Here is a 72,089-nt window from a genome sequence, read left to right on the forward strand (position 1 = left end):
ACGGCAGAAATATTATCGCCACATTTAGCGTAAAAATTATGTCCGAGTATTTTCGATTGTTGTATGTATGTACAAAAATTGATAGTAGAATTGAGACGAATTTTTATCGATAAAGATAAATTCTCTAATAGAATTGATATCAAAGAGTATTGCTATGACAATATTTATTAATACAAATGCGTGCAGAGATAGTGAGATCTGTTGAATCCAGATATAATTAAGTATATGGTACACGTACCTAACGAATATTAAAAGTCTTTTTTTCAAAAACGGAACCTTGTATGAAAAAAGTTTATTCTATATTTTCAACTTATATTTTTATGTAAAATTATCTTCTTCTTTTTTCGGTTATATCAATTGCGAAACATTCTGTATATACAGCGTGTCCCACCAAAAGTGGCCACCCTCTTTTATCTTTTAAATTAAAAAAGATAGACCGTAACAAATATATATCAAATTAAATAATTCAAACTAAACTTTATTGTGAGCATAGTGGTTGCTTCCAAAAGCTATCGATGTTAACGAACGGAGAAGTATGCATAATATTTGCTTCCTTACAGAGAAAGCTTTATTTTCGTGACAAAATTTTTTTTGAGTTTTTTATGCCAATGTGTTCAGAATGTTCTAAAACGTCGAAAAATCATATTCTTAAAAAATGTTTGTATGTATGTATGTATGTATGTATGTATGTATGTACGCGATTTGTTGTGCAATCGCTAACTTCCGCAATTTCTGAGATATCTAGTTAATTTTTTTTACGCGGATAGAATATTATTAAAGAATGGTTGGTATTGAATTTGGTGCGAATCGGTAAAAAGATTCATTTTTTATAAAATTTTGAATTTTTGAAAAATGCTTGTATACATTGTAACTTTCGCAAATTTTAAAATATAGGGTCAAATTTTTTTACATGGATAGATTATTATTAAAGGATGGTTGGTATTGAATTTGATGAGAATCGGTGAAAGGGTTCATTTTTATAAAATTTTGAATTTTTTAAGAAATATCTGTACACGTTGTAACTTTCGCAAATCTTGAAATATCGGGTTAAATTTTTTTACATAAATAGAGTATCATTAAAGGATGATTGGTATTAAATTTAGTGAGGATCGGTGATTGTTTCTTTATCTTCTTATTTCGCTCACAAAGCTTCCTCTATGAGGAAGCAAAAATTGAAAAATCCGCATATTTAAAGGAGCTTAAACTTTGTGAGATAAAATGATGAGGAAGCAATGTGCAAGTTTCTAATTTGCACAATTTAGTTTGTTTTATAATAAATGTGAATTTTTCGATACAAAGAAAGTTGTAGCGCTATTTGAAACGAATACAACGATGTATGATATAATGTAAGTATTTTACATATTATACACGTTTTATCAACTTAAAATATTGCGGCGACGTCTACTTTTTCATTTTGCGATATGGTCAACTTCGGATTAAGTATTATGATCAAATGACAACATGATATATGTCAATCCATAAACATAGTATATCTAGACCATAGACATAGTATATCTAGACCGAGTGTTGAGAAGTGAGGGCCAAGGTGCACGTAGAAAAGGAAATACTCTGTTCCGTGCCCCTTGCGCTCTCTCTCACTCGCATATAGCATAGCGAAAGAGAACGCTATGCTACGTGCGAGCGAGAGAGAACGCAAGAGATACGAAACAGAGTATGTCCTTTTCTACGTGCATCTTTATCCCCCACTTCTTAAATAAAGGCAAACGCTCAGTCTAGATATACTATGACCACGTTTACATTCAGCGGCCTGACCTATATCGTGACACAAAGTAGATCTAATCATCAACCGTTTACACAAAAAAAGACGTAAAAATTGACAGGATCGCACTTAGTCCAATTCGCCGGTTTAACCTTGACAGCTATCATTTGATTTGACAGCTCAACAAAACAAGCGAGCAAATAAGCTTTTAGATCGCATTGCGATTGATCGCGCGTTTACACCGGAAAAGCAGGCGGCCTATTTCAAGTTAGGTCATTAAAATACGAAGCCTGACCTGAAGCCAGGTCGAGTCGCCTGTCAAGTGTTTACAGCAGGCGGCCTAAATAATTTAGGTCGAATTTAAGGTATAGGCCACGGCCTAAATGCTAGGTGTAAACGTGGTCTATGTGTCAATCTCTAGTGCACGAGTCTGAAGTTGGCCATAACGCAGGGCAGAAAGTAAAAAGGTAGACGTTGCCCGCGATATTTCAAGTCGATAAAACTCATATAATATGTAAAATATTTATATTATATCATATCATCATTGTTGTATTCGTATCAAATAGCGCTACGATTTTTATCGTATCAAAATATACACATTATTATCAAAAAATTATATATACCTCTTCGTTCGTTAACACAGATAGCTTTTGGAACCAATCACTATGCTCACAATAGAGTTCAGTTTGAACCATTTAATTTGATATATATATTTGTTACGGAGAGAGGGAGGGGAAAGGGAGCGGCAAGGGGGAGGGAGGGGAAGAGTGGGAAGAAAGAGGTTAAAAAAAAAGAGAAAAAGAGAGGAGGGAGGGAGAGAGGACTTAGGGTGCGAACCCATGCAGTGGAATAGCGTAACGCGGAACGAGAAGGGAACCAATCGCGAGCATTCTGCAGTTTTCATTACGCTCGCTAATCCGCTGCATGGATTCATACTCTTACGATACTTACTATAAAAAGCATAAAGAAGGCAATCATTGATGCATATGTTAGTATACCAAACCAAATTTACTCTTGTGATCATTTATCTCAAATTTTCTTTTTTATCTTTTCGTTTAATAGTTATTTTAAACGGCACTTATATATTAATATATACACTCACATATACCTTGTATATGTATATGCAACATACATCTATACATACATATGTACATATATATATATATATATATATATATATATATATACATCATAAATACATATATAGATGCATACATACATACATATATACATGCATACATACATACATATGGATATATATACACACGCATACATATTGACATATATGTATACATACCTACATACATACATATGACATATATACACAACATGCATACATATCAACATACATACATGCCTACATACATACGTATATGTATGCGTGTGTATACATGTGTTTCTTTCTTTTTATACGAATTATATTAATCAATGTGTTTTTAATTATTTTATGATAGGTTTCAAATATCTTCATCGAATTAATATTCTTTTTTTTTGCGAGGAACTATATATACACAATATATGTAGATATATATGTCCAATAATAACTATATCACTTCTCGTATGCGGGTAAAGAAAGTTAAGTTGAATAGAATCTTCTACCGTTTTGCGACCTTTACAATAATTAATGAGAAATAAATTTAAAAAAATCAACCAATGCGCGCTAGTATTAGCGCGTGGCGAGAAAGGACAGCTCATTGTGATGTGATTACTAGGCACGCGATGCAGCGGAGAGGAGGGAGGGGAGTGCTCCATAGATAGCAACGATTATAAGACATTTAGGATAGATCTACTCTTGTTATGAAGGTAGCGTAAAGGACAGGATATATGAAGGACAAAAATAGCATTCTGTCTCTTTTCTTAATGCATAGTGGGGACTGATAGAAGAATTTGAAGACAAAGCGAGCAAATGCTTCATTTTATGCACATATTTCTCTCATTCGGTTTTATCCCTACTACTTTTACTCAAGCAAAGATAGAAATAGTAGTGGGGATTGCTGTCCTTTATATGTTCCATACTGCCTCTCACGACAGTGGAGCCGGTCTATTCTATATATCTGTGATTATGATCATAGAGTGCTCCTCTCCCTCCCCGTTTCGTTGCGCGCCTAGAAACTACATCACAGTAGGTCTTTTCGCGACGCGCGCTACTTGTATCGAATACTCGCACTGGTCAATCTTTTTTAATTAATTTCTCATTAATTATTGCGAAGATGTCTAAACGGTAGAGGACTTTTCTATTCAGTTTAACCTTCTTTAACTATATATAAGGGGTGACACTCTACATATACATTGTATATACAAGACTTTCCATCGCATCATTTGTTAATAACAGATTCTTGGGATTTGAAAACAATTTTTCCTCGGCGAAAATGTCAAGGCATCAATAATTTCCGAGTTATAAGCGATTAAAAAAAAAAAAGATTTTTTGCAAACTAAACTTTATGGTGCTAAAAGATTAATAAAACTACACTTTTTACTCAATTTTTTAGGAGTTTACCTGGAATTTACTTTAATAGAATTTTAATTTAATGCTTATTTATAAGACTGTATAATGGTAAAAATTGGAAATTTACAAAAAATGATGACCTCCTCGACATTTTTACCAAAAAAAATGATTTCGAGAATTTGTCATTAGCAGGTGATGTGCCGACTTTGAGATACTCTGTATATATGATACATATCTATTTTTTCTCGCGCATAATAATATGAGATTGATGTTTGTATTTATTATTAATATTTTTTAGTGTTTATGTGAAAATTTGCTCTTTTTTTTCATCGTGCGTGGAAAAAATCTCTCGGCGCGCAGTCTTTGCGCTCGATCGTACCGGGTTCATATTTTTCAATGGATGTGAGAATGCATTTGATATGAATTTAGCTAAATTGCTTTGAGGAGAGATTGATATAACAAAATTATAAAATCACTCAAAAAGATTATATAATAACTTATATAATAATAAAATATAAATGAGCAGAAATTATAATCTGCATAATATAATTTATAATTTATCAAAATAACAATAACGTATTCCGAACAACGGCATTTGTAATTTTTCTAGCTAACGAATAAAACATGCCTGATGCAAAAACATCATTTATAACTTTAACAAACGAAAATCAGCGATTATTGTACAGAAAAATGCTATTTTGCAAAAATATCTAATGTAAAAAAAAACAATACTAATGTCATATCATTGCAATTAAGAGTCTCGCTCTCTACTTATAACAAATACATCTCTTTAATATACTTTACACTTCATTTCCTGAATCCCTTTCTTCGTGTGATTCTTCATGTGTGTCATACCATGTAGGCTTGTTTATTAACATATACACCACTGATTTTATTCATACTAATTTTACCTGGAGGCAATTTGGAAATAATATCTCTTTCGCGGAAAGTTATTTATTTTATGAACAGAACAGTATGAGATCTACATTTAATATATTGTATTTTAACTTCTATATATGATTTAGATTCGAGTTGCTCAAAAAAAATTTCATGCATATATTTCTCGAAACATAATCAAACATGTCTCAATTCCGAAAATGGAAAGTAAATATAGAATTCGCACTAAAGATTTCGATGTTTCGAATTTCGTTCACATAACAAATGACTGCACTATTCCCATTGTTGCCTCTTGATCTTCTCATTTATGCTGCTGATGGAAATATTCATATATAATGTTAGACCTCAATCTTCTATGTTGCAATGACGTATAAATGAAATTTATACGCGTCTTTCCTGTTAAGACGTTCTAAGCGTTCGTCAGAGGAAATCTCACCAAAATCTCTGAGCACTGTCCCACAAGTTCTTCAGGCTTGATCGGAATTCGAAGCGAAGATTCTGATAGTATCACGCTATGTTGTTACCGCTCATTGTGGTGACACATTTCTTCTCAGGCGTGTTTTGGCTTTCCGAATTACTTCGCACTGCTTTCGGGGAGCTGCCTGATGTCGATGTTGTATCGCCCGGTAAGGCATTGTTGTTATTTGTCGACGTCGAGCTTCTTCTACCGTTTTCGCGAGTCGGCGACTTCACATCAAATACAGAAGTATCCGACTCAATATCCGAATCGATCTGAAATCGACAGACACCCACAATATGTTAATTAACATTTTGCCGACCGATTGGTCTATATGTTTCATGAGTCTTCATTGAACGACCGAATGGATAGATCTATCTTTTTGCGTTAAATTGCTATAAGTGCTTAATGTAAGCATGTCAAATGTCAATAACGCTATAATTGGATTTCTAAAACAAAAAATAACAGGTATTTGTTTTAAGACTTCATTTATCGAAGATACATATATGTATAGGGTATAGAGTCAGAGTTTATTCGACAAACTGCGGAAGGATATTTTAAAGATGATAATAAAAAAAAAATATTATATGAAGTTTGGCTAGAGAAAAATGCTTTATTACAAAGTTATAAGCAAATATTGAAACGGAACAATTCTGCACTAAACATATACGATCTTTTATATTCTATATCTACACAATGGAAAATCCGTGGTTATCTACAATATTTCATGCTCCGTTTCAATATTTACTTATAACTTTGTAATAAAGAATTTCTCTAGCCAAATTTCATATATTTTTTTCTTATTTCCATTTGTAGAATATGCTTCCGCAGTTTGTCGGGTAAACCTTGGAACGTTCTATATACATAAATTCACATATATTGCTAATATGCGAACTTTTTGGTCTTTTTCAAGCTTTGATAACTTGAATATGAACTTGATTGCTTTGAGCGTTATTGCATCATTAAAAAGTACCTTTTATAATTATATCATTAAATATCGATAATCTTATATATTTTGCATTTTTATATAATATTTTCATAAAAGAGCTAAATATAAAATAAATTTTTAATGAACTTTATCTTTTAATAACAAAAAAATAGGATAAATTTTATTTTCAAATTTCATATACTTAATGCTCAAATTATAAAAGTTATGGAAGTTTAAAATAAAACATATTATTGAGCGCACACAATTCAGAAAAACTGCGGTGCCCAGCGCTTAATTACGTCTAACTCGAGCGATTGGCAAAGGACAATGGTTAAAGTAACTTGATTTTGGCCGTGGCGATGGAATTTTTTTTATACATATTTTCTTATATTTTTTGATGTGCTGGATCATTATCAAACTTTTGTTTCAATATGATATGATGAGAAAATAGCGAAAATCGCATTCAAAGTAGCAGATATGTAAAAATCTGAATTCAAGAATATGGGTATATAACATTTTGAATATATTTTATATATCTGAATTCAAGAATATGAGTATATAACACTATCGCGCCGACTTTTAGCCGGACGCACATCGGTGAGCCACTCGCCAACCTAACCTGGTAGTGTGCGCCACTGTAGCGACGGAGTGCTCACACACTAGCAGGCGTGCGGCTAAAGATCGGCGCTGATTGGTCAGATTTTATTTAATAATAACTCCTTTATTAAGTGTTATAGAAAAAAATGGTACGGGACTTTTCTGTTCAGTTTACTGTGCTCTACCTGCTCATGAGCATTGTCAAGTGCTGTGTTTCGATTCCCCACCCGGGTACACCCGATATTATAGTATAGTTGTATAGTATGTCACGTATACTATAATATCGGGTGAACCCGAGTGCGGAATCAAAACACAGCCAACGGTGCTTTGGAACGCTCTGTATATATACATATATATACAAGGTGGGGCATTTATATTGAGACACCTAAATATCTAAAAAATAAAGCAAAATAGAAAGAAATATTTCAGACAAAAATTGTTCAATTCTAAGGGGGTCATAAGACGGTGCCATTAGTTTGATCTTGGGTGGAGGCGCTTCGGAGATTTCAATATCAATCTTGTTTTTTTGAATGGAAACATCCCAATTTTTTTACATAGATCGATTCTTTGCAATATTCTGCATAAAAAGTTATAGGGATATAATGGCCAAAAGTTTAATAGTTTACGAGATACTTTATACTTTATTTTATTACTTTACTTCGACATAATTTTACATAAACTATGAAATATCTCATAAAATTATTTACTTTGCAATAATGTTACCTTAATATTTTAAGGTCAAAAAATGAGAAATCAATTGGTGTAAAGAAAATAAAACAAGATTGATATTGAAATCTCCGAAACGCCTCCACCCAAGATCAAACTAATGGCACCATCTTATAACTCACTTAGAACCTAACAACTTTTGTCTGAAATTCTTTCTATCTTGCTTTAATTTTTAGATATTTAGGTGTTTCAATATAAATGCCCCACCCTGCATATACAGGGTGTCCTATAAAGATTGTGACAACGCTCGTGAGAGGATAGAGCACAGTAAACTGAACAGAAAAGTCCTGTAACATTTTTTCTATAACGCTTAGTAAAGGAGATATTATTGAGTAAAGTCTGGTCAATCAGCGCCGACTTTTAGCACGTCGGTGAGCCGCCCGCCTGGTAGTGTGCGTCGCCGTAGCGACGGAGCGCTCACGCACACTACCAGGCGCGCGGCTAAAGATCGGAGCTGATTGGCAGACTTTATTCAATAATAACTTCTTTATTAAACGTTATAGAAAAGAATGTTACAGGACTTTTCTGTTCAGTTTACTGTGCTCTATCTGCTCACGAGCGTTGGCACAATCTTTATCAGACACCCTGTATATATATATATATATACAGGGTGACCCATTTTAACTTAGGCAGCCAAATAACTCGAAAAATAAGCACACTACGAAAAAATGTTTAGAATCAAAATTTTGTCATTTCGAGGGGGACGTACAATGACGTTAAAATGAGCCCCCCCACCCCTTCCCCTGGGCGGTGAGGGGGGGCAAGTTTGAAATCTTAAATGGGAACCCCTATTTTTTATTGCATATTCGGAATCTTTGGCTAAAAACACATACAATTTGTCTGAAACATTTTTCTCGATTCATGATAGATGGCGCTGTAATCGACGAAATTCAATTTCTTCGATTTCTCTTACTGAGAACCCATGCTTACGATTCTGCAATAAATTAACAATAAAAATACCACGTTTTCATTGTTAATACTCGAAATTAGTCTTAAAACAAACTTCTCATTATTTTTTATTACTCATTAATTACTTGTGACTTTGACACTAAATGGACAAAATTTTGGAGGGATACTTAGAGGAACTCCATCAGATGGAAAGTCCAAAATGTCTCGGTACTTTGCACCATTCAAGTTGCCTAAAGGGCAGGTTACGCTAAAAGCAGTTTCTTGAGAAGTAATTAATGAGTAATAAAAAATAATGAGAAGTTTGTTTTAAGACTAATTTCGAGTATTAACAATGAAAACGTGGTATTTTTATTGTTAATTTATTGCAGAATCGTAAGCATGGGTTCTCAGTAAGAGAAATCGAAGAAATTGAATTTCGTCGATTACAGCGCCATCTATCATGAATCGAGAAAAATGTTTCAGACAAATTGTATGTGTTTTTAGCCAAAGATTCTGAATATGCAATAAAAAATAGGGGTTCCCATTTAAGATTTCAAACTTGCCCCCCTCACCATCCAGGGGAAGGGGTGGGGGGGCTTATTTTAACGTCATTGTACGTCCCCCTCGAAATGACAAAATTTTGATTCTAAACATTTTTTCGTAGTGTGCTTATTTTTCGAGTTATTTGGCTGCCTAAGTTAAAATGGGTCACCCTGTATATATATATATATACTGGGTGGCCCATTTTAATCCATCCAGTCCAATATCTCAAAAACCAAGCCCGGAAGAGAAAAATGTTTCAAACAAAAGTTGTGTGGTTTCAAGGGGGCCATATGATGGTGACAATGATTTGACCTTGGAAAATCATTTGAAGGTTATGTGAAGGTCAACTTTAAAATCTTAAATAGAAACCGCCATTTTTTATTTAGTTGAAGCCACACAACTTTTGTTTGAAACATTTTTCTCTTCCGGGCTTGGTTTTTGAGATATTCGACTGAATGGATTAAAATAGGCCACCCAATATGTACAATATATACAATATATACAGGGTGTTCTATTTTAAAAGTTCCATCCTCATAACTTTTCAGGATCAACGTTTGAAGGAAAACGACTCCTATAAAAGTTGTAGGGAACAAAGGGGGCTATCTAATAGTGACCTTGGATTTGACATTAAAGGTCATTTTCAAGGTCATTTGAAGGTCAACTTTCGTTTTTTAAATGGGACTCCTTATTTTTTTATTACATATTCTTGTCGCTTATCTCGAGAGCTTTCCAAAACACTATAATAAAGTATTTTTTCATTAAGTACTTTTTGAATTATTTTATATTTTTATCTGACATATTTTAATATAAAAAATAAAATATTTTGTAAAATATTCAGTTTTTGATAATCTTACTGTAATACTTTTATGTACAGAATAATGAGACAAATCAATTAGTGCCAAAAAAAACAAATAATTGTTTAAAAAAACACATTGTAAATAATTTTCTTAAGAACAATAATTTTTATACTAATTGATTTGTCTCATTATTCTGTACATAGAAGTATTACGGTAAGATTATCGAAAACTAAATATTTTACAAGATATTTAATTTTTTATATCAAAATATGTCAGATTAAAATATAAAATAACTTAAAAAGTACTTAATAAAAAAATACTTTATTATAGTGTTTTGGAAAGCTCTCAAGTTAAGCTATAAGAATATGGAGCTATGAAAAATAGGGAGTTCCATTTAAAAGACGGAAGTTGACCTTTAAATATCCTTGAAAATGACCTTTAATGTCAAATCCAAGGTCACTATTAGATAGCCCCCTTTTGTTCCCTACAATTTTTATCGGAGTCGTTTTCCTTCAAACGTTGATCCTGAAAAGTTATGAGGGTGGAACTTTTAAAATGGGACACTCTGTATATATATATATATATATATATATATATATATACAGGGTTTTTTAAACAAAATAAGATTTTATATTTTGTTTTACAAAACTTGGCGCAACAAAATAATTTCAACTTGTTTTGGTAATGATTTAGTAATTAAGAAAATCATATTATTATTTTGTTAATGATGACAAAGATAATGGAGATGATGCGCTACCTTGTTAAAACAGACTACCTGTCTGGTAGCTGGATGAGGACTAAGGAAGAGCCGTTCGCTGGTGTCGCTACCGCAGCTGGAGCTCTCACTCATTTCTGTAGTAAATTTCCTGGCGGCTCTCGGACTAGGGGGTGCAGCTCTACTTTGTCCTCCCAAGCTTATGCCTACATTTCTCGAACACACTTGGGACTGAATATGCTCACACACTCGCCTGAATCTTCGAATGTTTCCTGTTAATGTTGATCAATTGCATTATAACTTTTAATTTGACAGTCTCTATTTTTAATAATAGAAATTTAATAAACCGAGGCTAAAATGATACGAATCAATTATTAAAAAAAGAAAGAATGAAAATTAGGCTCCAATTGGCCTTTTCTTTCTTTTTTATGAATTGATTCGTCTCTATTTTTCTTTATAGAAAAACTTAAAAATATACATTATATATATGCATCATTTTTTCTTTATAGTTATATATTTTCTTCTATAAAAACCTGAGATGGTGTCGAATAAATTTAATATAAAACAAACTGATTAAAACATACATATATATTATACAAGGGTTATTCGGAAATCAATGTGCGCAGCAAAATAAAATCCGGTCTGTAGGGTAGTCGAAAAACTCCTATCGGAACTTTTGGAGTAATGCAATAAAAGTTCAGAAGAGTCTCGTTAGCACACATTCCCGATAGCATATAGCATACATATCGACCGCTGCCTAGAGTAACTAGCATCAATCAGAAAGTTCTAGTGTTCAATTGGCCAATTGGCAATATGGACTATCAGATTCCATCCTGGGAGTTCGATCATTCGTCCTACAGCTCGGATTTTGCACTGATTTTCATCTGTTCACACGCATGAAAGTATGGCTAGAAATGCAGCAATTCAAGAGTAACGAGGAGTTAATGAGCAATACTAGGAATTGGATTCTAGTTTGGTTACACTGTATCTTGATGAGGGCATACAAAAACTTGTGCCATGTTACGATAAATGCCTCAATTCGGATGGCAATTATGTCAAAAAAATAATGTATATATGTAAGTAGTTTTTGTAAATAATAAAATGTTTTTTTGTTTCTTGTCTCATTTTGCAAACCTACTGAAGATCGTTTTCCGAATAGCTTTTGTATATACAGGCTATCCCAAATCATTTGGTACAATACTCGTGTGCAGATAGAGCAGACCAAACTGAGTCGAAAAGTCATCTTTCATTTTTTTGTTATAATGCTTAATAAAGGAGTTATTATTGAGTAAAGTCTGGTCAATCTCAGCGCCAACCTTTAGCCAGGCGCACGTCAGTGAGCCACACGCAGTGAATGCGCTGCCACATACTATCAGGCGCGCGGCTCACCGACGTGCGGCCAGCTAAAGATCGGCGCTGATTGGCTAGAATTTACTCAATAATAACTCCTTTATTAAGCGTTATAAAAAAAAATGATAGGGCCGAACAGGACTTTTCGATTCAGTTTGATCCGCTCTATCTACACAGAAGTATTGTCCCAAATGATCTGGGACACCCTGTATATGTATATATGTATATTTTAATTATAATTCGTCTTATTATGCACGCATACACACACGCACATGCACACGCACAGAGAAAAAATAATGAATAATGAGACAAATCAATTAGTATAAAAAAAATAATTGTTTTTAAGAAAAAGTATGTAATTATTTACAATGTATTTTTTTAAACAATTATTTGTTTCTTTCACACTAATTGATTTGTCTCATTATTCTGTACATAAAAGTATTGCGATAAGATTATCGAAAACTAAATATTTTACGAGATGGTTTATTTTTTATATTAAAATATATCAGATTAAGATATAAAATAACTCAAAAAGTACTTAATGAATAAATACTTTATTATAGTGTTTTGAAAAGCTCTCGAGATAAGCTACAAGAATATAAAAAATGGATGGTTCGATTTAAGAAAAAATCGATCACATTGACTTCGCCTTGAAAAGATCACTCAAGGTCAAGTCCATATTTTTATCATATGGCCCCATCGAAATCATGCAACTTTTGTCTGAAACATTTTTCTAATTTCTTTTACTTTAAGTTTAAGAGATATTCAACTGCATCACTTAAAATGATGCACCCGGTATAAATACTATATATATATATACAAGAAATATATGTTTATTTACTTTTTTATTTCAAAACATTTTTTTGTTTCTAATAACTTTGACATTATTGGGAAATTAAAGTTAATTATATTTAAAATATGTCTCTCTCTCTCTCTCTCTTTCTCTCTCTCTCTCTCTTTCTCTCTCTCTCTACAGGATGTCTCATTAGAAATAGAAGACAATACTAATTATCTTTTTATTTCTGACGATATAAAAAAATATTTCAAACATAATCTGAATGATTCTCAAAAGATGAATATGCAAGAAAAATTCTTTGATAATTATTGCAAAAAGATTACAATTCACCGATCCATTTGATTTTTCACATATACATATATATTATAGTCATTAGAATCCTAAAATACGTATAGTTTGAATCATTTGGACTCTTCTAATTTCTGAAATACGACACTTTAAAGTAATGCATTTTTATTCCTGATAATATTCAATTTTTCGAACTGTGTTTTATTCATACCTCTTCGCTGACATTTTTTGTTTGTGCTACCTCTTTTGTCTTCAGTATGATTATTACACTATTGCATAGCATATACAGGGTGTCCTAGACCAACCGTACACCCCTTTTCTTTCAAAAACTAAGCATTTTAGAGAAAAATGTTCTAAATAAAAATTGTATGGTTTTGAGAGGAACATAAGATGGTGTCATTGGTTTGACCTTGGATGGCATCGTTAAGGTCAAGTCTAAAACACCTTTAATTTCTTAAATGGAACCCCCTATCTTCTATTGCATATTCTTATAGCTTACCTTGAGAGCTTTCCAAAACATTATAATAAAGTATTTTTTCATTAAGTACTTTTTGAGTTATTTTATATTTTATAATCTGACATATTTTAATATAAAAAATTAAAAATCTTGTAAAATATTTAGTTTTCGATAATCTTACCGTAATACTTTTATATACAGAATAATCAGAATAATGTGAAAAATCAATTAGTGCAAAAAAAAAAAATAATTGTTTAAAAAAATACATTGTATATATGTAATTTTTCTAAAAACAATTATTTTTTATACTAATTGATTTGTCTCATTATTCTGTATATAAAAGTATTACGGTAAGATTATCGACAAACTAAATATTTTACAAGGTATTTAATTTTTTATATCAAAATATGTCAGATTAAAATACAAAATAACTCAAAAAGTACTTAATGAAAAAATTTTTTATTATAGTGTTTTGGAAAGCTCTCGACATAAGCTATAAGAATATGCAATAAAAAATAGGAGATTCCATTTAAGAAATTAAAGGTGTCCTTGACTTGACCTTAACGATGCCATCCAAGGTCAAACCAATGACACCATTTTATGTTCCCCTCAAAACCAAACAATTTTGGTTCAGAACGTTTTTCTCTAAAATGCTTAGTTTTTGAAAGAAAGGGGGTGTACGGATGGTCTAGGACACTCTATTATACAGGCTGGTTCTAAAATATTTGGTCAAAGTCAGGAATTGGATTGGGCTCGTCATAAAAATGAAAAAAGTTCCTATAAATGTTAGTCCAAAAACACATCCTTCAGGAGTTACGTCTCATTTAATTATTAATATCTGATTCAGAAAAATGGAAGGTTATGAAAGGAAAGAAACTTTATTTTTATTTACAGAAGTTGTTGAAAATGTCCGCCGTTAACTAAAACACATGCTTCCATCCGTCTAATCTATTATGTCTCCGCACAGTAGTTGGGATCGTTTGCCGGAAGGAATTTGGGAATTCGGGCTCCGCCCGAGAGACTCACTGATTTTAATGTAGTTGACAATGACACTCTTGTAGTCGGAATAAAAATATATGTATAACTATTTTATTCACAAATTGGTTTAATTACAAGGTTCCCGCACGTTAGCTCGCGTCGCGTATCACGATAGTGGATATCTTGGCGTACGTCTGGCGCGTGGAGTTTCGGTCGCGAGACTCCTTGTTTTGTCGTATTTAATTCTGCCGACTGCGCTTTAATTTAATAGTTGTCTTCAGTGTCGTAATTAGCATTATTGACTGCCCGCGTAATGTTAATTAATGATAAAAACTGCTCGCCGCTTATTAGCGATGGGCCTTTTTATTATGTCCCCTTGGTTTCCCAGGAGAGGATCGTTTGGCGGCCGGGCCACGTGTCGTCGCTCAATTTTGGCGGCAAGACCCGGATGCAAGCTAAGGAGTTCTAAGTAGAACTTCTTTGCTTGCATTTTCGCAATTTCCTTATTTTTTTTTATTTTGCTTTTAAGTAGGACTTCTACGTTGCATTTTCGCAATTTCCTTATTCCGTTTGCCCTGTTTTCCCTGTTTTCGCAATGGAGTGATTGCGCGGTTGCTCGGGCTTCGCGCGTGGCTCGCGTTGTCAGCGCTTCGCTCGGTCAACGCTCGTAACGTGATCTGTATCGTGTTACACGTTGAACAATGCCTTATAAAATAATATATGTCTAAAATAATATATCCCAGACAGCACAAAACATCCTCAGGATCATCCTGAATATGTCCAGGACCGTTCAGGACATTTGTAGGATGTTTTAAGATATATTATTATAAATATATTTATAAAAATTTAATATGCATACATAATTATTTTTAGTTGTGTCGGCTATTTAATATAATTTAGAAATCTTAAGTATTATAATAAGTATTAATGTCCTATAAATGTCCACTGGATAACCCCTGGATGTCTGTAGGATATATCTGCCCTGTCTATTATATTGGATGTCTTTTGGATTTCCAGAGGACATATACATGTGCAATTAATTGTTAACATTAATTTCGTTTAATATTAATAATTGAATTTGATGCGCACATTTTCATATATCCAAAATTATTATTTATTTAATATTTCATGAGAAATGTTACTGTTCGCAACATTCCAAAAACTTTACAAACAATAGTATTCAACCGCTAGTTCGTTTGTTTACCGCTATGCGACACGCGAACTCGTATTTGAGATTTGGTCATGAGAATTATATAAAGCTTGCAAAGAGCAATTGACAGGAAATTACAAATGTAATTATTTTCTATCAGTTCAATTTCTGATGCAGTCCCAACATAAGGAATTCAGATATTGGATTGTTTAGAAAATATTACACAACTCAAACCAGGGAGCCAAACCTAAAATATTCATGTACAGCACGAAAGCCTCAAATATTAAAGAACGGTGAACTATTTTTAATATTAGATTTTTAATATTAGCAGTAAATAACAAAACATAATTTTAATTCATATTGAAATTTTAAAATTTGCTCCTTGAAACATACGAAAAATATCCCTAACATATCCTATAAAAATCCTTAGGATGTTCCACAGGATCTCCCTGGATTCTCCAGAGGTTAATATACGGCTATCATTTACTCTTCCTCAGGACATCCAGAGGAGATCTGAGGATTACAATGGGATATCCTGAGGATATCCTACATGTATGTCCTGGATGCCCTTTGGACGTCCTAAGGACATCCTTGTGCTGTCTGGGATATCTAGTAATTCGCGTGTAGCCTTTTCGAGCTATAACAAATCATTGACTGTCTAACACGCTCAAAAATTCCTGGCGTATATCTTATAATTTCGTAGCTATTGATAATGCGATAATCTCGTAATTCCTCTACATTATTGATTGGAGTTAAATAAGAGTTTTTAACTACCCCCATGTTGAGAGTGGCAAAAATTATGAATCAATTAATTTATTTTCTATGATGCCAGCCCATACATTTAAGGAAAATTTTGTTGATGTCGAGATTGGATAATAACATGTAGATTTTCGTCTTCTCATTACACATTAATTAAAAAAGCACAAATCATAATAAGTACAATCAAAACTTTGAAAGTATTCATTCTTTGAAATTGACAATTAAATGAGTCGTAACTCCTGAAAGATGCGTTTTTAGATTAATGCTTATGGGAGCTTTTTTCATCCTTATAACGAGCCCAATCCAATTCCTGATTTTGACCAACTATTCCAGGACCATCCTATACATCAACAGATTTCAACTATTTCTGTTCAGTTCTTAAACAGTTTTCGACATGCAACAACACGAGTTTTTGAATAGAAAAAGAAATATTTTATTGTAAATTAGATGCATAGACAGGGAAAGAGCTCCGCCTCGATCTGTATCTTCATATCAAAAAAATTCTAGCCTAATTTAAACTGATTCTTTTTTTAAATAAAAATTAGGTTTGGATTAGATTAGAATTTTATCGGAGGGGGAGGAGTAGGGGGAGAGGAGAAGCATCTTCCCCATCTACGCATGTATTCCGCAGTAAAATAAAGCAATAAATAATAACGGCAATAGGTTCAGAGTACTAACAATTAAACAGGAAAACTGACAAATAAGAATCACGGCGCGAATATCAGTGTATGAACTTGATATTGTTATATTTTAGTAATAAATGTATATTAAAAATGTACGTTTTAGATCGTTTCTTGGTTTATCTTTAGCATAGATATAAATATTAAAGATTACATTAATATTTTAAAACTTGACATACACAATATTTGTTGTTACAGTCAAATTTGAGTTAAAATCGGTAATCAGTAATCAGAAAGGAAGATTTACTAAAACCCGTGTGTTCTTTGTCATAGTTATTAAAACTAATAATCGAATTATTTACCTACATTACATTTATGTTGTTATTTTTAAATTCAAAAAGCAGAAAATTTTGAAATCGCGTATGGGAACAAGTTTGAAAAGTAGATACAAAGTTGGTACAAGACTAAGCCATCGCACACAAATTGACATAACTATATATGCATAGCATAAAACCGGCCAATGATCATCGAGCATTAAATTATCATAGTGATTTACATAAAATGCTCATTGATTCAGGTCTTACGCTATGCATATGCAGTTATGTCAATTTGTGTGCGATAGCCCTAAAGGTGTTCATTGGTGAATCCATTAAAGATGTCATAGTCTTCATAAAATAAAAATTAGAATTCATTGAATCATTGAAGTTCTGGAAAGAGCTAACTTTTACAGCGTAATGCTTGAGAACTATTTCAGACACAAAACTGAAATTAAAGACAATACTTTGCAGAAAGAAAGAAGGATTTTTACATCTTTATAAAGATGTATAAAAAGCTTATAGATAAAATATGGAAATTTATAGTAGTTTTATGATTATACAAAGCAGTTTGTTACTCAAAGTGGTATATGTGTTTGGCGGTCTGATAATCTAAAATAGATGCAAACAAAGAACTTATTGAAAAGTTTTCAAAGTAGCTACTTAAAAATTACGATAAGCTACGAGAATTATACCAACAGAAGCGCTAAAAATAACCCTCTGAAAGTAGCTGTTATTGTAAGATTTATGGCATAAATTATAAATTAATGCAAGTCAATACTCATTATTGATCCAAATGCGGATTTTTAACGGATATACCTGGATCAAATAATCGTTTTAGAGCGGGAAATTATACACTAAAAGCATACTATAGAGAAAATTTTTCATGGGTAGTTATTAGGTCACTATGTCTCAAGCCAAGGATATTGGCTATCTTGAAGTATATAAAATTCTTTTTGCCTAAAAATGTTAACAAGAGAAAAATTTACATTTATTTATACAGTAGAATTATAAGACTGTTTGTTAATTATATGATTATTCTTGATATATAAGAATGCATTTGAAAACTTAATAGATTAACAAGGTAGAAAGAGAGGAAGAGAAACTGTCCATAATAAAATCACGTTAGCATGAATATCAAAAGGTATAAAATAGAAACAAAATAGCAGATGATCTAGACAAGACGCGGATTAAGGCTAAAAAATTTTGGTTGACATACCTTTGGCAGTAAAAAAAAACACTCAAACATTTATTATTAAATCGAATTAAATGATTCCTATTAATGAACAGACTAAGACCAATCTTTAAAATAATAAAAAGTACTGAAGCTTTTATAATAGACCACGCACAGTTCTAAGAACTCATCTACACAATTTAGGTTTCAATTGCAGTCTTTACAGAAATCCAAAAGAAGACAGATATTTTGTGTCATTGCCTGGTAGTAATGTGCAAAAGTTGTAAAATCTGGAAGACATACAGTTTTTAGAACTCGAGAAGTAAGAATAAGGAATCTGATAAGCTAATATGAAACTATATTTGAATCCTTAACTTTTAAAAGCAACAAAATATAGAATAAAACAAGAAATGCGTGTTCAGAAGTGATACGTGACTTCATTATAGTGAGCGTCTGACATAATCGGTTGGCTCGATCCTGAGGATTCCGAGATCCCGGATTTGATTCCAGGCATTTATTTGTTTAAGTATTTATCGTTTAAATATGTTTTCTGGAAGGCATCCTCTCCAACAATGTCCATGATAATTTAGGAGCATGTTTGTGTCTACCATCTTCACAAGATGAACCCTTTATTTCTAATTTTGTATCATTTTTGAACATGAGATATAAGTGATAATCTACATACCTACTAAAGCATTTTGTAGACCACTCGTATGTCTATGTATATGTGTGTATGCGCGCGTGTGCGTGATTGTACATATATGTGTGAATTATATATGTATATGTTCTAAGATATATCTATATATTATCAAACAAAAAATAATATTATTTCTCTCTCTTTCTTTTCTCTCTCCCTCAAAAATCAGCATTTAAATCGCGTATGAAGTAAAGATTATTTTTGCTTTTTAAAATATAATTGGATTTCATATTATAAAGAATATAAATAATTATTGTAAATAAGATTATAAATAAGATCCTGACAAGTTGAGTTTATAAGCAAAGTAAATACGGTTTATTCTCGTCGGCCATATGAAGTTGAATAATTCGTCAGAAGAATCCCTAGACATATCGTAGCGAGACCTAAGCGTAGAATATATATGTGCAGATAAGATGTAAGATTATATGTATATGAACTGAGCCAAGGATAGCATCGATTTGGTTGCGCTTGGATGACTGCCAAACACCGAATAGTAAAATATTTCTAACAATCTGTCTAGTTTACTGCACATTTTCGTGAAGGCTTTGTATCTCTCTTTAAAGAAGCTAAAACTATAAACTAACTAAAGATTAGTCTAAATTTTTAGCTTATTTACATTTCTGTGTTATATTCAATTTAAAGAACAATATTTCTAATTGGAAAAGAAAATTGCAAAAACGTTATTGTAAAAAAGGCTGTGTACTTACCGCTCAATAATGTGAACGTGATAGCGAAGAGAGGCTCGTTTGGTTGCTTCGAGATCGCGCTAATATCAACTTGAAATCGCACTTGTCTTTGAAACATGACAGGTGCGGTGCTACCTCTCTTGTATTCCACTCTGAACGACATCGGTGAGCTCACACTGTGAGATAATTCTGCTATCTGCACAAGTATATAAGAATTTGTTCCAGAGTAAAATAATAAAAAATATTAAAAATATTAAAGAAGTTTAGCAGGTATATTAGCTCTCATAAATTAAACGAGATCGGTCAATTTATATCGCAAATTGCAAAATTTTTATTGCTAATGTCCACTTGGGGAGATGTTATTGAGAGTAACGGTGGACAATTATAGAAATGGATCTAGTGGACCAAAAAAAAATATTGTACACAATAAAATAAATAAAATATGTAATACATTTTTTAATATTAACTCAAACAATTTTATCTATCTCTAAAAGTTACTATGTAAATATTATAATTTTATTTAAATATTATAATTTTATCTATCTCTAATAGTTGCTATCTAAATATTATACATATAGTTATTAAATCAAAAATAATAAAATGTACAATAACATGGAATTTTCAAGAGATTGTACATTATAGAGAATTTTATTTTGATTCAGCAAAAATTTTAATAAAGATTAGTCTAAAATTTTAAAGATTTTAAATCAAAAAGTTTCTTTAAATTTTTTGTATATTATAATTTTTTATGGAAATATAAATTCGCATTTTTTAAAAGGTATACTAATTAATTTGTTCCATTTGCATTGCAGATGTTTTCATAAATGTAAAAATTATTTCTCTCTCTTAAATAGATAAAAATAGCTATCAGTCTTCTCTTTTTTTATTTCCAAGAATTATTCCCAAATGGTCAATAAGCTTTATTCAAGATTAAAGATTATTTAGACAATGAGCGTTGCTTTGACCAAACTCCAATTGATTTAATCGGCGATTAACGAGTGATTTATCAAGTAATTCATTTTATTAATTCATAATTACTCCAAAATTATTATTAATTGTTTATTATCTGACTTGTGGAGAAAAAGATTAGATTAAAATCGATGAATATATAATTTAAAATTTTGCTATAGGCTATTTTATATGTACTCTAGAATTAAATAAATTTCGATTACATTAATCAAACTTTGATCGAAGTGATAATCTCGATATACTTACCGATAAGAAAGCATGGATCAGATCGGCCTTGACACTGGCCAGCGGTTTTCCCTTAACCAGGACGGTAAAGGTCTCATCTTTTTCTGTAGTCATCAAACTACCAAACCATGATTTCTTTGTTAGTTCCGGAGAGGAATCAGGTGTGAGGTGTACCTATATGCAGTAGGAAGCTTACTTTGTGATTCCTCCTGAGATATATGAATAAAATTAATTTGATATTTCATATACACTTTATATATTTTTAGTGCTCGTTAAATTTTAAGTCCAAAAAATAATCTATTCTGATAAATATAACAGAATTTTATAATTCATCCATTACATTGCACTAAAGTTCTTAACTGATCTTCGACGGAATTTCGCTATATATAAAAATATTTATTGATTTTTAAATTGTATTAAGACAACTGGATTATATTAAGCTCATCTAAAATTCAATTGTTGCAAATAATCATATATTATGATTGAGACATAACGTTTCATAATGTATAAATTATAAAAAAAAGAAATTAGATGTTTATTATCTATTATTATATACCTCCTCGGTACTAGTGAGCAATTTACGACGATGAAATCTGGGACTGCCTAGAAAAGAATTCTTGATCGTGGTCAATCTCGATCTCCAGTGATGAGCTCCAGATCCTGCTCCTGTGTGAGGCGATCCCGGCGGTGTAATACCAACTGCAACTATTGCAAAACAAGCAACGTTTTGAAAATATATATTTGGCTTATCTTAAACACATTAAAATAATACGTAATAGTCGAACCTATTCCTTTTGTAATTCATTATTTATTTTTTCAAATTTTTATAGATACGATCGTTATTGTACGGTTATTAATTAAAAAAGGTAGAACTATCACGTAAAATACAATTATGTAATTTTGTTTAATTATAATGCAAATTTTATATATAAATCACAAAAACTACGTTTGTGTGGTATGATAAGACGTAATATCGGAGATGCTAAAATTTGTATGATTGCATCGAGATTTCTATTTGAACATTGATAGACAATCCTGAAATTTTATACGATAAACAGGAACATATTTAGCATAATATGATATGCCATAGACTTAGTAATAATATTGGTAAATATTGACATTAACTTACACCTTACGGGGAGATTACTTTTTTGAAATTATAGAGAGTGAAATCCTAAGTGTAATACACGCTTTAAATTATACAAGGTATATCTGAAATGATGCACTAAACTTTAGGAGCATATTCTAGAGATCAAAATAAGACTTTTTTTCCTATAAACATGGGTCCGTAAATGAACTCTCCTCCGAGCTAGAAGCCCCTAAAGTTTGGGGAAAAAATTAAAAATTAGCTATATTTCAGGAAAAAAAAAATAGCAGAAGGTTGAAATTTGGTATAGTCTAATAAATTATGAAGTAAAGTAAGCCACTAAAATGAAAAAATAAAAACATATATTATGAAAACATTAATTCATACATTTTCGAATTTTAGCTCGCAGGGGGGTTCATTTGCGGTCACATGTTCATAAGAAAAAAAAAATCTTATTTTGACCTCTAGAATACGCTCCTAAAGTTTAGAGCATCATCTCAGATACCTCCTGTATAGTGCTCTCTTTTTTGGTTCCTGAGATATGTGACTTTGAGAAGTACAATATTATAAGTTTTCGTACTTGTGTCACTTCTCATTACATCCTACTTGTATGTTTATATTTTTTTATTTACATTTGTTCGTTATTATGTCACTATCAATACCTTTCCAGATTATTGTTTAGTTTCGTTAAGAATTTTTTTTTAATTTACATTTGCTTGTCACTATGTCACTATTATTTAATAAAATATGAAAAATTACGTATTGTTTTATTTTTTAATATTTTTATTATTTTACCTCAATTAACCTGAACTTATTTAAGTATTCATTAAAATTAAACAATAAATATTTAAATAAACGCGAGAGCGGAGGAGGGGCCTAGCCTCTTTTCCTGCACTTTCATCCCGAAAAGAGCTAATATAACTCAAACCTAATTTCAATTTAAAATCAGAGATTGGATTAGGTTAGTTTTTTTTGGATGGGCGTGCAGAAGAAGGGTTCAGCCCCTTCTTCGCCCACGTGTTTATCTTTCGATAAAGTAAAACTATATAAAATGTATGGTTTGGAACTTTCCGCACAAAAGTTTGAAATAAATAATTTTGTTATATTTAGATATTTAATATTTCTCTAAATAAATGCTTAATAATATATGAGTAACTTTCAATGAATGAATGCTTAATAATGATGAAAACCTATTCAAAGTTATTGAAAATTATGATCTTGAAAACATATATACGTCAAGATTAAAATGATTGAGATTAAATTCCCTTTTTGAAAATTTTATTTTTAAAATATTTCAAAATCGCATATCTCAGAAACAAAAAGAAAGTGTCACGTAATTCATACACACATACACATAAAGGATATATTATTTACACTCTCTAAAATATATGTCAAAAAGAAAGTGATCCATGAAGTAAGTAAATTAATGTCAACATTTACCATGATCTCTAAAAACAGTGCAATTAACTTAAGTAATTATTATTTATATTGTACAACATAGCCATTACATACACACAAACACACAAATATTTACAATGTGCACAAAATACACATTTACAATGTATACAAAATATACATTAATAATGTGTATAAAGTGGCCACAACTTAAAAATGTTTAAGAAAGACATTTATACAAAATAAACAGGTTGATGGATGGCACAAAAATATATTATTACATAATATATTTATATTATATTATATATATTAATTATATATATTAAATTTAATTATATATATTATATTAATTATATATTATATAATTATATAATTATATAATTAGTATAATATATATAATTAAATATATAATAAATTTGCTATTAATTATATATTATTATATAATATATAATTAATAGCAAAAATTATACTATATAATTTAGAACTAAAATTTTTACATAAAATAAATTATTTATTACTGTAAAAAGCATTTGTGCATCAATTAAGAAAAAGCAGAATATATATACTCAATAAAATTCCGTATTCTTTATTTTTGTTAAAAATAAGAAAAGTTTCCCTATTTCTATAATATTTTTTAGTCCTATTCCTTCAATGTACATAGATAAAATAAAAATGCTGTTTTGATCATGTGATATTGACATTTTTCTTTTATACTGGCGTAATCCAGTAGCAAATATAAAATAATAAATATCATCAAAAAGTATTGAAACAAAGCAAATTAAAAATATAAGGATACGCAAGTATTACAGACAATGTTATTGACAAGATTATCAATATTATTGACAATGTTAGGACTTATAGAAATAAAAGTATTGTTGCAAAATAAGGATAAATATAAGACATAATCTATAATACTAATAAACTCACCAGGTTGCATCTCGTTAAGTTCAATGCCGACACTAGTGAGCGCCGATGCTGACGCTGGTGTCGGTACAGTCTGACTCGTGGGACTGCCATTTCCCGCGGTAGTAGTGGTATTGCTGCCGATGGACAATCTGTGTGGACTACTAGTAACCGTTTGGCTCACATGTGATATTGGTACCGATCTGTGGGGACTCAATAGACCTACAGGCGCGTGCAATGGTGAGCTACCCGGCGTTGACGTATGCGAATGAGAGCTATGAGTGTGGCATCCTGTGCTTGGTGATCGACGCGCGTGGTGTCTCGTACTGCAACAAGAAAATTAGAAATGTAATTAACGAAGTAACAAATTATTTGAATTAAACCATAATAAAGTTAAATATTTTAATTGATATTTCCATTGGTATTAATGAGACGAAATGAAAGAATCGAAATATAATTCGACAGTTGCATTTTATACAGAGTTTCTGGTAAAGATTATGCCAACACTCGTGAGCGGATAGAGTACAGTAAACTAAACAGAAAAGTCCTTTACCATTTTGTGATTTTCGTAATAATAAAGTTTGCGATCGCTAGGCACGCGAAAATTTTGAGAGGAGCGCTTTACAAATGACAACGATTACGAGCGGTACATAATGATGGATTTTCGCGTCCTAGCAACTACACATCAATGGGTTGTCCCTTTTTACTGCGCGCTTATACTCACACGAATAGGTCGATCTTTTTTAATTAATTTCTCAATAATTATTACAAAAATCATAAAATGGTAAAGAACTTTTCTGTTCAGTTTACTGTGTAAAGGAGCTCAAGCTTGCAAACATAATGGGAGTTAATTACCTGCGCAATGTTTAGATCTGACAAAAAAAGAAAAAAAGCGACACGAAGATAACATATATGATACAAAACACGCTACATACAACTGATGCTATCACGTGATGGTGATGCCAATTTGAAATAAATCGTAGCTGCTTGATGTTGCAAAATGTTTTTCGTTAAGCACATAAGTTTTATCCGCAAAATGCAAAGATTGATTACAAAGCTCATTTTCCACCATAAAATTTCAGGATAAAGACGGATAAAAATTATTTTGTCATAACGTTATTATCATTATCCTTCTTTCTATTCAAATTTATGCGAGTTTACCTAGACTGTCTTCTAGGCGTCAAAGGAGATCCATGACTGATTTGTCCAAGATTGAGCGCGGTACTTCCGTTCACTCTACATGTATCCACTCGTTTTCTCGGCGGATCAGCTTCTAATTGTCCTACGGATCTCATGCCTCCCCTCATTACTTCGAGCTCGTCCTCGCACGCCGGTCTTCTTCGCTTCCTCTCCAGCAACAGGAAATATATCACCTTTTCTGTGTTGTGGCTAAAGGGGAAATTTTTATTTATTTTGTAGACTCATTTTTCACGATATATTTCCAATAAAACTTAGATAGATTGAAATGGAATATAATGTCTTTCTACCAGAGTGGAATCATCTTACTTTGGACTGAGTAGTTCCTGAATGAGTTTATCGCGCTCTTTGAAGCAACCAAGACTCGCGATCGCTTGTAGCACGTCGGGATCGATTGCATCCACGGACGGAATAACATGCGTTTGCACTACATCCATCATCGACAACTCCAATTCCAATTCACCTTTACCCGCCGCCGTTACCCAGATATGTCTATTTATTTCCGCTAACTAAAAAGAAATAACATTAATTTTTATTTACAAAATGTTTCAATGTTAGTAAATATATTTCATAGCTTTAATATATGTTTTTAAAAAATATTTCACAATCTGAAACAAACTAAATTGTGCAAATTAGAAACTTGCACATTGCTTCCTCATCATTTTATCTCACAAAGTTTAAGCTCCTTTAAGCATGCGGATTTTTCAATTTTTGCTTCCTCATAGAGGAAGTTTTGTGAGCAAATTAGAAAGATAAAGAAGCAATATGCTATTTTCTAATTTACATACTTTTTTATTTTTATATAATTGTTATAGATTATACATTTACATTATAAATTATACATTTACGTTATAGATTATACATTTTTAGAAATATAAAAACTTATTTAAGAAACACTTAATTAATTTTATTATAAAAAAGATAACACGAGAAATATTGTTAAACATTGATAAATATTTATGTAAAAAAAATTAATCCGATATTTCAAAATTTGCGAAAGTTACAACGTGTACAGATATTTCTTAAAAAAATCAAAATTTTATAAAAAATAAATTCTTTCACCGATTCTCACCAAATTCAATACCAACCATTCTTTAATAATAATCTATCCATGTAAAAAAAATTAACCCGATATCTCAAAATTTGCGAAAGTTACAACGTATACAAACATTTTTCAAAAATTCAAAATTTTATAAAAAATGAATCTTTTTACCGATTTTCACCAAATTCAATACCAACCATCCTTTAATAATATTTTATCTATGTAAAAAAATTTAACTAGATATCTCAAAAATTGCGGAAGTTAGCGGTTGCACAACAAATTGCGTACATACACACATACATACATGCATACTTATATTTTTTAAGAATATGATTTTCGATGTTTTCAAACATTCTGAACACATTGGCATTAAAAACGCAAAAAAAAATTTGGTCACGAAAACAAAGCTTTCTCTATAAGGAAGCAAAAAGGGATATAAAGCGTCTTACCGTTAGTCTTTTTTCAGGATCAACTTCTATCATACCCCTGAGCAAATTCTGACACTCAGGCGGCACGAAATGCGGTATGTAAAACAGTCCGCGTTTAACTTTCTCTAATAGTTTTCTCAGATTGTCATCGTCGAAAGGTAAAGCGCCTACCAGAAGTGCGTAAAGTATTACCCCACAGGACCATACATCTGCTTTTCTACCATCATACTTCTCACCCTGCGAAAAAAGAGGAGCGACATATGATTTTACGTACATCAATCTCAAATATGTTTAACTGTTACTCGTTTAACTTATTATTCTTATAACTTAATATTGACTAATTATTATCGAGAAAATTAATTATAATAGAAGCTCTTACTCTAATGACTTCGGGACAGGCGTAATGAGGGGATCCACAACTAGTCTCCAGCATAGAGCCCGCGGGTTGTAAGGATGCCATTCCAAAATCCGCTATCTTAATATTATTTTTTTCATCCAATAATAAGTTTTCAGGTTTTAAATCTCTATGACTGTAAAAATGACGGAAAATAAAACTCGTACATCATACATATTGTCAAGATAATTAATCAATATAAATAGAAAAAGACTATTATATAATTAAATGCAAAAACTGGCAAATAAGAGCTATTATGTAATATGTGACGGTATACGCGGCTTACCATATACTATGGCTGTGGCAAAAGTCTAATGCGGAAATTATTTGTCGGAAAAATCTTCTTGCTTCTTTTGGAGTCAGTCTACCCTTCTTAACCAAGTAATCGAACAATTCCCCACCCGAGACGTGTTCCAAGACAAGATATCTTAAAAGAATTTTCAAAATATGACATTTTTGCATTATTTGTAAAAAATTTTTTTATTTGTTTCTTTTAAAAATAAAAAAAAAGTTTTTCAAAATTACTTTTATCGATAACTTACAGATATTTCTTGTTTTCGTATACATCCGAGAGGCCGAGCACATGCGGATGGTCGATCAGTTTCATGATTGCGATTTCGCGCTCCACTTTCATCAACACAGACTCCGAAAGCTTTTCACGATTGATAATCTTGATTGCCACCTTTTTGCCCAATACACAATGTACGCCGAGCTTTACTAATCCTAAAGTAAAAAGACAGAACCTTATTCTTTACCTTATAATAGCGCAGGAAAAATCGGGAGATAAAGAAAGAAAAAAGATTTTCGTACATTATCGGTTTTTAAAAATATTTCTAATTATCTTATTTTTATCTTATTATTACTTTAAAATAATACAGTTTTCTGCAATTTTTTGTGGTAATAATAAATTGAGAATATATTATTAAGGGAAATACAATTAAAATCTTAATTATATATGGCCGCGATTGGTTTCAAATTCCTTCCACTTATTGTTAATAAATAACGAAAAGCTTGGCGCGAGCTTTGTTGAAACGGATTTTTAGAATTTTAGAGAAAATTGCTATTTTCCAATAATCATAATAATTTCATTAATTCTTGTCATATGATGTTTTGGAATTATATGTTTAAAATATAATTCCAAAACATCATATGACAATTATTAATATAATTCGTTAATCAAATATATATTGAATTGAACGAAAAGTTTGTGTCGTTTTTTGCTAACAAATCATTTTGCTAGCAAAAAACGGCTTTCCGTTCAATCCAATATAAATATAGTGATTTGTTATTATTTGTCTCGTATATTACTATCGCAATCTATTATCCTAATTATATTATAATGACACAATCATATTTACGGTAACAATATAAATGCCCAATATCGCCTTTAATCAAGCGAATTAATTTGCGCATATGACACACAATATTTGTTCCAGTTACAAAAAATTTTCTGCTTATTATATTTTTATGGATTTTGCAACAATAAAAGATACTACATTATTTTGTAGCTATATCTACTATTACAGAAGTATTGTATATCACACACAATCAGCATATTATTAAATAGAAGATACCAGATCAGATTTATAATCTTTTATAGCAATAAAAAATATAATTCGAAAAGCAGAGTCAATGGAAAAATTAAGAGTTATGAAGCAAAATTGGCTTAAATCGTAATTTGAAATCTATAACAAGCCGCGTCATATAATGCCTTTATCTACTTAAATGACGACAACGACGGTTGTACACCACAAACAGATATGCTTAAGAGAAAAAGAGGAGAAAAACAGAACAGAAGGAAATTATTCCTTATAAAACGATAATGGAGAGCAGTTAAGCATTACCTCGTAATGAAATCGCATTTAATTGGAGATATAAAGAAATTAATCCTAAATAAAGAATTGCATAGCTTTACATAGTGATTATGTGAAAGCTGTTAGTAATCTTGCAGGTGCTCGATTATCACGAAGTGATCAACGTTTTTTGATTACTCGAGCGAAATATAATTTTTCACGTGCGCGCGTCAACTTCCCTATATCTATCGCATGCACTTATTTACATATTGTCTAAAAATATGTTACATTTCTGTGACGTTATATCGTAAAATTATAAATAACCCGAAACACTTTTTATGATCGATGATCATCTTTTAACCAATCTCAATAGAACCACATGACATAAAGTCCGATATTAATTTCGATGATTGACGATATGACAATCCCTGTTAAACGAACGCAGCGCTTCTCGTCAAATCTGATGGCTATTGCATTAAGCAATACCAAAAAGTTGAAATGCACTTCTCTCAACAATTTACTCATGATTTAACGTCAATAATATATGCATTCGTAGAAAGAAATTTCTAGAAACTTTTGTACACATTGTGCACACAGTTTAGAATACACGCTGCAAAAGTTAAATATTACATGCTTAATTAATATATTAGCCAATATATTAATGAATTACATTGGTATTTTTTTAGTTAGCAAATTGATTAATTTCTAAAAGGCTTAAAAAAATGTTTCCAGTATTTGAGTCTAATAATCTTGAATCTGTTTTGAATGCACAATAAAAAGTGAATTCTACAAGATGTGATTAAACATTTTGCAATACAAATTCTGTTTCCTTATATCATTTTGATATTGCTTCAGTTTCGGAGGTTAGTTTTACAAAAAAATATTTCAGGATTAAAATGTGTTAAAATCATAATGTTGCTTTATTCTCTGCTTTCGATTTTATTGGCTCCTCGTAACCAATTCGCCAAATTTGCATTTATTAAACTTATTACTGGAATATTTTTTGTTCCCGCGAAAACAGATAACGAGAGATTTAAAAAATGGTTATATATTTTTCTTTCCAATTTTTTATCGAGAGACCTAATCCCGCTGGTTATAATGCAAACCGTACCGCAAGCACGAGCAGGCGATTTCATTACCCGCTTGCGCGTGGGTCACAGAATTCGAAGCGTGAAGTGGAATTCATTCATATGATTAACGCACCGTATTGTCACGTGCCAGAGCATACCCTTTCAGGGTGCATACGGGATCGATATAGTTTGCCGGAGGAAATGACCGCTACAAAGCTCATTCGCTGAAAGCTAACTCGTCTGAATTCGTTAACAAGTTTTTGCGAAATTACATGCTGATCGTGAAAAACGAATTCGTATTTCTACATAAACTCCGAAAGATCCATCGGCAAAAAATAATATATATCAAAGATAAAAAAGTTCTGAAAGGCAGAAATATATCTCATTTTCATACCGCCAATTTACTTTAGCATTCATATACACACGCGTACTTGCAAATCGGCGCGTCCTTCTTTCTCTAGTACGTTCATTGTTGTCGACATTATTACCTTTTAGACCCCTTGTCGGTAGCGTTTAATTAAAAAACGCTTATTAATTGCTTCATAAAGATTTACAATTATTATTAGGGAGGTATTTTTCATACAGTTAATATAGAAACGAGAGTTTTAACTTTGAACTAAAGTCACATTTGTTATTAGAGAACTTACGAGTTATGTAATGCGTTTTTCTGTGCGTTCCACAAAAAGATATTTAATGGAAAAATATTTATATATAAAAATTAAAATACCGAATATTCCTATATTATGTCCATATTATGTCAATTGTTTTAGCTTTTATTAAACGGATAAACGGCACTTTTACATAAGATTTTTAACAGTAATTTTAGTAGTATTTTAAACTATACAATTTCTTTGTCATATCTTCTTCTTCTGTTGTAACCTTTTCCGTATAATTGATAATAAAATCCTAGATTTATGCAAGGATAAAATCTTTTGAACGTATATATATATATGTCGCGATAGAATAAGTTCTAATTTTCTTACGTGTATTATGCGATGTTTTTAAAATATTTTGATACAATTTTTTTCTTTTCTCTTGCCTTGTTTTGCGAACTCACGCGTATTAAAAAAAAAAAAAATATATATATATATATATATATATTGTATATATACAGGATGGCCCACGTAAAGTGTTACAAGCTAATAACTCTAAAAATATTTGTCAAATCAAAAAATTGTTCATGACAAAGTTTTATGTTTTCGAGGGGCCTTTCTAACTACGTAAACATAAAATTGTCCCCACTCCCCCTCTAAAGGGGACGGGGGATAACTTTAAAATTTTAAATAAAATCCCCTATTTTTAATTGCATATTTTTATAGCTTATCTCGAGAGCTTTTCAAAAAATTATAATAAAGTATTTTTTAATTAAGTACTTTAAGTTATTTTATATTTTTAATCTGATATATTTTGATATAAAAAATAAAATATCTCGTAAAATATTTAGTTTTCGATAATCTGACCGCTATATACAAAATAATGAGACAAATTAATTAGTGTAAAAACAATTATTGTTTTTAAGAAAAAGTATATAATTATTTACAATGTATTTTTTTAAACAATAATTTGTTTTTTTCTTTACACTAATTGATTTGTCTCATTATTCTGTACATAAAAATACTACGGTAAGATTACCGAAAACTAAATATTTTATGAGATATTTTATTTTTTATATCAAAATATATCAGATTAAGATATAAAATAACTCAAAAAATGTTTAATCAAAAAATACTAACTACTTTATTATAATGTTTTGAAAAGCTTTTGAGATAAGCTATAAAAATATGCAATAATATATATATATAGAGAGAAAGAGAGAGAGAGAAAGTGAGAGTTAAAAAACAATCTAGTTCTGCTAATTTACAATATTCTATGACAATATAAATGAATACGTATATTTTTTATACATATATTTCAAGACATTACTGCATGTTTCTTTATAATTAAGTTCAAACATTTCTAGCTCTCTATCTGCCTATAACCACTGTATAACATAATTAGTATGTCATCAGTATTGATCGTATAATAGCATCGAATGCCTTCGAGGTGAGAGCAAATTAGTGAGGCGCGCGTTAACTTTGGAAATATTCTTGATATACGAGCTTTCTGTAAAACGTATTATCTTTCCTCTTACTTTTTCTGATTCATATTATAAAGAATTCTTTATCAAGTATTTAATTATCTTTTCTCTTGCAATTTTTCTCCTATTTATTTTTATTAATTTTTATTAAAACAGTATTCTCAAAATACTATTTATTTTATAAATCTCCTTCACGTATATACAATATAAGTCATATGGAATATATATTTATTTTGAATAAATTTGCATGTATCGCATTCTAACGTGTATAACATACCGCAGAAACGACGAAAAATACCCAAGTTATGTTTAAGTTAAACGACAATAGATCGATGAACGTATAAAAGTTAATAAAATGGGCAAATGTTTCTATCAAATCGGCTCCCAAAATTGTATTTGGCAATGCCATAAGGTTGATATTTTCATTATGCATGGCTGCGAAATGACTACGATTCAATTTTATATGTCGGAAACTTGCGTTAATTTTATTACACAATTAAAAAGAAAAAACATCACAAGAACAAGATTAATTATACCTCGTAATTTTTTGAAACTGAACGACTTTGGTTTCCAAATTGCTCCAAATTATTTTACAATTTTAAAAACTTACAATTGAAGTTATAAGAAATTGTCCCTTTAATATATTTCGTTTTATTATAAATATAATATGGATGAATGGGTATGACACATTGAAAAAGTTATATTGCAATTAAAAAATAAATATATTTTCAGCTTAAGAGAAATTTATTATACCGATTAAGATCTCTATATCACACAGTTTTCAGTTAGGTTTATTTAAGGATTTTTTAGATCGCTAAATACAAATCCAATATCAAAATTGACAAATTTAAAATGGCGAAATTAATATAAATATTAAAATTTAATAATATTTGGATTTTTTCAAAAATTTAAATATACAATATATTTGAATTTGTTAATTTTGACATTGGATTGTATTCAACAATCTAAAAAATCCTTAAGTACGAATAAACATAATTATAAACTATTAATGATCTAATTCAGAGACTCTATAATAGAGACTCCATATATTGAACCATGAATTTTTATTAACCATAGTTGACATAACAAATTCTTTTTAAGGACTGAAAATCTTAACAACATACTTATTTTTGATTACAATAAAACTAATACATCACATACCGTAGTTATAATATAATAAAATATATTAAAATAGCCATTTTTTCCAATTTTAACTGCATTCTTCTCAAAATGCTGATATAATGAAACAATTTGGAAAACGAAATGGCGTATTCAACGTTAAAAAAACTACAGGACATGATCAATTGTATTTTTTTTGTATTTTAAAAAAGTTATTTTTTATTTAAAAAAATATATTATCATTATTATTTGCACGTATAAGAAAAAATTTCTTTTGCGTACCTCGTTATTGTTATAGTACTAGAATTCGTAGCCTTCTGTAGATTTAAGATATTTGGAAAATATCTTTGTTTCAAAGGTATGGATAATGAAACAATCCACGAAAGCTGCATATGTTCTATATCGCAATGTACAAACGGCGTTCTTGAAGTCGCACAAGAAAAGTTTTGTAGCAAATTTATATCGACCGATGCATTCATGTAGACTTTAATCAGTTTTGGTGGCAAGAAGCCGCGAAACCGTCTTTTCGAATAGTCATGCTACATACAGTTATAAATTTTTATAATTTCCATCAATGAAAAATAATATGCGAAATCTTTTATATCATCTTAAATACATGGAACTTGCTTGAATGTTCTGAACTAATTTAATTAGACATTTCTGTGGCTACTCATTTTTATAATTTGTAATTATGCTAAAGATTTTGTGTCATAAAGAGAATGGAAGAAAGAAAAAAAGAGAGGGGTGAGAAACGGAGGGAGAAGAAAAGAAAAAGGGAGAGAGAGAGAGGGAAAGAGGAAGAGAGAGATGATGCACCACTCACCAGTCTGGCCTTTTCCCAAGGTCTTTTCCAGCCGATAAGGGCCGACGTACTGATGAGTCTCCTGGGTGTTGGACCCAATGGGGCTCTCTTTGCCCTGCATCGCTGCCGAGCCTCCGCCTTCCTCTTGGTCCGCCAGATTGAATGGTTGTTTTGTACAAGCCACTGAGGTCGAACCACACGATCCTTCTTCCTCTTATGCTCTCCACGTTCGTCGTTATCACTTTTTTACGAGATTGCGTATCGGTTTACTGTGTTTTACCACGATTTTGCACAACATTGTGCATTTTGTTAATAGAGTAATTTTAAGGCTGGACTTGCGATGGAATATAAGAAATGCTTTAAAGACAACTCAATAAATTGTCTTTGACTTAAATTTTTTTAGTTTTATTCGCACACAAACATCCAGAAACAAACAATATAATATACGTTAAATATCAATTTGTCGTCAGTATTCGATCTTTTCTCGAACATCATATACATTCCGACTCAAACACAAATTATTTGCGAATATTATTGTTGCCTTCCACTCTAATTGGAACAATAATAAATCACGTGTCACATACATCCATCGTTATCTCGCTAGCTTAAACTCTTCTCCTTCAAAAGACGATATTCATTGGACGTTCGGCGATGAGAGGGATCGCCAAATACTTTCAAGCAGAAACATCATATATCTAAATACACTCACGCTAACATTATCACTGTCGTGAATGTTTTTTTATCTTCGGTGGATGTCTCTTGCGAATTCTTTTCATGTTGTCCCTTTGACCATGCATTGACAAGATTGCTGATCCGATTACTGATAATAGCTGATCCGTTCATTTGAATTAGCGAGGTATTAAGCGAACAAGAATAAAGTTATTGGGATTTAGATATTTACGAAAATACCCGTTCCTGCATCAGTCGTTCGTGGCCCGCCAGGTTTCCACGAAAATGGAGTTGGGCGCCATTATGATTTGAGGACAGACACCACACAGCACCCTGTCTTGTCAGGCTGAGTCTCAGTAAAATCGGCCGTTTTTAGTCGCTCATAATTTCGCAGCTCCTTTACTTCACAATGATTTTCCTTGATTGTCCGCCGATTTTAATCAAATCTATAGCCAAGTCAATTTCCGTTGACCGTCGATATCCATTTTGCTCGGCACTTGTACTAATAAAACAACTTAATAATTTTCTCAACGTTTTCTAGACACTTTCGGATCGAGCTGGCACATACGCGCGGGCACCCTCCTTTGCTTGAGTCATCCTATTCTGCACGCATTCACGCATCAATGTTGCTATAATCTAGCAATAAGCAGCGTGATTGTGCTAGCGATCGGAACGCTTTATCGCGATGAGAAACCAACCCTCAATAATCTTTATCTTCACGTTTTATATAGATTATATATTTTTTTGTTCTTTTCATCGAATTACATTACCATTTTTAGCGATGAAATTTAGCCCCGTCTTACGAAACTGACGACGACTACCACGGCGCTCCCAGTTCGATTATGTACCGGGCATACAGAGGGGGGTAAGCAGTGCGCGCGCATCCCCACGCCCGTTAACGAGAAGACTCCTTCCGCCCTCTGCGTGTATAGAGAATCATCACCAACGACATGAAGGTGTCAAATCAGGCTCTGGAAAACGTGGCGGACAAGAACCGCCGCGTGTCCATCTTCAGGGGTAGCAAAGTGCGATACGCGAGGGTAGTGTTGCAACCACCGTCGATACAAAGACAATTGCCGGTGGTTTGTGTCCGGGCTTTATCGTGGTTGAATAGATTCTTTGTCATGTAAGGATGTTTACAGCTTGTTTTTTTCTGCCATTAATTTTGTTACTTAGAAGCTATATATAATTCGTTATATATTTGTCCTCCTATTAAAAGATGATTGTATTTCGGACAAGTTGTCAAAATATTTGTATTCGGTAGATAATGCGCATAGTATATTGTAATTTTGAATTTATATTATATATTAATATATTAATATATTGAATATATAATAAATATAAATTTATTTCTTCTATTGTGTAAAATTATTCCAAAAAAGACAAAATATGAAAATATTTTTGCGCGCGCGCACACACACACACACGCGCGCGCACGCACGCACAAATAGATATTTTACGACACTTGGAAAGAGTACATTATTTCAACAAAAATGGGATATATAAACATTTTTTATTTATTATAAATAAGGTATTTACGTTTTCTTTGCATTTGGATTTACGCCAAGAAAAAGGAGAGAGAATGTTATTATAAAATATTTTATCCGTTATATTGTATTAATATAAATGGCAATATAGTAGTAATATACAGAATGAATCATTTTAATCAAGACATGCAAAAATCTCGTAAAGTAAGCAAGATGGAAAGAAATGTTTTATAAAAAGTTGTTTACAAGGGGACATTTGATGAAAGTACTTGATCTTGAGTGACCTTTTCAAGGCCAAGTCAATGGAATCAATGTTTTCTTAAATGGAAACCCCTATTTTTTATTGCATTTAATTGATTTGTCCCATTATTCTGTACATAAAAGTATTACAGTAAGATTATAGAAAATTAAATATTTTACGGGATATTTTATTTTTTATATCAAAATATGTCAGATTAAAATATAAAATAACTCAAAAAGTATTTAATGAAAAAATACTTTATTATAGTGTGTTGAAAAGCTCTCGAGATAAGCTACAAGAATATGCAATAAAAAATTGGAGATTTCACTTAAGAAATTGAAAGTGACCTTCACGTAATTTTCAAATGACTATCCAAGGTCAAATCATTGCCACCATCTTATGTCTCCTTTGAAAGCATATATCTTTTGACCGAAACATTTTTTTTTAAAACTACGTGATATCGAGATATTTGACCGACAAAAATTAAATGGGACACTATACAGAGAGAGAGGGAGGGGGGGGGAAGAGAGAGGGGGGATAGAGGGGGGGAGAGGGGGGCATATTATATATATATATGTATATATATGTATGCATGCGTGCGTGCGTGCGTGCGTGCGTGCGTGCGTGCGTGCGTGCGTGCGTGTGTGTGTGTGTGTGTGTGTGTGTGTGTGTGTACATATATATATATACAGAGTGTCCCATCTAACTTGACCATTTTGAATATATCGCTTATTTTCAATGATAGAAAGAAATGGTATAGACAAGAATTGTTTGTTGTCAGGGGGCGAATACTGTCCCGTACAAAAAATTTTTTTCAAGGTCATATTTTTTGAGATTTCAAGGTCATCGATATTTTTTTAAATAGGACTAGATATTTTTTTTATCATGGCGTGATACTAGAGGTGAAGACCTTTCCAACGACCTATTACACAATGACCTTCACGTGACCTTGAGCATGGAAAATCCAAAAATAATTGAAAATCTTATTGCAGCCAACACAGCAGTTGCTTCTCCAGTGACAGATCTCGATCGTTTGTTTTTGGGTGGGTTAACACTGCCAGTGCCATGAAATAATTGACTTACTTACTAACATTTCATGATAACATCCCTCACTTATTTACTAACATTTCATGATAACATCCAACTTTTTAAGTGTTGTAGAACATCTATTTTATATAGAAAGTTAATAATAGATAATAAAAGATAATAATAATTATTTTATAAAAATCTCATGTTTCATATCTTAATTTAGATATAATTTTCTCTGTTTCTGCTTTCCTCTCTTTCTTTCTCTTTCGTTTTCTTTATGCTATTATCATTAAATATATTTTCTATATTTCTTAGTTCCTCAGAAAAAATTTATCCAAGAATATAATAAATGTTGTCAAAATCTTTGCGTAATTAATAACGATCTAATCATGCTTTGCATGCTGTTTTATCGACAATTGCAACGCGCTTGATTGAACCTAATAAAATAATATAGTTGAAATTGCACCAAATATTTCACGACTTTTCACTTGTCGATTAGAATAAGTAATAATATCTTGCGGCGATGTTAGGGCTATATCATGAAGAGACGAGATGTTTCCATCTCGAATAATGAAATGTGATTCCCTCTTGCTGGCGGCAAAAATTCGCTATCATTGATATAACTTAACTGTCAGTGCTTGAATTGACTGCCAGAAAAGCAAGGAATTGTCAATTTAGACGCGAATCTAAATTATTTTTTGTCACTAATATTGTGATAAAAGAAGTATATTACTGTTTAAAAAATAATACTATTTAATATAAAAAATTAATTATTAAAAAGATAAATATAAAATACTAATTAACATACAAATAGCAATTTAGAACCAGCGCTGGTTTCGAGGCGCATACTTTACATTAGTTATGAATTAGACATTTGTCATATTTTAAAAAACGAAATGAACATTTCGGTCCCTCTTTTGGACCATCTTCAGCATAATATAAATATCGAATTATCAATGTCGCTACAATAGTAAGTTATAAGTATAAAATATGAATATGAATATGAATATAAATTATAAAAACCGTTATATGAGCCAAATGTGTTGTCGATAATTCTATCGCATAATAATACATTAAGTCAGGCAAATTAAAATCGGATAATAATACTTAAAATACTCAAGTTTACGCGGAATTTGTAACGTGGGTCCGCAAATTTATCCTTCGGTGCTCTGTGTATATTCGGATGGAAGGCGAACATCTTACTCCATTCATGCCTCAATGAAACGCACTCCTTCCTCGGGGACAAACCAGGAAGTGTTTGTGTTAGTGTATGAGTGTTGGTATCTGAACCTCCTGGAATTGAGGATGGAGTGAGAGCCGATCACCGAAAAGCCACATTGTAATAATTAATTTAAATACCTTAAGAATAGATACGATGTAAGCTGAGTTGTGTGTTGTTTGAAACTTTAACTTGTCCGGAATGTTCCCCCAAGAGGGAATATTATTCAACAAGAACTCAAGAGCGAGTGACGGATTTTCAAGACAGTTCCAAATATAACAAATAAGCAATGTGTCTTTATTTCAAAATAGGATCGACCCTCAAAGTTTCGGTAATTTTTAAATAACGGTCGTATAAATGTCGGGGAGACAATCTGTATCTGTTTGCAAATTAAGACTGTTTTTTTGTCTTTTGATGCATCATCTCAAAAATTAACCGTTTTTGGAGAAATGGTTCTCTATTAAGGATTTCAATTTCGTCCCACTTAAATTCGTGGTCAAACTCTAGTCTGTGGTCAGTTATGATCGATTGATTTGCTGTGTTCCTTTTTATATGATTTCGGTCTTCCAAAATTTTTATAGATACACATCTGCGAGTCTGTCCTACAATTTATTTGTTTTATAAAATACTACTTACTTTACATTATATGAATGATGCATTGCCGAAAGAAGCAATAGAAGTCTATAAAACTTAATGTGAGCAATATCATGTAATATTATGACCGAAGCCATACGCAAGAATGTTTAAATTTATTTAATATAATACATATATTAAAAGAATTTGAGATAAAATAGATGAATAGTGACTTTTTTTAATAATTAAATCAAAAGATTAACCTGAAGTTTCCGATATTGGACATATATTATTCGTAATAGAATCAGATAGAATAAGCCAGACAGCACGGCTATTACTATACAGAATGTTCTAAAGCACCCTTGACAACGTTGACAGATAGAGCACAGTAAACTTAACAGAAAAGTCTTGTACCATTTTTTTCTATAACGCTTAATAAAGGAGTTATTATTGAGTAAAGTCTGATCAATCAGCGCCGACTTTTAGCCGAGTGCACGTCAGTGACCGCCCATTTGTTAGTGTGCGTCGCCGTAGCGACGAAGCGCTTACGCGCCTACCAGGAGCGCGGCTAAAGGTCGACGGTGATTGGCCAGACTTTACTCAATAATAACTCCTTTATTAAGCGTTATAGAAAAAAATGTTACAGGACTTTTCTGTTCAGTTTATTGTGCTCTACTTGCTCACAAGTGTTATCAAGGGTGCTTTGGGACACCCTGTATATGAAATATGAATGAAGTAGATTTATTGAGTTAATTAATAATATATTATAAATATCTTAATATAATAAATATACGCACTCTCATACATACATACACACACAAATTAAAAATCTGCATAAAGACAAAAGGGGTAAATGCGAAGTATTGGATTGATCAACTATTTGATGTAAATGATTTGAAAACATTTAAACTCTTTTATAATTTAATTAAAACATATGGTATTTTTCGAAAAAGCCCAAATAATGTACTAGAAATTATAAAAATTAACGAGAAATAGTTTCAGATTTAAATAGAAAAACTGACACCCTCCTTGGCTTTTATCTGCCAGTTTCTCATTTATTTGTTCTTATCCCAAATTTATTGTTGTTATTATTGAGTTTCAGATTTATTTCTTACGTTATTACGCACTGTTTACCGCATTAGATACTTATTAGCTTTTATTGTCATAAAATAATTGTAGATGCAAGAGAGTTATTTCTGTATTTATTTTTATTTCGTATTTATGTACTTGTGCAAAATTAAAATCTGAAAATTTAATAAATTAATATTTTAAATTTACATAATAAATTATTATTTTAAACTTTATATTTAACAGTTGAAATTAATAAACAATATATAAAGAAGAGCGAATTTTAAGTAGATCACCCCGTACATCGACCTGTAGACGAGTATTGTGGAGAGAGAAAGTTAGCATAATAAAGAGATTTTACCGTAGGTGAATGAGAAGGAGAGAGAAACAACAGCCAATGGCACCGAGAAGAAGGGGTGCTTAGGATCGATAAATATATATATAAGGAAAGGAATATAGAGAGGAAACGTCGGAAACTTCTGGGGATGACTACTAACAAGGTGATTCAACTCAAAAGAACAAGATGTATTTCAATCTCGATCGGTAATTCGAGTGTGTCTTTTATGCCAAAACAAATCCCACATCAGCGGTCACGATATAGAATTATGCGATATGTTGATAAAAAAAAAATTGTTATACGAATAAATTTACATAATTAAATAAAATAAATGATGGAAATCAGTATACGTCATTTACGTTAAAATGCAAAAAGAGAACTGGCATATAATCCGCACACATTCCGCGTTTGTCAAAAATTTTTTTAATATACTGAATAAAAATGGGGCGAATTAAGTCATTTCTTTTCTTAAAACAGAGCATCTAAATAGATGATAAATATACATCACGTATCATATACAAATTATTGTATACAAAAAATGAATTAGATATACTATATAAATCGTTTCTAGTAAAAATGTTTTAATTTTTGCAAATTTAGTTTTAATTGCTTAGTTTTTAACACACACACTATATTACCCGAACGAAACAAAATCTCTCTCTCTCTCTCTCTCTCTCTCTCTCTGTCTCTGTCTCTGTCTCTTTCCCCCTCTCCCTCTCTAATATTTTTTTCTCATATATTTTTAATATATCTTACAGAAACTAGAAGAGGAGATTTATTACATTATAGAGAAGTTAGCTGACTTTTATAATTATTATTACTAATAATAATTATAAATCTAATAATTTATTAGTTTTTGCTATAGTTACATTTTCTGCTATTTATACCATACTCAGGTTTCTTAGATTTGAAGCTAAACATCAGAGGCATCACTTTTAGGTTTTAAAAACACAAGTATAAGCGGTTCACTTAGCATTGTCTACTTGCTGTTCTTTACAACACAGAATTAGATAACCGTCATAAATTTATAATTATCATCACGAATGACGAATAAATTCGTGTTTTTAGTGTAAAACACATAGTTGTTTTTAAGAAAAACTATGTAATTCGCAATGAGCAGCTACAATTATTTTTTAAAAGATTAAAATGTATATTAAAACAACGCTTCACATTAGTTAGACAGTCATATAAACTTGGCATCTTTTTTTACTTTTTTTTAAAAAGGTAATTTTTTAAGCAGGATAGCTCACATTGTCAATAGGTTGATTGAACACTAGAATCTTCTGATCTGTTAATAGTGCTAGTTACCCTAGGCGTTTGTGATATGTTTGAATGTGTGCTATCGGGAATTGGGACGTGTGCTAATAAGATTTTCCCAATTTTTAAATGATTTTTACTTCTTAAATTAACTCACTTTCATCGAATTGCATTTATAAGATTTTTTCTCTCTCACATTCTACCATAATGCAAAAGAAAAAGAATTGTACAAAATTTTTAAAATTAATCATTATTTTGATATGTTAGAGAAAGCTTGTGATCAATAAAAATAGTACAATTGACAATGAGTCTAACTCAATATCTCTTTGGGGATTTTCCTTCTTTATGCGATATAAAAAAAAAATCGCTGATTAAGAAACAAACAAAAAAAAATCGATTAGTTCCGTTGATGCGCTTTTGGTGTTCATTTTCCAAACTGTTTCCATTTTTTCCGTTTTTAGCTTGAAAAAATAGAGAAAATGTCTACGAGAAAACGTCGTCACGTGAATAGAAAGCCCGAATAAAGTTATATATACTATCGTTTCACCTCCAAACTGGATCCTTTCACTTTTTAACCCAATTTCCATTGTTAAACTAAGACTGTGTTTCTGTCACGTCTGTTGATTATCGAACTATTTGTAATTAATATCGTTATATCGTTAATATTCTTTTTTATTTTTTTCATTGTTGTATTTTTTTCTGAAGTTAAAAAAATATTGTAATGATTAATTAATTTATTCAATTCCATCTTTAATAAAATTGTATTACATTATGAATGTACGTAATAAAAAAATATACGTCGGCGGTGAAACAAATGACATATATAAAAAATGATTAATACAAATCCTTGATGCTTCCTGGCCATTGCTTATGAACATCTTGCTTTTGTCACAGTTTACTATATCATGACAAATAACTGTCCAAAATAGCTTTTACTCATTTTCAAGGACATCATATAAATTAAACCGCGCAAACTATTAAAATGTCTTTAGAATATTATAAACTTTTCTGCACGGATGTAATACACGTGTTAAATGTTTATAATACAAAAATATTGGAATCAGATTATAATAAAAATAAAAACTTTAAACTTTGTTTTCTGACAGAAGAGGGAGAAAAAAATATTTTTTTTTTTTTTTAATTTATCATAAATAAAAATCGATCAGCAAGCGTTGCAACAGCATTTTCATCGATAAAGGTTGAATTTTTACGTGTTTCTCTTGTGCAGAGGAATGTTTATAAAAAATATTTATTACAATGATGTTCCTCCTCCTCATCATTACTCTCCATCACTAACGTGTCATAATATACTAACTTATACGGCGGATTTGCCACAATCGCACAACCGCCATCTCCCACGGATTGCGCCAGTTCCCTTATTTCCAAGTTTCCCCACTCATATTTTTATCTGCTTGGGTCCATGGAGAACGTGCGCCAAGCATAGTATCATATCAAATACCACTGTGCAAGGTATCCCTCGCGATCAAATTCGCGCAGAGAAATCTTTTTCGAGGAATTTCCTAGAGAGAGAGAGAGAGAGAGAGAGAGAGAGAGAGAGAGAGAGAGAGAGAGAGAGAGAGAAAGAATTCAACAACTAGTCACGGTGAATTAAATATGAGGACTCTCTGGACCATCATTTTTCTTTGTCTTGTCGCTGTGACAGTTGCGGTATATGCCAAGCCCATGATTTACAAGAAGAATGAGGACAACGTCTTCGAGCCAGGTGAACAAAGTGTTGTGTGAACACAGTTTGTTATTTGTTTGAATGCATTGCGAAAAACTAAATTGGAATAAAACATATTTAGATATTTCACACAGACTAGTTTAAATAGCCGCTGCTTTTCACTTTCGCTACTAGAATGTCCTGTGAATGTTTCCTGTGAAATCCAAACTTTCGTTAACACGCGAGGGATAATAACGTCGTATGTCGCGATATATCTACATATAAGCCGCGTATTTTCCAATGCACATCACCTACGCATACATACAAGTCAATATTATTTCAAAACAGAACAATAAAAAAGTAGATCCATTATCCGCGCTGCAATAAAAATTGCATGCTGGACAAAAGTTATACCGTAACAGTTTCGAGGCGATTCTAAAATCTATTTTTATACAACAAAGATAAAAAAGGATTCTCTTAGCTTGCGTAATTCGCGTTAACGCGTTATTTCCAAAATTAATTAAATAGGACACAATCAAGAAAATAATATTTTTTTTCGCACATAATGCAAAAAACAATAAACGCGACATTTAAAAAATAATGTTTTAATATTATGAAAAATTTGTTTAAATTTGTAAAAATTTATATTTTGTTTTTCAATTAAAAAATCCTATGGAATTATGTAAGTAACACACGCATTTATATAGAGAAGTGGAAAGAACGTAGAAAGAACTTTCACCATAATTATCGTTGGTGTTAATTGATACAATGCACACAATACACTCTCCCGCGCTACTCTCATATCTCTCATGTATATTATCGTCTTGTGTATCTTCACAATAAATGTATATTAATCAAAAAAAGAAAGGTGCTTGTTAAAATCTTACTAACTATACAGGGTATCCCGAAATTAAATATCAAAACTTTGAGAGAGAGAATGTGCGGATCGATAAACTAATAAAAAGAAGTACTATAGAGATTTGCTCGTTTTTGTTTCATTTTGGAGAAAATCGCAAAAAAAGAAAACAAAATATTTAACAAAAAACGTAAAACAACACTAAAATTATTAGATTTATCGAAATTACCATAAGATAAAAGTTGTAGAACATGGAATTACAAAAAGAGAGTGAATTAAAATTCTCCTGAAGTAAAATTAGAAAATTATAAATAAATATGCGACAACGCAGGATTAAGCAACAACATGAATAAATAAGTGTAAATAAATAAGTAAACTGAAACAAAAAAAGCTCTCATTTTTTTACTTAGTTATTACTTATTCAAATAATAAATATTTTAGTAAACAGGATACACACATACAATAATCTCGTGTTATCACGTATTTATTTACAATCCTCTAATTGTCTAATTTTATCTCAGGAAGACTTTAATTCATTCTTTTTCCTTATTCCATGCTTTACAATTTTTATCTCATGATACTTTTTAATAAACCTAATAATTCTAGTGTTGTTTTAAGTTTTCTGGTGAAAATTTTTTTGTCTCTTTTTTTGCAATTTTATTCAAAACGAAGCAAAAACGAGCAAATCTTTAAAAAACTTTTTTTTAGTTTATCAATTCCTCACACACTCTCAAAGTTTTGATATTTAATTTCGAGATACCTTGTATAAACATTGACCTTTTTAGACTTTCGAATCCACGTGAGCCGATATTTGACAGATATAAATCTAGAGCTTTTTAAATCACATATTATTTGCGACAAAATTCAAGACAGAATGCTATTTATAAATTTTGTGTTCTGCAATGCAAAAAATATTGGAACACGTTAAATACAAATAAAAGTATATATTAAGATACATGTATACATTAAAACATATGACACATAATATTATAAATAGAATTCTGTCTTCAATTTTGTCACAAATTATAAATCGTCTAAAGAAGCTTTAATGGAATGGTGACATCAGTCAGAGTAACGTGTAGGTTTGATCATAACGTGAGATTTACATATATTATGCTTGACAAAATTAGAATATCTCATTAGAATATAATCTGTATATTGTACATTATCAATACAAAATACTCGATATCGCATTCGACACTATGCAATACATATATAAAATAATAAATTTACGATCAAAAAGTTATTTTTAATCAACTAACAAAATAGAAAACATTAAAATCCCATATATACATATACATTTTTTAAAATTTCATACGGTCATTCTCATGTTTTCTGCAAAAAAGTATTGTGGATTTAATGATGATATGCGTGTCTACACGAGAATATATTGTGATAAACAATAACTCTTGTAGGCCTTGTTTCTTTGATAAAAATATTTTTTTCATAGATAATTTCAAAGTCACAGTATTTTTCGCTAGAAAACATATGGATAACTGCGAGAAATTTTTAAAGGTATATATGCATGAAATTTTGATGTTTTCTAGTTGCTTTATTATTTGTTTACTTTAATAAAAAATTTTTATTATAAGTTTATTATTCCATATATGTATACATTACCATTTTTTCTATAAGCCTACTTATTTCATTAACGAATTTCAAAAACGCTCCCAAATTCAGTACTTCATTAATATAATTCTTGGCAATAAATGCGATTGAGTTAAAAAAGTGAGTTGCTAAGTATAGAAAACACCCACACATAAAATATGCTAATAGCATAATATACACGATAGTATTGTATATTATCCGTGACTTGTTGTTATAACGTTATAAAGAGAAAAAAAGACAAAAGACAAAAATAATAAATTTTTTTACATAATTAAATCAATATTCAAATTTAATTGTTTAATTGGTAAACTTGGATATTAGCGCCGACCTCACCGATTTCAATGACCATATGTTGTCAAGGGCATGGCTCTGAATAACTTAGAAAAAATTTTAGCTGTCGCTCGTTGTTTATTAACAATTAAATCATATGATAAGAACGTAGTATTAAATGCGATAATCTGCACTTCTCCATGCATGAACGTTATATATTTAAGTATTTAGTTGTATATTTAAGTTATTAATTGTATATTTAAGTAATTGCAGGGGCTTTAGGATTAAACCAAATTAATTTTAAATCAAAAATAGGTTTGGGTTAGATTAGATATTCCGAAAGTGGAACCCGTAGGAGGGGGGGGGGGCGGGGGGGGCGAAACCTATTGCGTCCATGCACATACTTTATAACACGAAGCGAGGTCTATCCGACAATTCTTGTGTGGGCTGCGAAATATATGCAATCTTATGTTGCAAGCATCGGTCGATCACTATCTTCAATTGTTAATAACTTTGTAATAAACAACGAGCGACGGCTAAAATTTTTTGCAAGTTATTCAGAGCCAAAGAAACAAAATGTAATCATAATCATTCAAATTAATGATTTATAAAGATTTCTTACTCTAGTATAGACATATACTTGAGAGTTTTGCCGATATTCATACTTTAACATAAAGATATAAGTATTATACAGGGTGTCCGGAGTCAATTGCATCAATCGTCGTGTGCAGATAGAGCGGATTAAACTGAGTAGGAAAGTCTTTTATCATTTTGCAAATTTTCGTAATAATTATTGAGAAATTAATTAAAGAAAATCGACCAATTCGTGTAAATATAAGCACGCAATTAAAAGGGACAACCCATTGATGCATAGTTGCTAGGACGCGAGAATTTATGTCTTATGTATCGTAACCATTGTCATTTGTAGAACGCACTTGCCAAAATTTTGTTGCACGCCTAGCGACCGCAAACTTTTGGGTTGCTCTGAGCTATCCTTTCTCGCCGCGCGTTTATACGCACGCGAATTGGTCTATCTTTTTTAATTAATTTCTCAATAATTATTACAAAAATCTCAAAATGGTAAAGGATTTTCCTACTCAGTTTAATCCGATCTATCTGCACACGACGGGTGATGCAATTGACTCCGGACACCCTGTATAATATGTACTTGTGTGTATATGCCATTATGATATTTATACATGTAAACGCGACATTTATGTACACATTTACATTAGACACAAGTGACAGCAAAAATATATGAAACGTATGATCGTTATGTCATTCCCTCGCATACCAGTGCGATAATTAAATTCAATAGATATTGGTCCGATTCTTAATATACGGGGCGTCAATTAATTTGCGTCTACTAAATATATAATCGTATTCTTGATAAAAAGTAAATAAAAAAATCTTAAAGCATTTTTGTATACGATGCTTAATGAAAGAAGATTTATCAAATAAGTTTCAACTGATCGGAGCGCTGATATTTAAGCGGACATATTAACCCAGTCAATAGATAGTTTTTACTTACATTAAATCCAAAAGTTTTGAAATTTAAAAGGATCATGTAGTTTTGGATCTTAAATGATTTTCTGAATTTTCGACCTTGGCGCCCCACTACTCGCGACGCCATATTGGAAAAATGGGCCAAACAAAACGGTTTTTTTGCAATATCTCTTTTTTGGTTAAGCCTACGAGAAAATAGCTATTATTAATATTATAGAGCAAGAAATTTTCTTTTTTTATAGAGGAAGAAATATGCAATTATTAATTGATAATTTATAAAAATTTGGGTAAGAACAAGCATTTTCAAAAATTTGGAGAATATTGTACGCTTGACACCGCTGTAGGTCGAAAATTATCTAATCTATAAAAAAAATTGATAGAAGTTGAAGTAGAAAATTTCTTTCTTTATAATATCGATAATAACTATTTTCATCGTAGGACCAACCGAAAAAGAGATATTGCAAAAAAAACCATTTTTCCAATATGGCGGCGCGAGCGTCGAGGTCCCAAGAACGAAAACTCAGGAAATCATTTAAAATCCAAAATTACATGACCTTTTCAAATTTCGAAACTCCTGGATTTAATGTAACGAAATCGCCTTTTTTTGTTTCTATATTGATTGGATTATATGCAGCCACACATGTTACCAACTGCGAGTCGGGGACATGTCTATCTAACGTAAGGCACCGTGTGTATGTGTATGCGCGAGTGAAAAAAAATTTTTATTAATTTTTATATAATTATATATAAATTTATACATAATTATGTGTGAGGAATTTTTTTCTCAAAATGTTTCTCGAAATTAGATTTATTAACTTTTGATGTAGCTGATCCGTCCAATTCCTCCTTAAATATAAATTGCAATTTTAATAGAGAGAGAAAGACTTTCGGTAAAAAATTTACACACACGCACGCGCACATCGTACAATAGAAAAAAATTATATAGAAACTTATGAAGTTATTTTTACCTGCTCTACATGCCCACACATATGAAAAAAATTAAGGAATCAAAAAATACTCATTTTTTTATTTTCTGTCATAAAATGTTAATGTATTTCAAATTTATTACAGCCACATATATAAGTTTTGACACATTGAAATGCAAACTCTCTCTTAAAACTCCCTTCGAAATTTTTGACACCAAAAATAAATAAAATGCACAAAAATACGAAAATTCGAGTTTTTTCGGGAAACTTTGCGTTAACTCAGAGGAGTTGTATTCAAACACATATTCGTAGGACAATTTTAACTTATTTTAACTTTTAGATATATTATATATGCCTCTTTTTTGCAATCAATTCTGAAATATCCTGTATATACAAGGTGATACGTAAAGAGCGTTCACTAAGTATAGCATTATTCCTTACTAAAAACTGAGTCAAAAACTCTTAAATCATTTTTTTCTACTTAATAAAGTAGTTATTATTGAGTAAAATATGGCCATTCAACGCCGATCTTTAGCCGAGCGCACATCGGTGAGCCACTTGCCTGGCAGTGTGCGTGAGCGCTTCATCGCTATGTGGCGGCGCTATATCTTCGCGTACGCCGCTAAAGCATGCAATATTTTACGCATCGTAATAATAGAAATAATTTTTTCTTGCACTAAAAATCATATTCTTTTATTTTCTTGTATTGTATTTATCAAACTCTTCTTCTTTATGTTAAAAATAGTTACGTCTTGGGAACAGTTTTATTCGTTATTCGAAATTTTTTGTAAAGTGAAACAGGAGGAATATGATTTTTAGTGCAAGAAAAAATTATTAATATAAAATTTGATTATTGATATAAAATACATAATTTATATCAAAATATGTCAGATTACAATATAAAAAAAACTTGAAAAATACTTAATGAAAAAATACTTTATTATAGTGTTTTGAAAAGGTCTCAAAAACGGCTATAAGAATATGCAATAAAAAATAGGGAGTTCCATTTAAAAAAACGATGGTGATCTTCATAACTTAAACAGCTTACAAGTAAAAAGAATTTTTTTACATGCGCTTTATTGCAGACTAAAAACTGTGCTAACTTCTCTTATTAAACTTTTTTGAACTTCAATCAGTTGTGAGATATTTGCTCAGACATTTATGGACGAACATTCTGTATACACTATTCACAAAAATCAGAGGAATAAGACAAAAAGGAGTAAAAGAGGATAGGCAAGAAAGGATAGGCAAATATAGTCAATAGTCAATTGTAACATTGTTAAAAATGAACATATTTAAATCTAAGAAAGGATTTTAAAACTTAAAATCTTTATTTTCAAAAGATCACTATTGTTTTTGAGTTCTGTAAATTTGATAATTTTTTTTATAAAAAAACTACGAACTGGACAAAATGGAAAATTTTATTCACATTTTGTGAGTCTTTCACAAGCCCAAAAAAATTTGCAAAAATTTTCGGCTTTTTAATAAAAGCTTAAAATTTTCTCTGCAAAATATTCTTTATCAATTTTTTAAAGACTTTTTGTTATTGAGTCATCGCCGATTAAATAAAAAAATGAGCATTTTGATTTTGATTGTTCATAACTCCAGTAAAAATCATTGTACCATAATTCTAAAAACAGATTTTTAAAGTTGAAACTTTGCTCTATCAAAAAATTTTTTCAAACATGTAGACATGATGCAAATGGATGAAAATAATTTAAAAATTAGCGATATTCCCCTTTTTTTATTTGACCCAAGAAACAATTTTGTGTAGAACAATAAGAAAAATTTATTTTTCACGTTGTTTTGTACTTTTAAATATCCTAAATTTGAAAAAAAAATTGCTGTATAACCATGAGAATTTTACAATTTACGTTTTGCCCCATAAAATCATAATGGCCACCATGAAAAAATTTTCATAGCTATTCGACAAATTTTTTTCAAATTCAATGTACTTAAAGATATAAAAAAACGTAAAAAATAAATTTTGTTGTTGTTTTACACTATTGTTTTTTTGGGTCAAAATGAAAAAGGGAAAAATCGCTAATTTTTACGTTATTTTCACCCACTTGCATCATGTTCATATGTTTTTAAAATAATTCGGCAATTATATCATTCGATAGAGCATAGTTTTGGCTTTAAAAATCTGTTTTTGGAACTGCGATGATTTTTAACAGAGTTATGAACAATCAATTAAACTGCTCATTTTTTATTTAAATGGCGATAACTCAGTAACAAAATATTGTAGAAAAATTAAAAAAAAAAAAGGATTTTTTAGAGAAAACTTTAAGCCTTTACATTAGAAAATCGAAAATTTTCGTAGATTTTGTTTGAGCATATGATAGGCTCACGAAAATGAGAAGAAAATTTTCTATTTTGTCCAGCTTGTAATTTTCTACATATAAAAAATACGAAACTCACAGAAACTCAAAAACAATAGTGATTTTTCGAAAGTAGAGATTTTAAACTTCAAAACTGTTTTTTAGATTTAAATTTTGTTCATTTTTGACGAAGTCACAGCTGGCTAAATTTTGCCTATTTTTTAAGAAAAATTAAATGTTTCTCTATAATTTTTATGAACAGTGTAATAATTGTATTATCGTATATATAATTATATATTTTAATATATATGAACTTTTCTTTTCCCGGGATATCTGATTGTACATTATGATAAATCTAACTGAATAATAGTATATAGGATTAAATTTGTTTCATATATATATATACAAAGTGTCCGACAAGTAAGTTATCAAACGAAAGGTGGAGGTAAATTGGGTCAAACTGAAAAGAAAAGTTCTGTATCATTTTGCGATTTTGGTAATAATTATTGAGAAATTAATTAAAAAAGATAGGCCAATTTGCGCGAGTATTACCTTGCGGTGAGAAAGAACAGTCTGATATGTGGGGTATTGATATGTGGTTGCTAGAACGCGAGAATCCATTATTATGTACCGCTCATACGTAATAGTTGTCATTTATAGAACGCTCCTCTCAAAACTTTGTCGCGCGCCTACTTTTGGATTGTTTCTTCTCGCTGCGTGCTTATACTCGCGCGAATTGGTCGATGTTTTTTAATTAATTTCTCAATAATTATTACGAACATCGCAAAATGGTATAAGACTTTTCTTTTCAGTTTGACCTAATCCACCTTCACCTTTCTTTTGATCGCTTACTTGTCGGACGTCCTGTATAATCGGTTTAGATTATACTTGGAAAATCATTTGAAGGTCATGTGAAGGTCAACTTTAGAATCTTAAACAGAAATCCCCATTTTTTATTTAGTATTCCTGTAGCTGGCATCGAGAGCTTTCCAAAACACTATAATAAAGTATTTTTTTATTAAGTACTTTTTGAGTTATTTTATATTTTAATCTGACATATTTTGATATAAAAAATTAAATATCTCGTAAAATATTTAGTTTTTGATAATCTTACCGTAATACTTCTATGTACAGAATAATGAGACAAATCAATTAATATAAAAAAAATTGTTTTTAAGAAAATTATTTACAATGTATTTTTTTAAACAATTATTTGTTTATTTTGGCACTAATTAATTTGTCTCATTATTCTGTACATAAAAGTATTACGGTAAGATTATCGAAAACTGAATATTTTACAAAATATTTTATTTTTTATATCAAAATATGTCAGATTAAAATATAAAATAACTCAAAAAGTATTTAATGAAAAAATATTTTATTATAGTGTTTTGGAAAGCTCTCGATGTCAACTACAAGAATACTAAATAAAAAATGGGGGTTTCTATTTAGATTTTAAAGTTGACCTTTACATGACCTTCAAATGATTTTCCAAGGTCAAACCAATGGTACCATCTTATGGCCCCCTCGAAACCAAATAACTTTTGTCTGAAACATTTTTCTCTTCTGGGCTTGGTTTTTGAGATATTTGCCTGAGGAGATTAAAATGGGACACCCTGTATATAAACTTGCACCAAGATTTAATATTTATTTTCACATAAATATATATATAATGCATGTATGTGTATATACAAGGTGTTTCATTTTAAGTGATGCAATTGAATATCTCTTAAAGTAAAAGAAATTGGAAAAATGTTTCAGACAAAAATTGCATTGATTTCAAGGAGGCTACATGATGAAAATATAGACTTGATCTTGAGTGACCTTTCCAAGGCCAAGTTAATGTGATCGATGTTTTCTTAAACTGGACCCCCCATTTTTCATTGCGTATTCTTATAGTTTATCTCGAGAACTTTTCAGAACATTATAATAAAGTATTTCTTCATTAAGTATTTTTTGAGTTATTTTATATCTTAATCTGACATATTTTGATATAAAAAATAAAATATCTCGTAAAATATTTAGTTTTTGATAATCTTATTGTAATATTTTTATGTACAGAATAATGACATAAATCAATTAAGTGTAAAAAAAAACAAATAATTGTTTTAAAAAATACATTATAAATAATTACATACTTTTTCTAAAAAACAATTATTTTTTTATACCAATTTTTTATTTAACCTTATGGATCACTACTAAAACAGTAAAATTATAAATTCTATTTAGCTGAATTTTTATCGAAATATTGTTTCGTATATCATAAATGCATAGAAAAATTTTTTATTATCATGTCAAACATATATTTTCAATGAAACTGTATTAGAAAATACTGACAATAAGTAATATTTGTAATGTATCTTATTAATAACAAAAATAATAATAAAGTAATTATAAAATATTATGAATAATAAATTTAAAAAATATTGATTTTAATCATTTGTTCATATGGTCATGTTTTTTATTAATAACTTTTTAACAAACAACGAGCGACGGCTAACATTTTTTAGATGTTTATCTATGTGTATAGTCATTGCAATGTGAAAGCGTGGGCGGGTGAAAGGCGGAACCCCTCCTCCTGCACTCCCATCACCAAGAAACTAATTTAACTCAAACCAATTTCTATTTTTTAAACGAGCGACGACTAAAACTTTTTGGATGTTATTCAGAGTCATGATCTTGACAACATATGTCAAAGTCATTGACTTTTAAAGGGGTTGACTTAATATGAATATTTACTAAATTATTTTCTGTAAGACTGATTTGGAAACGATTTTTTTGTTAAGAAAACCGTTGAGGTAATTATAGTTTTCTTTAGATATATAAACGATTAAAAAAGAAAAGTTTTTGCATGCAAATAAAACTTCAGAGGAACAAGCAAAGAATATAAACACAATAAAAAAAATATTCTATGGAAAGCGTAAAAAATTATAATTTGAGATTAGTTTTATAATGATATGTGTTATAATTTTAATTTCAGATTAGTGTTATAATGATATGTTGAAAATTGGAAAATTATGACAAATGATGGCTTGTATCGATATTCTTAGAAAAATCGATTTATTCAAATTATGCGATTTTTAAAGGATATTCTATATAGCAGTCTTACTTTTCGCTTAAGTCATAAAAAATTACAAGAGTTATAATTATTTGTAATATGCATTGAAACCACTTAATAGCGCGCGGTTCAGGGTTCTGAACATAATAACGAGATTATACCTAACATAATTCCAAAAACCGTAAAATTCAGAGTTGTAACGGTATTGTTTCGTCCATACATTATGTTCCAGTAGTATGTACAATATATAGCCAGGAGACAAATATGCATTATTGCACGTTGTACTGCTATCCCTACTTGCACTATTCAGATGCGTCTTCCATATATGGGAAGGGTTTTGCGGGTTATTCCGAGATTTGCTATTACGAGGTTTCAATGTAATAATTTTTTTATATTAATAATTAATAATTATAAATATACTTTTTTTTTAGTAATGATACCCATATCGTCCACGGTAATTCCATTATCTGTGTACAAGGTAGGATATGGCTTAGGTTTCATATCAAAAGATAAAAAGGCCCAATTGTCATTCAAACCGGAAGATAACATAAAGCTGATAACCAGTAAGTATTAAACTGTAAATGATTATACAAAATCTTGTTTCCGTAATGAAATCTATTTCCGCCATTTTTTTGTATTACAAAAATTTGTAATGCGATCCGGATAACCAAGCGTGATTAATCGTATTGATTAATCATATTGCTATTATGTTGATTAATATGATTAATTATGGGTGTTTTCCAGCAAGCAATACAGGCGACACAGTGTGACATAGAGTCGACATAGTATTTTCCTATAACGACCCAACTCGACACAATTGAAAAATAAAGTCAAGATATTTGTATCAAAAATCAGGATTTCAATTATATTTCAGTTTCCAATTTCAATTATATTTGCAGCACTGGATATTAATAAATATGCTTTTCTGTTGTTTGATATGCACATATATGTAGTTCTGTAATTAATCATCTAAATTAATTAAAAAATCCTTTTTGTTTCGGACTATCTGATAAAACTTATGATTAATTTCAAAAGAAGTCGATCAGTTTGGCACGGGGCATTTTTAAATTCGAAATTGATGATCGATGTGATCGACGTTATTGTAGTAAGGGTTAAGTAGCTTTATGATTTACTATTTGTAATAAAATCTGCAATGTAATAATGCTATTTTATATATTATATAAAATATTTATTTGAGAAGGAAACATAATAGTGTAATTTTTTAATAAAAATAATATGCATTTTAATTTTCTCGAGAGAATTTATAATATTTCTATAAATGTAAGATTGATTTTACTATTTCAAATTACAAATCGTCATAAACTGAATTGCTTCTAACAATAAGTACTTGGCTAATTAACTATTGATTTCATATTTAGTTTTAATTTTTAATTTTTTAAAGGTTTTTTTATTTCTTAAGATTATTTTTTAGAAGAAAATTATTTTTTAGTTTATTTTTATGGGAAAATTATTTTTCAAGGAAAAATTTTTTAAAAGTTATTTTTTAGAGATTAGGTTGTTTTTTAGAGGTAAATATTTTTTTAAACTTTTTATTGCGTACAAGTTGGTATATTTTTTATGTACTTGGCGTACTTTTTTTTACCTTTGTAAGGTTTTTTTTAGTAGGATATTATTATTAGAGAAATGCATAGAAATCTATAAAAATGCATAGAACTCTATAAAAATTTATAACAAGATACTAATATAAGTATAAAAAAAAAATAAATAAAATAATAAAACAAATTATACAAAAAATGTATGTATTTCAACATAAAATTTAAATGTAATGACAAATAGTAACATCAATAAATATATAACATAAATAACTATAACATCTCAATACATAAAATATAAATCCGAGTTGACGATGGCGACATAGGAATAAAGATGCTGCAGTAGGAATAAGAACCCTGTCCAACGACTTATCATATAAGTGAATTGGAATTTATTTGTAACTTTCGGCTGGATTTTTTAGCTCACGCCTACTGCTCACTGATCCCCTCTTTCCCCTTACGCCTTAGTAACGCATCACCGCATCGTAAATTGTAACTAAGGAGCGCATCACTTAGTCTCAGGAACGTGCGTATCACAAATGTGATGGCACAATACTCTAGTAAGCATAAAACATAAGTATTTTAAATTGTTATAGAACGTACATATTTGTAATTAATAATAGAATAATAATTATTTTTATTATTAATACAAAATAAAATATTGAATAGAAAATTTTAATGAGACTTTTTACTACTAGACTAGAGTATTGTGCTATTATATTTATGATGTGGCATGTTCCTGAGACTAACAGGGATGGGCGCGACTTTGGTGTCACCGAATTGAAAAAGGCTTTTATAGTATAGTACTCTATTAGAAGAATACTTGACCAGTTGATGGCTGTGTGACAAATATTCGTCGAAACCAATCCCCATACGAAGAAGAAGAAGAAGAAGAATATTTGAGCAAAGGGATAGAGCGCAATGCTCAGCCATTTCCAAGAAAATGATTTAAACAATATGGCTTTTCTTATATCTGGTTCCGTTATATCAATTAGCGAAAAGATGGTGTAGCTCAGGCATTAAGCGCGTGGCTATCACGCATTCAACCCGGGTTTCAATTCTCATCTCTGCCACTCTTTTTCTCATTCTTTTTCATACAATCTATTGGATGATTGCATAAGTTCTCTCTCTCGTGCCCGATTTAAATATTAACCTCAATAGATTATATTTTAGAGATAACACTTTTATTAATCAATTATATAGTCTCCATTCTTTTCTACAATGCTTTTCCAACGATCTATAAGCTTGTCGATTCCATTTTTGAAGAAAGAACTTGGTTTTTTTTTGAAAAAAGTTTGTAAGGTGGTTTTCGACAGCTTCCTCGGAATTGAGATTCTTGCCATTTAAACTATTCTGTAAAGACCGGAACAGATAATCACCCCAGAAACAAATATTTATTCATGTAAAATAAAATTAATTTAACTAACAATTTTTTTTTAAATTTGCATTTTTGGAAAGCAATTTTCTTTAAATTTACTCACAAAACTGGGCATAATTTTTGTTAAACTTACAACCTTATTATTTTATGCATTCTACTCGATATAAAATAAAGCAAATAAAACGCCACTATTTGAACAAAGTTATAATTTAATACAAAATTACAAACAAATGTGTCAAAACTTTTATTCATCCTTGTTATCACTATCATCAACACTCTCTACAAATCGGTTACAATTATTCGGATGATACTTGTCGTAATTACTTGTTGTAATTTTGTATTAAATTATAACTATGTTCAAATAGTGACGTTTTATTTGCTTCATTTTATATCGGATAAAATGTATAAAATAATAAGATTGTAAGTTGAATAAAAAATTATGCCCAGTTTCGTGAGTAAATTAAAAGAAAATTGTTTTGCAAATAAAAAAAAATTGTTGGTTAAATTAACTTTATTTTACATGAATAAATATTCGGTGCTAAATTGTATAAAAAAAATGAGAAAAGAAGTCCCAGGGACAAGAATTAAATCCGGGTGTGATGCGTGATAGCCACCCGCTTTAATGCTTGAGCTACGCCGCCCTCTCGCTAATCGGTCTAACGGAGCTGTATATAAAGGTGGGTATACACTTAGCGAACGAACACCGAACGAACAGCGAATGCAAACAGTTATTATCATTCAGCAGATATATACGCCAAAGCGAATGCGAACAGAACGTTCGATTCGCATTCGGCTCGATCCCCTCATGAAGCGGTACATCAAAGACAATTCGCGCGAGAAAAACGTTCAAAACGTTTCGCATTCGCTGTTCGTTCGGTGTTCGTTCGCTAAGTGTATACCCACCTTAAGGAAAGCCATATTATTTAAATCAAATTTTCTTGAAAATGGCTGAACATTGCGCCCTTCTTTTGCTCAAGTATTCTTCTAATAGAATACTACACCATATGAAAGATATATAAAAGATATATACTATATATATGTTACATGTTAGCTACAAGTTACCAGCATGTTACCTATATGTTAGAATTTTTATGTAGCGCCTCATGTTGCAAGTCGATGAATTATGAGGCGTGAAAAGTGACGTTTTGGCAGCCAAATTATTCTTGCGTGCCATTTCGTAATTATTCACTTTATGCTAATGCTGTGATGTGTAACGTATTTGTAAAACTTATAAAATTGTCCGAAAACCAAGCTTAACAAGAAAAATATTATGTAAAAAGAACATTTTCCACTTCTTTCAACAGCTGTCAAACTGCATGTTTTCCCGTATGACTAGGTTTACTTTGACACTCATTTTACGGTTATTTATTAATTGTCAAAGGAAAAGCTTAGTTTTCGGACAATTTTACGAGTATACTAAAGATTAAAGCGATCTGTAGTCTTGTTTCTTTAAAATATCTTTTTATTTAAAAATTGCACGCAAGAATTCTCAGCGTGTCATTTCTCGCTCCTGACGTCATCATTCCAATATGGCGGCGGCGACTATTCAAAAGCCTTAATATTTATAGTAATTATTTGCATATACATTTACTGACCACGAAAAATAATCGTTTTTGTTAAATTAAATAAATATCTAAGCAATAAATTGTGTTGTCTCAATGTATATTGTTTGCCATAATAATATAGCTTAATATTAAAAAGTAACTGAAAAATTAATTTTATGATCATATAATATATTTGTGATTTTCTATTATACTAAAAATTTCCATAAAGTTCCGAATGTAAAGATCAAAATATTTAAAAAGTTTTATTATATTAATGTTGTTCATCAATGTGTTAGTAATCATTAAAAATATTTAAATCATTTAATTTATTATTAATTCTAAATAAATTAAAAACTTTCTTTGCAGCACTCATTATTATGTACGTATCTGTACGAGGATATCTTAAGAATCCAAAATTTTTTCTTGTAATAAAATTTGATGTAATTGCTTCGCATTCATTTAAATTAGAAGATTCCAAAAGATTTTATATTTTATGTCGGAATCTAACAATTTTCTTTTTACATATCCTACTATACATATATATAATCGCATAATTTTCGGCTTGATTAATACATAGAAGTGATATGTCATCAATACAAACATCCTCATTTTCTTCCTTTTCTTTATATTCTTTATTAATATTACAATCCTTTGATTTTTGTATCTATAATACATTTAAAATTGATGTATTGTCTAAAGGAATACAGTTTCCTTATATGAACAATGTTATTTCGTTATGGTGTAGAAGTCATTTATATGAAGCCATACATAAATTGTTTTACATTTGGATTATTATGATATCTATTACTCTAATGCATAAAAAAAACATTTCTAAGTGATTTTGCTCGTGCAATAATTTATAACTTCATACATGCTTTAAATATGCTTTTTCTAAATAATTATAAAATAAAATTTTTTAATTTTTCAAGTCTATGATAAAACCAAGAAAGCCAGTTTTTTATTTTGTTTGCAGAATTGGTTTGTTAATATTTAATTTTAGATGATAGATAATCTTGATGTATTCATTTAAAAATATAAATGTTTCTTTAACAGTTTTTTGTGAGAGATAATGGCTTTTTAAATTTATTAGAATATAAACTTCTTCGAATTGAGGTAATCAAAAGCATTATTAACTATTCGACAAAATTTGGCTGTGCCAATGCAATCAGAGAAATTGGGATGACCACCATCATACAACTGTTCTAAAACAATGGCACAACTTTCACTTAAAGTTTGTGCCGCTAATTTTACGTTCATTTTATTTTTAAACCATTGAACATGCAATTTAGTTTATTAGCTACGTGAAAATAACTATTTTGTTAAATATCTGTGAATTTAACAATAAAGTCCATCTGATTGCATTGTTATTGGCATCATATAATATTTCTTAAAGTGCAAAAGTATTTCAAATTAATTTTAGCATATGAGCGGTATCAAAAAATATTATTATATTATAATTATCAGTTGGATCTGAAAAAAATAAATATCTATAAATGTTTACATTTAAATATTCGTATATACTAATATTAGATACAAATCTGTCAAACGATTAATGCGATGACTTGAACTGTAAAAGGAACTATAAAATGAAGAATTTTTCTATGTAATTTCACCTCGTTTTTCAGAAATAAATCCATTTACTAAAAGATATCCTATTGGTGGTTTCCACCTTTCATTTATATCGGTTAACAAATATACCAATATTTCTTTCGTTAATGGTAAATTTTCGGAATTTTTGATTACCAATCCTTATATACAGGGTGTCCCAGACCACCCGTACACCCCTTTTAGAATGAAAATAAATGGCTTATATCAAAAACTGCGAATATTTTTTAAGTAAATCGGGTATGCTCTATCGAATGATAATATTTTCAACTTTTGATTCTGACCGGAAATACGTCATCCGGACCAAAAGTTGAATTTTTTGAGGGGAACATAGTACTTTTTATTACAGATTCGAATTGTACATGAAAAAATAAAAAACTTTTATATCAAACGTTTTTTCTGAAAGTGCCTTTGTCAACTTTAAAATTGACCTTGAAAGCAATCTAACATTGCAGCGAACGGTGCTCACTTTGAATATTTTGTTTGAACATATGTACACCTCACTCCCTCAGAAACGTGTGTGCGAACATTCATAAGGTACCGTACATGCAACCATACACACATCCTCGTCATTAGTTACGCTACAGAAACATTAGAAATTCATAATTTCATCACAGTTACTTTCAAAGTCAATTTTAAGATTGACAGAGGCACTTTCAGAAAAAGATGTTTGATACAAAAGTTTCTTATTTTTTCACGTACAATTCGAATCTGTAATAAAAAGTACTATGTTCCTCTCAAAAAATTCAACTTCCGGTCCGGATGGCGTATTTCCGGTCGGAATCAAAAGTTGAAAATATCACTATTCGATAGAACATACCCGATTTACTTAAAAAATGTTCGCGATTTTTGATAGAAGCCATTTATTTTCATTTTAAAAGAAGTGTGGGGATAGTCTGGGACACCCTGTATACTATATGTATAATCGATATATCCAATAAATCTTTTATTTATTGTATCCCATTGCATTTTCGAAAAGCCATTTCGTCCATTGTCAGACAAGCATATACGTATAAAATTTTATTATCTGCATTTTTATTTCTTCTTTTTAATATTTCAATTGCTTTCTGAGTAAATCCTGGTGAAACGTTTGTATTGCTGTACTAAATACAAATCGTGGATGAAGCCGGTAATTTATGTTTAAAAATTTTTCTAATATTATTAAAAGATATATTTTTCAAATATAGAATAATTTTAATAATTAATTTTGCTGGTTGGCTACACTGAGCGAATTAGAGTTAGGCACCGCCGCTGTGTGGGAGAGCCTCAGCCAGAGGATCCGTATGTCGTTCCTTTTCCCGAGCGACCGTTGAGATGCGCACACCCTGCGAGAAAGAACGAACGCGACTGAGTGACTGAGCGGTGCGAGAGCGACTGCCAGACAGTGTAGCTATCCAGCGTTGTACTTAAATATCAATTATTAGTTCTATCCGTTGTTATTTTTTTCGTATTCTAATTAAATCGTACAAATGTATTATATCACACAGATAGAATCTGTACATATCCAAGGCGTGCAATAGCCTCCCGTTTATATGCGTGTTAAAAGGCATTGAATAATAAGAATAAAACTCATACATGTATGTTAAAGTGAGTTACAACTGTTTTATAATTAAAATTTTTAACAAGTTATGGGCCCAGGTGTTCAATACTTGCTCCAAAGAAAGGGAAAAAGTAAAGGTTTTTGCGCGAGAACAGAGAAGTTATCTCACTGAAATAATATACAATAAATATACGTGTGGATAAATTATACGGGAAAAAGAGCGAATGTAAGAAAGTCGCGAAAGTAAAAGATTGCATGTAAAAAAAGGGGGGGCAAAGGTCACTCTAGAATAAATAAAATTAAAAATTAGAAATTAAGTAAAAATAAAAAACAGTGTAATAATTGAAACGAAACAAGTGATAAATTCTTCAAAAAATGAAATTAAAAAATGTGCGCTGTTTGTTTAGAGAAGCAGGCGCGCGAATGAAGGTCGAAAACACGTAAAAACGAGTAAACAGAAACAGACCGCGAAAGCCTTGCGAAAGCAAAGCCGAATTATAATATCTAACAAATAATAGATGGTCATAATACGGAAAGCACGTAATAAGCGTGTAAGCGAACATTTCCGGTCACATATATATTGATATAAATTTAACTAACGCTAATCCGTTCAAAACAAAACTCGGAAATTAATTTTTTCAGTCTTCCTTAAGTTAAATAATACAAGTATAATAGAAAAGAAAAAAGAGATACAATGGCTAAAGCTCTAACAGAAGACTCGGCAAACATAGAAAAACTAATTGATGCAGAAAACTATCAAATATGGAAATTTCAAGTCAGAATAATACTTTGAGCTCATGAGTTATTCGACATAATAGACACAGATACTGTGGAAAACGAAAGAACTAATGCGTGGAAGAAGGAGGCATAAAAAATAAGCAATACTACACATAATAAACTGTAAAACTGCACACGAAATGTGGACAAAAATTGCTACAATCTACCAGAGGATAATGAACAGCAGAAATGTAGTTTCTTACAGACATTTTATGGTATGATCTACGAAAGAAATCTAAATATAATGTCATACATAAGCAAACTCAAAAACATAGCAATGGGATTGAATGCAATGGACACGAAAATCGAAGATCAGATGATTATTTCAAAAATCTTAGCCACGTTATCGAGTATAAACATTTTGCTACTGCTTGAGACTCGACCCCAAGAAGAGAGAGAACTCTGGAAAATTTGACTGCACAATTAATTGCAGAAGAGATGAGAAACAAAGACAGGCACTTGGATGAAAAGGCGGTCGCCTTCAAAACAATAAACAAAAAATGCTACAAGTGCAATAAACCAGAACACATGACACAAGACTGTAGAAGGAAAAATCGGCCCAATGAGAAAGAAATGCACTGCTTTAAATGCAACAAGAAAGGACACCTGGTAAGATCATGTGATGAGAAGCCTAAAACAGAGAGGTGCAGCATTTGCAAAAAAAGTAACCATAAAGGAAAGGACTGCTTCTTCAGGAAAAAGACTAAAGATGAAAGAACAGAAAAGGTGGCGTTTATGGCAGCCGGACTACAAAAAGATGACAGCTAGATAGTGGATTCAGATTCCACCTTGAATATGACTAACAAAAAAGAATATATAAAACATCTTAACAAAACTAATTCGAAAATAGAAGTAGCGAAAGCAAATGAAACAATGGTGGCAAAAGGATGTGGATCTATTGAATTTGTAAATTGCACATTGAAAGATGTTATGTATGTGCCAGAACTGAGCACGATCCTCTTGTTTATACACGTGATTACAGAAAGTGGCGGTAAAGTATTATATTTAATAAGAATAAAGTAATAATAAGTCATAAACGTAAAACTATATTAGAAGAGCGAAATATGCAAAATGGCTTGTTTCAGGTTAAACTTAAAACCGACAAATGCTAATAAATTGTATTTATCAAAAAGTTCAAGTTATGCTGCAGTCAACTGGCACCAAAAACTCGGACACATAAATAATGAAGAACTGAAAACTCTTCAAAGAATGAGCAAAGAAATTAACCTGAAGACAACAGACCTCGAAGAGATCTAGAGAAAGTGTGTGAAATCTGTCATAAAGCAAAACAGACGAGGAAAAAATTCAAGAATTTATGGTAAAAACCAAGGCAGAAAGACCATTACAAATTATACATACGGATCTGTATGGTCCAATCGATCCACCAACGTGGGACGAAAACAGATATGTAATCACGTTCTTGGATGATTTCACACACCACACTATGGCGTTCCTAAAAACCAAGGATGAAGTGCCTGAAAAGACAAAAGTCTATATCGAAAGAGTGGAAGCTCACTGAAATCTGCGTGTTTCCAAACTGAGTTGTGATAACGGGAAGGAATACGTCAACAGAAAAGTAATTGCCTGGTGTGAGAACAAAAGAATAGAACTGAACACGACAGTACCTTACACGCCTCAACGGTAAAGCGGAAAGACTGAATCAAACGCTGATAGACAAAAGCAGTGGTATCAACGCAGAGTACTGCCTAGAAAAGGAAATGTGGGGAGAAGCACTGTATACTTCCGTTTATTTAATAAACCGATCTCCTACTGATACCTTAAAAACTACACCATTCGAAATGTGGAAGAGTAAAAAGCCCACCTTAAAACATCTACAACTATTTGAAAGTGAAGCCTTTGCTAAAGTACTGAAGCCAATAAAGAAATTACAAGAAAGAAGCGAGAGAATACATCTTCGTTGGCTATGCGCCTACAGGATATAGACTGTGGAACAAGAAGAAAAGGAAAATAAAGATAGCAAGATATGTCAACTTCAGAGAATGGACAAAAAAAAAGATAAAAGGCAATAAAAAAAGATAAAGACAAAAAACAGAAGAGTAACGATAAATAAATTAATAAATGAAAAGGAAGATGAAGAACAAAATGAAATAGCTGAACAGGAAGATAATAAGCAAGAAAACAGTGAAGAAGAAGAATATACAGATGCGGAAGAACAGAACTTTCAACTGGAAAACGAAGAGGAACAATCAAAGGAAGATGAAAACGAAGATGAAGAACAGACAGCGAGAAGGTCGAACAGAGCACGAAGAAGACCAGACTGGTACGGAGACTATGTATTGTTGACATTTAAGGAGGCTGTTACAAATTCTAAAAAGCAAAAATAGATACAGGCAATAAAAAAAGAAAAAGAATCTCTAAAAGAGTATAATATCTGGGATGTACTCGATATTAAAAAACAGAAAAATAAAAAACCATTACATAGCAAATGGATCTTTAAAATCAAACAAGATGGGAGATATAAAGCCAGGCTCGTGATAAAAGGCTGCAAGCAGAAATACGGAGTGGATTATCTGGAAACATATAGTTCAGTGATAGGTTTGACGGATCTGAAAAACTTGTTCGTGATGGCAATTATGAAGAATTATAAGATGGTGACGTTCGACATGAAAGTTGCTTTCCTGTATAGAGATCTGACAGAAGAAATGTATATGTATCCCCCAGAAGGATACGATTACAAAGGAAAAACATTTAAACTGAAAAAGGCTTTATATGGTCTTAAACAAGCATCCCTCCGTTGAAACATTAAGTTCACGAATTTCTTGAAGAAAAAAAAGATTCTAGCTACTAGAGAGCGAACAATGTTTATTTACAAAAAGAGACACTAAAATGATAATGGAAATATACGTCGACGACGGAATTATAATAGCTGACGATTCCACGTAAATAAAACAAATACTAGAAAACCTCAAAAAGGAATTCAAGATTTTAGTAATGCGAGAACCCAACAACTTTGTAAGATTTGAAATCGTGAAGACACAAAATATAGTAAAATTGTCGCAGAAAGAGTATATTAAAAGACTACTTACACAATATGGAATGGACAATGCAAAGCCAGTAAAAATACCGATGCAGCCAGGAGATCAAACAAAAACAGAGCCTAAAACCAAAGAATACCCTTACAGGGAAATAATAAGAAGCTTGCTATACGCCTCGACAAAAACAAGATCGGATATTGCATTGGTTTCTGCAGTAGATATGTAAAAGCGCCGACTCAAAAATGAATCATGGACCTGAAACATATTTTGAAATATCTGAACGGAAATGTCAAACAAGGAATCGCCTTACGAGAAGACGGGAAACATAAAACTGCGAAGGCATTCTGCGATGCAGACTACGCAGGAGATAAACAAACGAAGAGAAGTACAACAGGCTATGTGATAATGTACGCAGGCGGAGCGATCAGTTGGTGTTCAAGGAAACAGTTCGTAATCGCTTTGTCAAGTACTGAAGCGGAATACATTGCTGCAGCGAAATGCTGCAAAGAATTGTTATACCTGAAATCGTTATTCGAAGAACTCTTAGAAATAACTATGTCAATAGAACTTAATATAAATAATTAGAGTGCTATTGCGTTGATCAAAAACGGTGTAATGAACAAGCGCTCGAAACATATAGATGTTCAGTTTAGGTTCCAACTCGAATTAGCAAGAGACGGGATTGTAAAAATTAAATACTGTCCGACAAACGATCAATTGGCAGATATTCTTACGAAACCGCTAAACACAATCAAATTTAAAGAACAATTCTTAGCGGACTAGCATAGAAATTAAGAGAAAGTGTTAAAAGATATATTTTTCAAATATAGAATAATTTCAGTGCTGGTTGGCTACACTGAGCGAATTAAAGTTAGGCAGCGCCACTGTGTAGGAAAGCCTCAGCAAGAGGATCCGTGTGTCGTTCCTTTTCCCGAGCGACTGTCGAGGTGTGCACACTCTGCGAAAAAGAGCGAACGGCGACTGAGTGACTGAGATGCGAGAGCGATTAACAGACAGCGTAGCTATCCAGCGTTATACTTAAGCGTTTAACTTAATTATTAGTTCGATCCGTTTATTGCTATACTTTTCGTATTCTAATTAGATCGTACAAATATATTGTATCACACAGATAGAGTCTGTACAAATGCAAGGCGTGCGACGACCTCCCGTTTATATACGTTGAAAGGCATTGAATAATAAGAATAAAACTCATACACGTATGTTAAAGCGAGTTACACCTGTTCTATAATTAAACAAATATAATTATATGTTTTTGGACTATAAGAATATAAAGTTAATGCAAAAGCACATAGTTCTTGTGAATTGCCGCTTTTTTTCCGTTTTCAATTTCTTTAACAACAGTTTCAACAGTTTCAGAAATACTCTACAAAAAGAAAAAATATTATATATAGAAAAACAGAAATCTTTATTAAAAATCTGAAAATAATATATATATATATGCAAATACATATATAATCTATTTTTAATAAATTATATAATCAGTATACAAAAGACCCCTATAACGTCTATAATATCTTTTGTAATATTTAGATATAACAGGTAAAATATAATTATTATAAAAAAATTAATATTTCTACAATGTGTATTTTAGATTTTAAGATATATGATATGCGCTTATAAAAAATTAATTTTTTTTATGGACATATACAGGATGTCCCACCAAAAGTGGTCACCCTCTTTTATTTTTTAAACTAAAAGAGATAGACCATAATAAATAATATCAAATTAAATGGTTCAAACTGAATTCTATTGTGAGCATAATGGTTACTTTCAAATGCTATCTATGTTAACGAATGGAGAGATATGCATAATTTTTTATAATAATGTGAATATTTTGATATGATAAAAGTTGTAGCACTTTGAAACGAATACAACAATGTATGATAAATATTTTATATATTACACGTGTTTTATCAACTTGAAATATCGCGGACAACGTCTACCTTTTCATTTTCGGCCCTGCGATATGGCTAACTTTGGATTAAATATTATAATCAAATGACAATATGACATATATCAATCCCTAATGCACGAGTCAGAAATTCGTCATAACGCAGGGCAGAAAGTGAAAAGATAGACGTCGCCCGCGATATTTCAAGTTGATGAAACTCGTATAATATGTGAAATATTTATATTATATCATACATCGTTGTATTCGTGTAACAATTTCAAACAGTGCTACAACTACTATGCTACTATCGTATCAAAATATTTACATTATTATAAAAAAATTATGCATAGCTCTCCGTTCGTTAACATAGATAGCTTTTGAAAGCAACCATTATGCTCACAATAGAGTTCAGGGAGTGGCCACTTTTGGTGGGACACCCTGTATATATATATATATATATATATATATATATATATATATATATATATATACATATATATTTTATGGTTATAAAAATAAACTATAGTTCTATATACATTAAAGAGATTATAATATAATTTTAAATATTTTATTTGTGTATAAGTAAACAATTTACATAACACAATTTAATATATATAATATTAATCTATGCAGTATAAAATATATGTTTATAACATAACTATCTAAATTGTTTGAGTAATCTTCTATGTATTAGATGACAATGGAATAGAAATATGATAAGACAGAGAGATCTTTCTTTATATTAAAACCTAACAGGTAAACTGACTGTATGTATGTAATGCTTTATTGGTCCCCTAAGGGTTTCAAGGCGCTTTTAAGGAGCGTACCCGAATCTTTACAAAACTCCAACTTCTTTCCACTTCCTCTCTCTTATTCCTCTCACTTCATCCTCCATCTCTCCTTTCTCTCGTCCCATGTCCATTCCTTCCCGTCTATCCAAATCCTTCTGTTGCTTACCACCACACTTCTTCCATACCCTTTTTCCCTCTTCGCTTTTTCCACCATCCTCCATCTCATTCTTCTCTCCTCCATCGTTAAGTCCTCGTCCACGCCTATCTTCCACAATCTCCTTATCTCATTCCTTTTCTCCAATATCTCTTCCTTGCCTTCTTCTTTATTCATTTCCACTATTAATACCTTTTTTCCCCCTTCCCCTATTCTTTCCACTACCCCTCTCATTTTTACCCTTCTCCCCAATACCTTCTACATTACTTCTATCATAACCTCCCTTTTTTCCTCCGGCTCTTTCCCTTCCACGCCTCTCCACACTACATTTCTTTTCCTTCTTTCTTCTAGTCCTCCTCTTGTCCCTTCCTCTTTTCTTCTCTCTTCTATGTCCTTTCCTTCTCTCCTACTCACCTTCTCTTCCTTCGCTTTTCTTTCCTTCCTCACCTTACTCCATTCTTCTTTTCTTCCATTCCTCTCTTCTTTTCTCTCCTCCTCTCTTCTCCTCCTTGTCCTCTCCCTCTCCTCGTCCTCCTTTCTACTTCTTGTCTGCTTCTTCCCACTTCCAATTCTTTCTCTTCTCTCTTCTCCTGAACTCTCTTCCGTGCTCTCCTTTATCCCTTCCTTCTTCTCTCTCCCTTCTCCTCCTCTCTCTTCTTTTTTCCTCCCTTCTCCCGACCTGCTTGTCCTCTTCTCCTCTTTTCCTCTCTCCTCTTCCTCTCTTCCTACCCTACTCCCTCCTTCCTCTTCTCTCTCTCCCGCTTCCTCTTCGCTTTCCTCTTCCCACCAGTATTTCCTTTCCCTTCTCTCTACTCCTGCACCTGTACCTTTCTTCTTCCTTTCTTTCCCTACCTCCCTTTCTTTTTCATTGCCTGATTCTCCTGATTCCTCTCTCCTTTCATCCTTTTTCATCACAATTTCCTCCTTCACTGCTATCTTTGCTCCCTCTAACCCCTTCTTCTCTCCTCTTCCCTGATCTCTCGCCTCCTTTCTCCCTTCTTCCTCTTCCTCTTCACTCTCCTCTTCCTGTTCCTTCGATGCCGCTGTTTCCTCCTCCTTTTCCCTCCTTCCTCTCGCTCTTTCTTCTCTCCATACTTTCAGCTCCTTCCTTATTCCCCTTACCTCCACCACCAGCTCCTTCAACCACTTTTCCATGTCTCCTTTCTTTTCCTTCTGCTTTCTAATCTTCTATTCCGCCTCTCTCTCCTTTCACTTCCTTCACCTCTTTTCTCCCAACGCACTTTATCCTTTCCAGTTTTTCCATCCGCTACCTTTCTCCTAACCTAGCTTCCACTGCATTGTTTCCATATCGATCTACGACCTGCTCGATCCATCTCGGTCCTCTGACGCCCTCTCTTGAGCCTTCTACGTCCAACTACTATCTTCCTTACTCGGTCCGTCCTCTTCCTTACCGACTTTCCTTCTACTTTCTGTTACCTTTCAATACTTCCCGCTTGCTTTCCTTTTTCTCGCTCTTCTCCCCTTCCCTCTCTCTCCCCCAACAACCTAACCTCCAGACTACTCCACTTTACCTCTTCTCTTTTATCGTTCCTTTACTCTCCAACTCTCCCTTTATTCGTACGTGTGCGCCTCATTCTTCTCTTCTTACTCATCCCCTTTCTGACTCTCTCCTTCTTCTTTGAATCCTTTCCTCCTCACTTTCTTGACGAGTAACGATTACACGTTTATTTCTTGCAACCACCATCTTCTACTCCAGGTAAACTGACTGTAAATCTGATTTCAAATAAATTTGACAAATCTAAAAATTATAAATAATAAATAAAACTTTTCACAAATGCAAAAACTTCGATCCATATTAAATTTTTTACATTTTTTTTTAAATTATGCAAAATGTTATAATTTTTTAAATTGCAATAACAATTTGACAAATATTGTCATATTTTACAAAGATTGTTACATTATTCTATGATTCAAAAAATTATACATATATGTAAAATATTTATAAATGTACAAAAATATATAAAAGTAAACAAACTTAGATATAAAATTAAATTTACTTCGATTTACCTGTAATATTGTACTTCGCAAGAATTCGTAGAAAAATCACACTTCTTTTTTAATTGTTCTAACAATTTAATAAGATTCAATTTTTTTCTGTTTGCGATAATGTTCTGTTCGTAAATATTTAATAATTTTATCTTTTATTTTATGTTTTTATTAACATTTTTATTACTTTTGCCATTTCATCTTGGGATATATTTTTTAATTTATTATTTGTTAAATCCCCAAGGATATCTGATTTTGTTTGTCGAAGTTAAAGTTGAGATTGATTCCATATTGATTTAATCTATATTACTAATTTCCATATTCAAAGAAAAATTATTTAAATTACTTGAAGATTAACAGTTTTCTGGAGTAGAGTAATCAATTTCTACATTTTCTTTTTCTTCCTTCATTTCTTCATGTATTTCATTATTGTACAAACAATGTGTTAGTAATAGTGTTGAGATTTTACCAGCAGTGAAGAGTACACAATTATAGTTTTAGTGCAATATACGTTTACTATATTTTAACACAGAATGTTTGAATATAATCTTCGAAAAGAAATATTAATAAAGAGTTAGTCTCGTAATAAAAATGAAAAAGATCGCTCTGATACGACTGACCGCGCACATTGTTCAATTTCGCACTATCAAAACCCATATATATTTTGATTTGTGCCCTATATTGTGGATGAGATAATACTGCTTATATTTTCGCGCTTTAATTCAAATTAAGATTATCTCAACATCTCCCCTTATTCTCAATAATTTTTTTAATAAACAAAATTAAATTATAAATACAATTTTACAGTTAGTAATGTAATCTTACTGTACTAACATATTTCTAAACTTTCTAAATTTTATTGTACCTAACGGCTTTGTAAAAATATCGGCAATTTGATCGCTAGTATTACAATATACAATGTTGATATTATTTTCCTTAATCTTTTCGCTTATAAAGTGAAATCGCATATCTATATGTTTCGATTAAATATTCCTGTTTTAATAAGCTTGATAGCACTTTGATTATCGATACACATTTCAACGTTTACAGTTTTACCAATTAATTCTTCCAATATGCTTTTTAAAAATAATAATTCTTTACAACAATCAGCGGCCGAAATGAATTCTGCTTTTGTACTCGACAATGCTATCATAGGTTGTTTACGTGATGCCCAACTTATAGGATCTCCGCAAAATTCTATTATATACCCTGATGTGCTTTTTCTATTCTCTACGTCACTAGCATAATCCGCGTCGCAAA

The 72,089-nt window shown here is 31.0% G+C and overlaps 3 protein-coding genes across 5 annotated transcripts; 1 reads left to right on the top strand and 2 right to left on the bottom strand.

The window, feature by feature from the left end:
• Positions 1-4,969: 4,969 nt before the first annotated feature.
• Sff (sugar-free frosting) lies at positions 4,970-35,965 on the bottom strand. 3 transcript variants are annotated; one of them, XM_070297013.1, is made up of 14 exons: positions 35,386-35,965; positions 34,506-35,314; positions 28,166-28,346; positions 27,910-28,050; positions 27,609-27,759; positions 27,251-27,466; positions 26,069-26,268; positions 25,724-25,951; positions 24,587-24,888; positions 21,734-21,882; positions 21,199-21,351; positions 20,005-20,179; positions 10,757-10,986; positions 4,970-5,795 (listed from the first exon to the last, which is right to left on the bottom strand). In XM_070297013.1, the coding sequence occupies exons 2-14, from the start codon at positions 34,603-34,605 to the stop codon at positions 5,571-5,573; spliced, it is 2,451 nt and encodes an 816-aa protein (XP_070153114.1). In that variant the 5' UTR covers positions 34,606-35,314; positions 35,386-35,965; the 3' UTR covers positions 4,970-5,570. The 3 variants fall into 3 exon arrangements, with proteins under 3 accessions (XP_070153114.1, XP_070153116.1, XP_070153117.1); XM_070297015.1 differs by having other exon boundaries at positions 10,775-10,986; positions 34,506-35,965; XM_070297016.1 differs by lacking the exon at positions 10,757-10,986 and having other exon boundaries at positions 5,694-5,795; positions 34,506-35,965.
• Positions 35,966-43,889: 7,924 nt separating this feature from the next.
• Positions 43,890-55,421, top strand: LOC138934384 (uncharacterized). The gene is made up of 3 exons (XM_070298063.1): positions 43,890-44,087; positions 55,004-55,135; positions 55,317-55,421. The coding sequence occupies exons 1-3, from the start codon at positions 43,979-43,981 to the stop codon at positions 55,340-55,342; spliced, it is 267 nt and encodes an 88-aa protein (XP_070154164.1). The 5' UTR covers positions 43,890-43,978; the 3' UTR covers positions 55,343-55,421.
• Positions 55,422-69,080: 13,659 nt separating this feature from the next.
• On the bottom strand, positions 69,081-69,977 carry LOC138934128 (uncharacterized). Its single transcript, XM_070297567.1, has one exon. It carries the CDS (start codon positions 69,975-69,977, stop codon positions 69,081-69,083), a length of 897 nt encoding a protein of 298 aa, XP_070153668.1.
• Between the last annotated feature and the right edge of the window lie 2,112 nt (positions 69,978-72,089).

Source organism: Polyergus mexicanus, unplaced genomic scaffold (genome assembly GCF_030449975.1).
Source record: "Polyergus mexicanus isolate NDT 795.1 unplaced genomic scaffold, iyPolMexi1.0 SCAF_6, whole genome shotgun sequence".
Taxonomy (NCBI): Eukaryota; Metazoa; Arthropoda; class Insecta; order Hymenoptera; family Formicidae; genus Polyergus; species Polyergus mexicanus.

Bases quoted from the DNA above. Each gene is read 5' to 3' on its own strand.
- Sff (XM_070297013.1), bottom strand. From the start codon at position 34,605: ATGCAGGGCAAAGAGAGCCCCATTGGGTCCAACACCCAGGAGACTCAT. The intron at 28,347-34,505 runs GTGAGTGGTGCA...TTTTTACTTTAG, and splicing joins CTTGGGAAAAGGCCAGACTG to GATTAGTAAAGCTCGGCGTA. The intron at 21,352-21,733 runs GTATATAATAAT...TACTGCATATAG, and splicing joins TGCTCACTAGTACCGAGGAG to GTACACCTCACACCTGATTC.
- LOC138934128 (XM_070297567.1), bottom strand. From the start codon at position 69,977: ATGGAAAAGTGGTTGAAGGAGCTGGTGGTGGAGGTAAGGGGAATAAGG.
- LOC138934384 (XM_070298063.1), top strand. From the start codon at position 43,979: ATGAGGACTCTCTGGACCATCATTTTTCTTTGTCTTGTCGCTGTGACA. The intron at 44,088-55,003 runs GTGAACAAAGTG...CTTTTTTTTTAG, and splicing joins GGACAACGTCTTCGAGCCAG to TAATGATACCCATATCGTCC. The intron at 55,136-55,316 runs GTAAGTATTAAA...GGTGTTTTCCAG, and splicing joins TAACATAAAGCTGATAACCA to CAAGCAATACAGGCGACACA.